This window comes from Ursus arctos, unplaced genomic scaffold (genome assembly GCF_023065955.2).
Source record: "Ursus arctos isolate Adak ecotype North America unplaced genomic scaffold, UrsArc2.0 scaffold_8, whole genome shotgun sequence".
Taxonomy (NCBI): Eukaryota; Metazoa; Chordata; class Mammalia; order Carnivora; family Ursidae; genus Ursus; species Ursus arctos.
The window spans coordinates 62086672-62147619 of record NW_026623100.1 but is presented as its reverse complement, the minus strand read 5'-3'; the positions used below and the strand labels follow the sequence as shown (position 1 = coordinate 62147619).

At 49.2% G+C, this 60948-nt stretch overlaps 1 protein-coding gene across 1 annotated transcript; it reads left to right on the top strand.

Moving 5' to 3' along the window:
* The first annotated feature begins 274 nt into the window (after positions 1-274).
* On the top strand, positions 275-25500 carry LBH (LBH regulator of WNT signaling pathway). The gene is made up of 3 exons (XM_026478290.4): positions 275-528; positions 3193-3295; positions 22908-25500. Exons 1-3 carry the CDS (start codon positions 503-505, stop codon positions 23094-23096), a joined length of 318 nt encoding a protein of 105 aa, XP_026334075.1. The 5' UTR covers positions 275-502; the 3' UTR covers positions 23097-25500.
* The last annotated feature ends 35448 nt before the right edge of the window (positions 25501-60948 follow it).

Genomic DNA, 60948 nt, shown 5'->3' with positions numbered 1-60948 from the left:
AGGAAGCGGCGTTGACATTGAACTGGTGCGTGCGTGTGTGCGCGCGCTCGCGTGTGTCCACGCGCGTGTCTGCGTGTGTGAGTCTTGGGGAGGGAGACCGGTTGGAAACAAACCACGGCCTTCGGGGAGCTGAGCCGAGCGCGCCCCCGAGCCGCCGCCAGCAGGAGTTGCGAGCGCTGAAGCCATTCATGATTTTGGTGACGTTATTCCAGGAGTGGGCGAGAGGGGGGCGGGGACTCCCGCGGCCGAGTCCCGCCCCCGCCCCTATAAATACAGCTTCCCGGGCTCTTTGTGGGGCCGCGAGCTCGGTGGAGAACCGAGAGCTCCGTGCGCTCTGCCGACGCAGCTGGCAGTGGGGCTGTCTCCGGAAGGCGGACCGGCGAACGCCTAGTGCCCGCACTCCGCCGCCTGCCGCGCCTGTCTGCGCCCCTGACATCCTTACTCGGGACGCAGTGACCGTTTTTAAATCACAAGGGCGTGGGTCAGCCTCCCCTAGGACTTCATGTCTGTATATTTCCCCATTCACTGGTGAGTATCCTGCGCCCTCGGCGGGCATCCGTCTCGCGGCCATGGCTGCGGGGCCCGGGCGCCTGCTCCTGCGGGCTCGGGTGCGAGGGCAGCAGGCGGCCCTGACGCCGGCACTCACCCGCCGCCCCAGCCCGTGCAGGAGTCAACGTCAAGGTTGCAAAGGTGGGGGTGGGGGGGGGAAGTGGTGCCGAGAGCGTCCAGACAAAGGGAGTGAACTCGAAGCCCTCACTTAAGTGAAGGCTGGGAGGGTGTGTAAGTGCTGCTGGTGGGGTGGGGGGAGAACCAGGGATCAAGCCTGAATCCCGCTAATAAAACCCCCAATGCGGAGGGCTGCAGGAGGCACGCGCCCGGGCTGGCGCAGGGGGCTCCTGCTCTCCCCCGGTCCCTCCCCTTTTTCTTTTTGTTTGCATGCAAGTCTCGGCGTCGAGGCCGGCGGCAGCGGGGCTGAGCTGGTGCAGCGGCGGCTTTTGCAGACCTTCGAAGGGTGGGGAAAAACGCTCTCCCCACACGGAACCCGATTAAAGCCACAAGCAGCAGCTCCAGCACACGCTGCACCCTCTCGATCTCATTCCTCTCCATTACCCGTAAAACCCGATGCGCCTTTATGGGGCCGGGGAGCCGCCCTCGCCGGCGGGGCTGGAAGAATCCGGGGCCGGGCCGGGGGCGGAGGACGTTCGCACGGACCCGGGATCTGGGCCGGGAGGGATGCACCGCGGGCGTTCGCTGGTTGCGGAGCGAGGCCCCCGGCTGCCGCTTCCTTCCTGCGCCCGGGAAGAGGAGGAGCGGCCGTGGCGGGGGGGTGGGGGGGAACACTGGCGGCGCGGGAGGGCGCCCTCAGGTGCGGGCGCGGCGGGCCGGACCCGCGGGTTCCAGCTCCGCGCCGTCCTGCTCAGCCCAGGAACCGGAAAGTTCATGCTTCTCACATCAACTTTTGGGGCCCGCGCCACAGCCCGGAGCGAGGAGCGAGCGCCCCTACACCAGGCGAAGAGCCTGGCGAGAGCCCCGTGGGCACTCTTCTGGCCCGTTTCTTCGGGGGTCAGCAGCAGCCTTTCCGTGACCCGGGATGAATCTGCCTTTGGAGTCCCCCCTTCCTGACCCTAACCCTTGCCCGGAAGCCCAGCATCTTCTGTCTCTCCTCCCCCACCCTGGCTCTGTTTAGAGAAATGAACTCTCAGAACAAAGTAAAAATTCCCCCACCCGTGAGGCTTGCGTACCCCCTCCTTAGGGGCGTCCCTTCCCTCCCACCTCCCTGGTGTGCCAGCAGCCAGGTGCCATGTGGGTGAGACTTAGAAGGCTACTGGAGGCTCTGTGTGCCTGGCCACTCAAAACTTGCCAAGGTGGGTGTTAGGGCCCGTCAGGGTTATTATCCCCTGAGAAATTAAGGGAAATAAAACAATTGGGAATTATTTTATAGTTGATGAGCACTTTATAGCTTGCAGTGGTTTTTCCACGCCAGAGATGAGCCATTTAGCGTAACTGTGATACATGCATTAGTATCATGGTTAGAAACAGGGCACCTGCGGCTCAGAGAGGTTATATTACTTGTGAGATCACACAGGTTTTGAGTGGCAGAGCTTGGACCGGACCTAATGCTTCTGTTTCCAAATCCAGTGCTGTTTCTACTCTGTGTAGTAATCATGAGATCTACTCTGTGTAGTAATCATGAGATCTACTCTGTGTAGTAATCATGAGATCTACTCTGTGTAGTAATCGTGAGATGAAGAAGAATCTAAGGAAACCTCTGTCTCCTTAGATGCAGTCTGTCTAAAGCCTTGCCCCCCCCCCCTTTGGTAACTGTGTGTAAAGGCATGATGGGGAAAATACTGGGTGTCGTGTAGGGAGTACACCGACTTTGGTATGTACTATTTGGCATTATGCATTCGGGACCCTGTATGTGCCTGTTTTTTGTGTGAGGATAATGGAACATTTGTATCCTGCTTACAGAGTACAAAGCACTTTCACATGTCAGCCATTGGTGGGCCAGCTTGGCCCCTCTGGAAATTTCCTTTGCAATCAGAGTCCGGGCATCCTTAAGGCTTTTAATCCAGGGGATGTTTTTCAAGCTGTGAGCTTGCAGCTGCTGTGGCTGGACTAAAGAAGGGGGTTGGATGGCAGATGTGAAGCTTGCAGAAAGCTGACCCCTTGGGGCTTTAAGTGGGACATTTTGCAAAAAGGAACACCAGAGAGAGAGAAAGAGAGGAATTTGGGAAGGCAGCATTATTGGACTTGGTTTCCCTGAGGTTGACCTGTTATCTTTATGTAATAATAATAATATGCAGTTCCCCTAGAGATGGGTTGAATTGGTTTTAATATAGACAGATGGACTCAGCTACCTACTGATTTGGTTTTTTCTAGTTCTGTCATTTAAAAGAAAATCCAGAGTTGCTCTGTGCCAGTGGGGACTTGCACAGGAGAGGAGAGAAGAGAGGTTTGCCAGAGAAGTTTTCAGGCTGTTTCAGGCTTTGTTGATTGGGGTTGAGAGCCCTGATGCGCCGGGCTTGTAAGGCACTTCCTCAGGGTGTGAGCTTGTTTTTCTGTGAGTTCTGTTTTGAACACCTCTCGTCCTGCCTCCAGACAGTCCCCTGACCTAACAGCAGAAAGCACCAAGGATAGGAATGTGAAAGTGCGTGTGTTTGTTGACTTTTGGTCTGGGTTTCTTGGCAGCCCCGACTATCTGAGATCTGCCGAGATGACTGAAGTAATGATGAACACCCCATCCATGGAGGAGATTGGCCTCAACCCCCGAAAGGATGGCCTTTCCTACCAGGTGAGTCCGTCCTGGGTTCCTTCTGGCTCTTCAGAGACTTTTTGCTGGGGTTGGAGGCAGATGTGGTTCTGCGTCCCAGTGCCACTTGGAACAGCTCTGTGACCTTGGGGAAGTCCCCTCATGCCAGTAAGCCTCAATTTCTTGATCTGTAAAACGGGGCAACAGTAGTCCTTCCCTCAGAGGATTGTGGTAAAGGTTTGACTTGATGAGATGCTGTGTAGAAGGCGTTCACGGTGCCCGGGACATAGTAAAGGGTCAGCAGGCATGAGCCGATGTCATTCATTAGCCATCGTGGCTGCTGTGGACTCTCACATTCGCAGCAGCAAGGGGAGACGTGATTTGTGCAGTCAGTGTAGACCAGCACTTGCCTTCACAGCCATGCCTTGGGCAGTGGAAACATCCCCGTGAAGGGTAGCTTGTGGGGAAAGGGGATCTGGTGCAGGGGCATCTGTGTCAGGTGGATGGTTGACCCACGGAGGCCAACAGAGTTAATGTGCAAAGTGCTTAGAACTGAGGAGACCTTTCCCCAAAGGCAAGCTATCTCAGGGATGTGATTCGTGGCACCTAGATTAGAGATCATCCTGCGTGAAGGATCCAGAATACACGAGGCCCTCAAAAAGTGCCCTGGGTGTGACCTTCAGATTGTTCCCGCAGTGACCTTGCTCAGCGGCTAGGCACTTGCCTGCTGCCCCCAGCTGGCTGCGCGGCATCTCGGGGTCTCTGGGGTCCGGAGCTGTTGTCCTATTTCCAAGGAGAGTTCCGAGGTTATGACATGTGGGAGAGGAAGGAGTCTATTTTTCAGGGAAGACCTTGGAGCTAGGGAAGTTGTGCGCCTGCGGTGCTTGGCCTGGGAGGATGCGTGGGGTGTGATGGGCGCATTGGGCAGATAGAACTGAACGTCTGCTCCGAGCCGTGCACTTTACAGATGTTCCTCATGGACTCTTGACCGTAGCTCTGAGGCGGGAATTCCTGCTCCGTTTAACGGATGAAGAAACAGGCTCAAACTCCAAAGCCTTGATCTTCTGATATGTCATGGGTCTGTCCCTCGAGCTGGTTCTTGCGGAGACTCCAGACTTGCTCGGGCTGGTAGTCGTTCTGTAGAACCATTCAAGGGCATTTATTCTGTAAAGGAAGAAACAAATAGAGAGCTGCGGGCATGTGATGGGGGAGGGGTTGATCAGAGAGCCAAGATGAAAGCTAAGTTCGTGTAAGGTAACTTGGTAGGTGACAGCAGAGTCCCCTCAGACTGGGAGGCTCAAGAAGGTCCCATTGTTGGGCGCCAGGGTCTGGCCAAGCCCCTTTAGCCAGCTGGAAAGAAGTATTCATGTAGCCTGAGGCGGTGAGGGAAGTGAGGGGGAATACCCTTTCCTGGTTGGTTTTCTACCCTCCACCCCCACAGTGGGTCTGAGAGGGACCATCAAAGGCCCCACAGTCTGTGGGAGGGTAGAACTTTCCTGGCCCACCAGCAAGGGTGTTTTTGGATACCAGTTTCCAAGGCACTGAATCAGACCGAATCTCTTTGTGGTTACAGGTGAGATTTTCTCTCAGCTCTGGGTTTAGCGTTCCATCGCAGAACCCTTCCAGACACAGTCATCAGTAGGTCTTGTGTACGCTTTTTATATTCTCCTTTGAACATGTCCCAGGATCGAGGGGGCCACATCCTACAGGGCTGCTGTCTCCACCCTCGGGCCGCCCTGCCGGAACGAGGGCCGGGACAGGTGAAGGGGGCAGATCGGGCTGCAGCGCTGGGGGAGGAAGGCTGAATTGGGCTTGCAGCGGCTGGTGGAAAATCCTATCGCCTCTGGGCTCCCAAGATGTCATGATGCCGCCTGAAGAAAGGGCCCTAACTCTCTCCTAGTGGTTCTGGCCTGACAGCCTGGTTCCCACTGCCCCTCAGGAAATCTGTTCCTGCTGCCTGGGGATGGGGGGGCACTGTCCACTTCCAAAGTATCTTACCTGGAACTTCAAAGCACTCTTGTCATCAGCTTTCAGAAAGGTCCTCTGATTGCCTGAGGAAGAGAAAGGAGAGAGTATCATTTTCCTGGGCACTTGCTGTATGTACTTGCTGTATGCACTGTGCTGTGGTGGGTGCTCTATAGAGGGCCCAGGGCTCCCATGGGAAAGCAACATGGGCATAATGCCTGGAATACAGGCAGTCTGAGGCAGCGACGCAAAGCCATGGTCAGTCCAGGTACAGATGGCCACGAGAAGGATTGGCTGGTCAGACTGGGGCTGGGCGCTGGAAGAATATTAGGACTGAGAGAGCACCTCCATCTCTAATCGTGTTTTCTTGCACGCCCAGATACCCCCCTGGCCTGCCGCCGTTTATGCCAGCTGCAGGGCTCTGCAGCCAGCTGATCTGACAGTTGTCATACGACCAGTATCCTCTGGGCCTATTCAGAGCTAGTGTCATGCAATTAAACACATTCCCACCAGAGCTCTGGGGACTGGCTGGGACTGCACTGGCGAAGCCTGTCCGCCGTGCATGCTCAGTCTGGGCTCTGATCTGGGGCGGGACATCTCAGAACTCTGTTCTTGGCATCCTTCCTGAGGGTAATAATAGTACATGGCTTTTACCAGGCCCTGCTTTTCCAAGGAACTGAAAGTGGGAAGGAGACATCAATCCCGACTTGGCAGATGAAATAGAATCTCAGGCTTGTGATTTGACCTTGAGACAAGGTCGTAAAATAGATAGGCATGCTGGACTTCGTCAATCATTCTCCCACCTTCCAGACCTACCCGAGAATGAAGCTTTCCTAATTTCTCTGCCCCAGATGTGACCTCTTTCTTCTTTCCACACCTGTGGCATTTGTGCCGTGAAACGGTGCTGCCTGGCGCTTTGAGGCTATGGGTCCTGCCCAAGTCTCCGAGGGCAGGGGATGCCTTCTTTCCCTCTTTGTGCCCATCAGCCTCCCCAGCCCAAGCTGCACGCTGGCTCCAGGCCTTTCCATAGCAGGTGCCAAGTGAGTAGTGGTGGTTTCGGTGAGGTTGAGTCTCCTGGTCCGAAAGCTAGCCGTCTTCACTTCTACTTAGGGTTTTTAAAGGGTCTCCTGAGCTCATGCCTACCAAGGCTTTGGATAAATATCTTTATCCCCTGAAAAATTCAGGTAAGCCCTACCTTCCGTGCGTAGGAGTTAGTGTCGTTTTGTGAGCGTCTGTAAAAACCTACAGAGGCAGCGCCTTGTTGCATCTTACCGAGAGTCTGCTCGGTACGGGAACTCCATGTCTGCCTGCCCACTTGGCATGAATTATGGCAGCTTGCTGGGCGGGTGAGTAAATGGTTACTCGAAAGTGTGAGTACATTCTAGGCAGGCTGCAGGGAGCAGCCGGTTCATGGGGACTGAGTGGGAGGGTCCCCATGAGGACATTTAGGTCCCTGATGGCTGCAGCTGCCTGGCCTCACTGCATCCATGGGCCTTGCACAGTGCCCCACCCGTGGCACCGGAATGTCTGCCGCCTACACCTTCTTACTTGCCCCAACCCTAGGGAGCAGGTCATCGGCTGCCTCGAGGGGCCCTCTCTTGGCTGCAGGGGCTGTAAGCGTGTAGCACTTCGGAATGCTGGTCTGACGGGGTCTCCTTTCATGCCACAGCTGACCTGGCCTGGGTCCTGCATGGGGAAGGATCCTGAGCATTTGTCTGTGGACACTGGCATTGCCCCGACGCAAGGGCTCTCGGGATTCTGGCCTTGCTGCCTGACTTGCCCCCGGCATGGCATGCTGAGGCTTTTTCAGTCTTACTGCCCTCACTAAGTTCTAGAGAGAGGTCTGGCTCCTTGGTTTTCATTTAAAATTGCCCCTTCTCTAGCATCTGGACCAAGATCTGATAGCTCTGTCCTTCCCTGGGCTCTTTAATTCCTCTCTGATCAGCTCTCATGTCTCTGACTGGCTCCCTTGTATTCCCGCTGCTGTTCTCGGTCACGTACTCCTAGCACTTGACATCCATCCAGCAGTCCGACAGGCAGCGGGCTCTCCTCAGGGAAGCCGGGGAGGATGCGCTGTAAACCAGAAGGAGCTCGCTCTTCACACACCGCAGTCTTCCGTGTCCTGTGCCTTCCCTTTGATCCGCAGAGCTCAGGACTTCCCTGCATCCTCCCCTTCCCTTCCTAAGACCAGAGGGAGGGAGAGCCTGGCTTTTGCACCACAGGGAGGAGGGAGAGTTGGGGGGGGCTGACCTCTTGCCACAGTTCTGTCGTTTGCTTCTTGCAGCCTGAGAGCCTGAGTTGTAGCTTGGCATTCAGGAGGGGGGCGAGGGGGGGTAAGCCTCAGTCTGGCTGAGAGCTCGCCTCTCCCTGGATGGCATCTCCCAGTCTCCTCTATCTGCAGGACCCAACAGCAGCGGACTCCCCCCACCTCCCTCCCACTGCCTCCCGTTATCAGGAGCAGCAAGTCCTGTCTCAGTGAACAGGTTCGGGTTAACGTCTGAAGTCAGGCAGCGGTTCAGAAGCCTTCTCTGGAGAAGGTGGAGCCTTACTTTAGAAACAGCCCCTGAGCCTGGCTCCCCTGTGTGTTCCCACCTGTGCAAGTGCACGTGTTGAAATAAATACATAATGGGTTGAGCTTCTTCCCCGGGTTCAGCCCTCAGAGAGTTTCAAGCTCCTCATGGTCCCTGCCTCTGTCCCCCACAAGCCCTGCTCAGGAGGCCATTCCAGGTGGAACCCGGCCACTGCCTGTGTCCCTTCCTCCTCGTGGTGACTCCCAGGTGTGGTACCCCACACGTTCTCAAGAGTTGCGGAGGCCCTGCTGCACGGCCTCGCGGAAGTCCCGTGGTCACTAGGAAATGATCTTTCACAACACCGGACTTAAAAAGCCTCAGTTGTCCCTGGGGGAAAATAAAGCTAAAGTTGCAGAGCGTTTGGCAGGACGTGTCCAGCTATGGACACGACATGTTACTGGAATCACAGCAAGTTTTCTTTCTCCTCTCCCCGCCCCCTCCACTCTGCTCCCTCCTTGCTACAACTGTTAATAATGTGAGGCAAAGCAGGCAGTTCGGGGGGCGCCTGGGTGGCTCAGTCGTTAAGCGTTTGCCTCCGGCTCAGGGCGTGATCTCAGAGTCCTGGGATCGAGCCCTACATCGGGCTCCCTGCTCCGCAGGAAGCCTGCTTCTCCCTCTCCCACTCCCCCTGCTTGTGTTCCCTTTCTCGCTGGCTGGCTCTCTCTCTTTCAAATAAATAAATACAATCTTTAAAAAAAAAAACAAAAACAGGCAGTTCGGGCCACCTGGGGCCAAAGCCCAGGGAGCGCCTTGTTTCTGAGCGGGTTTGTGTCTACACACGCTGCCTCTTTTTGAGTCAGTGCCTACGTTGTGCAGATCAACTCTACTTTGTACGGGGGACCCGGCACCTTCCTTCTTAGGCCCAAAGCCTTGACACAAACATCGTGTTCACTGTTTTGGAATGCCCCCGGGGTGAGGGCCTGCAGAAGGCCGGAATTGTCCCGCTGGGGAACACCCCCACCCCCACCCCAGCGCACATGCCGTGGTCACAACAGTGAGTCTGTGGCAGGGCCAGGGAGAGAACAAGCTTTCTTCACTTTCGTGGCCAATGTGTTGCATGCTAGAACGGAGCAGCCCAGCCTTCTCTCAAAGGGCCTGTGTTAGGCCTGACGCCTCCTCAGTGGCGGTGTGTCTCTCTGCCCGGAGCCGGGGCTGTGACTTAGTCTGCTCTCCGTCCCTGCAACGCCAGCCCCGCGTCCTGCCCGGAGCTGCACAGTGAGTGCTGAGTGATCGATGGGACCCTTCCCCTCTCCCTCTCCCTCTCCCGCCCCGAGAACTAGCCCTCTACCGTGGCCAGCCCACAGCATAGATTCTTACAGGATCAGCATCTTCTTGACATCAGCCCAGTCTTCCAAGCTGAACAGAGAGGAGGATTGTACCGTTGGGGAAAGGGATGCGTTTCGGTGGCGAATCTTGTGACCGGAGCCAAGAGCTATTCCTGGGTGTCTAGTGAATGTCCTGAAATGATCTTTCAGGTTCAAGTCCTGAAATAATCCACAGAGACTCTGAAAACAGGCCCTCACTCACATGGGGCTCAGAGTTGTCAGGCGTTCGCTCCTTTCCAGCTCAGAGATGGTGGACCACCTCTGCCACCACTGGCCTCACCACCTGCCCTTCCCTTGTCCCTGAGCCCACCCCAGGAGAATTCTTGATCAGCAGATCAGGTCCTGTCTCTGCTGCTTCATTCCTCAGCTGGGGGAGGCCCCTTATTGCACAGACCTGTCTTGGAAAAAAACCCTAAAATTCCCCAGAAGTTTCTCCAATCTATTGTTCAGGTCGCATTTTGAATTTGGGAGCGCCTTTGGCCGTCTGACGCTGGAATTAGCTGCCTTGCATGTCAGAAGCTCCTTTTTTAGGTAAACTGTAGAGAAGAGGTACCCAGGTATTTAGCCGAAGCAGCATTGACTCCTTGCTTCTCAGCCATAAATTTTATTGGAACCAGTGGGAAGGAGGGTTCTGGATCTCTCACCCAAAGCAGAATTGGCCTGAGCACGAAGGGCATTCACCAGTCTCAATTCAGAGGTGGTTGGCTTCTAGGTCTGACCTTATCCTAACTGGAATCTGAAGGTGGTTCCTACACAGAGTTAATAGTACACCTTGAACTCGCCTCCCGTCTTTACTTTGTAGAATACTCGTCCACCCGGGATTTGAGAAGCATCCTTGACTTTCCCAAATTCCTGAATGTTTTTTCCAGACACTGCCCTGTGTACAAGGTCTAATTTAGTAGGGTCACTCTTAGCCCAAGGTGTGCGGGCAGCGCTGAGCTCAGCCTCTGATCTCTGCAGACAGAGCCCGAGGTGCCTGCTAAGACTCCTATACACACACACACTTGCAGACACTCACGTGAACACCCACACGTGCACGCACGTGCACACATGTACACACACAACACACACTCACTCATGACCAAAGGGCAGCCCGTGGAATGTTCATAGGGGTTGTTGTAGACTGGAGTGTTGAGATGATAGGAAAATTTTCTCTTCCTTTTCCCCCTTTCCAGTAATTGCATATCTTCACTGATAAAGTATATATTTCATTGTTCTCAGGCTTATTTCTCAAAGTTTAAAAGTAACCTCTGCCCATGCTGGAACTGTAATTTTCTTTAACCTTTTTGTTTTTTAAATCACCATAATCTCACCATGCCCAAGTCATGGCGTGCACATTTTAGCATCTTTTCCCTTTTCCGGTGCACTTAATATTTTCACAAAGCCACAATCACAGAGTTCTGTTCTGCTTTTTTTACTTAACGGCGTATAAGTCATCAGCATCGCATCATTTCAACTTCTCTTAAAAATGCTTCAAAGTTAGCATTTTTCATGAGTGTTCAGTAGGAGGTCCTGAAGTTGCCACATGATTCTTCTGACCATTCTCCAGTTGCTGAAAACTGTTTGATCGTGTACATGTTTCCTCTTACACATAATGTGATAATTTATATATAACTTTGTATGTCAGTCTTCGTCCACAGTTGATACAATTTCTTCAGAGTAGAGTCTTAGGACAGAGTATCGAAGCCAAAAGTTGCTAGGTGTGTGAGTGTGTGTGTGTTATAACTGTAAAGGTAATACTTCCTCCTTTCAGAAATTTAGAAAAATTTAAAATACAATAAAACCCACCCATATTTCTATCACTGAAACATTGTGGTATGTTTACTTCTAGTATTTTGTATGCATTTATGTTTACAAAAATAAAATTGGGATAAATATGTGCACTAGTGAATTTTTTTCCCACTGACTATAATTTTGTGACCATGTCCATTTGTCTTTCTTTGTAAAAAGGCATTTCATTTTGTTACATGAATTTGAATATTTAGGTTGTGGCATGTTTTGTTCCTACAAAAGAACACTGCTCTGAGCATCGTTTTACATAAATCTCTGCGCAGACCTGATTTCTTTCCTTGGAATAAATTCTTGGAAGTACAAAGACTAATTCAAAGAGATTCAACATCATTAAGCCTCCTGATTATATATTACCTTAAAGACAGAAAATAAACAGAAGACTTTACCCAGTAGCAGTTCCTGGCATGGAGAGCTCCAGCACATAGAATTTCAGGGGCGTGAAAGCTACAGAGATGAGATCGTGAGAGAGTGCTGTGGCTAGAGTCAGAAAGGTGTTTGGTTTATTTCAGAGCGTTTAGGAGATGTTGTACATGTCTTCCGGTTTGTTAACTGCTTATTTTGAGCAGAGAGGATAACAACTAATGATGTTCAGGCAGCATTTAGCCAGCATTGCAAAATAGCTGGTGATCATGTTTTTGTCCCTTCGTGGGTATAATGACACAGTCTGGATTGCAGGTGCGTATGGGTCAGCGATTGCCCTACTTGTCTCCTTTATTCTGTTAATGACATTGGAGCACCATGCGACCTTGAGGAAGACCAGTGAAGTCACCTCTGCCTGGACACCCATGAAGTTTAGACAGATGCACATGGAGTCCCCTAAGCCATCTTGATCTTCTGGGGTTCCAGGTCTGGCTTGTGCAACAGTCATGGTTTAGAAATATTGCTTCCCTGGAATCCAGGAGGGACTGGGCTCTTTGAAGTAGATCTGAACATAACAGAAGTTTTGGGCCCCTAGAGGTCAGGGGCCTTTTACCCAACAACTGTGCAAGCCCCAGGTTCTTTGTAACAAGTAAACAGCCCAAGCCAATGTTCCAGTAGGGTCCACAGGCTCCCGGCGGTTTACAAAGTCAGTTCAGGTGTTACACACACTTTAGTAATGGTGGTATATTTTTATGGTTACTACCTATGACAAACAATACTAGTTTTCCATCTGTGTAGCGATACAGAGTTTCATTTTTATATGTTTTAAACGAGTCAAGGAAAAAGGTAATTGAGCCGTACTGTGTACGTGGGAATGGAGGAGTCCTTACCGTGGTGTCCAGCTTCCTGAGGCTGGGTCACGATCGTTACCATGAAGCAATTTCTTTTCTTCGACTCTTGTATCCTCTTAGGTGAAAGCATTCGTAAAGATCACCTGGCACTAAATCACGATTTCCGTGTTTCTTTGCTCATTTGCCCCTCACATGAGGCACTTGAAGCCTTAGGATCCTTCCTGGCTGTTGTCCTTGGCAGCCGAATATTAGAGGTTCTCCTGCCAAATTACTTCTTAATAATGCTCCGTGTATATACCGCTTGATGTTTTAACAAAGTGTTAGAACCAGAGGACAGTCGCCCCTGGGGTTCATGGAAACTTCCCAAGGGGTGTGACAGCAGAGAGCATTTTCGGGACACCTCGTTCCCCACCCCCGTCTTGGGCTTCCTTGTTGTTGCTTTTCTAAAATTCGCATTTCCTGAAGCCGGGCTTCACCAGTTTCTTCGCCTACCTTCCTGTCCTACCTTCCTGTCGAGCTTGCCCTCCTCCCCCTTTGTAAGAGAAGGACCTGCTTCTTGCCCTCCTGAGTCTTTTAAGGTGACTTTCCCCAGGGTGTAGAAACCATAGGGGCATCAAAGAAATGGACCATTGGAAATGTTACTGCCTAAGAAGCTCCGTTAATCCCGCCTACCTGTCCCATTAAGACACCAACAAGAAAGATTCCTATGCGTGTAACAATGACTTGGGGTATGTTCATTGATCAGTTACGTAGCTGCCACGAGCCAATCCAGATTTGTTGTTGCTGTTGTCGTTGTTGCTAACAGGCCTTAGGGTCATTTGACATAAAAATAGTAACTGTCCATTTATGTACATAAATACATCTCTTTATTGCAGAGAAGTATGAAAAAAGCTAATGACTAAAAACTTACGTTAAAATTCTATGGAACAGTAGGGTGGAGATACAGTTTCAAGCAGAGAAAAGAATACAATTTTAGAGCTTGTTTATGAGTTTTTAATTTTTTTATTAAAGATTTTATTTATTTGAGAGATAGAGAGAGAACGAGTGTGGGGCGGGGCAGAGGGAGAAGCAGACTCCCCAAGGAGCAGGGAACCTGATGTGGGACTTGATCCCAGGGCCCTGGGATCAGGACCTGGCCCGAAGGCAGACGCTTAACTGAGTCAGCCACCCAGGCGCTCTGTTTAGGGGTTTTTTAATGGGGGATGGTTGATATACCAAGTTGCTTTGGTATTTATAAGGCATTGCATAAAAGAATGGTATAAAAGTTTTATTTTAAAATGTTAATGTTTGTAATATACCAGAAGTTTTAGATATCAGTTTAAAAACATGTGGAAGGACACGGAGTTTTCCAAATTCTTTTAGAGAGTGGACAAACAGGTGCACTCCCACTGGCCCTAGAGGATCTCAGATATGGGAATGCGCGTGACAGCAGTGTGGCATCGGGCCACTTAGGTGTTCTTTACATGTAACCTCTCAGCACATGGGATTACGGGCTGCGAATCTGGATAACTGGTTTCTCATCTTGGCTTTTCTCCTACCTCTGTCACCTCAGGAAACTCACATCACGTCTTTTGGCCTCAATTTCCGCATCTATAGGGGAGAGAGCGGATTCTATCATTTTTGTTAGAATGTTGTATAATGAGGCGAAATCCTCCATCCTGATCCTAGACCCACTCACTGGAGTTTAAAAAATCTGCTCTTTTCTTCATGTCAGCCTTCTAGCTGTTCGAAAGCAATTTTATGTTCCCCTCAAATCTTTTCCAATTTTAAAACATACCTTCCTTCAACCTTGACTTAATGTAGTCATCCTATGGCGGGTGTTTTTTTCTCTAGGCCAGCTGTTCTCAAGTGTTTTGATCTCAGCCCCTTTCACATTCTTAAAAATAATTTAGGACTCCCCCCCCCCCAATATTTGTTTATTTTGTTATGTCCTTTGATATCAAAATGGAGTGTTTAAAATTTTCATGTTTTAATTCCTTTAAAATAACAGTAAAACCATTACACGTTAATATAAATAACAGTTTTTAATAAAGATAAATACGTTTACAAAACCAAACCCAAACCAAAGTTTAGTGAGAAGAAAGGCATTGTTTCACATTTTTTTTTTTGCAAATCTGTTTAATATCTGGCTTAATAGAAAATGGCTGGACTCTCGTATCTGCTTCGGCATTCAGTTTGTTGCCATACGTGTGGGTTGAAGTAAGTGAAGACAACCTGGCCGATGCAAGACCTGTGAGAAAAGTTAAGAAAAGGAAGAAATCTCTTCCTAGCCGTATCCAGTTCTTTTTCTTTGCTATTTCGCCAACACTCAACAAGTGGTCGTTTCTTAAATGTCGGCAGCAGTGTGGCATCAGAAACCTTATCAACGAGGTTTCTGTGCTCTTCCATCCAAATCCAGCAGTCTGTCTGGCACTTCCAATGTCTCTTTCCCACGTTGGTTTGTAATGTGGTGCGTTGACCATTTGGAACATACGCATGCACTGAGTAAGACAGATCAAATACGGACAATCGCATCATAAAACGTCAGAAAGTCACATGTATTCATGTCTTTACCAGTCTCATCAGAAGGCCTTCAAGCGTTAGGGAGCAGACCAGTTAACGGTGGCTGATACGATCTATGCTAGAAAGTTTGATTTTTATCATTGGGAACAAATACTGTTAGTCATTTTCCACGAAGTGACGTGCTTGTTTTGTTCACTTTTGAGGACGTGTCCCCCGAACACCCAAGTCAAAACAACCGTGGTTTGTTGGGTAGTCACGTTTTCAAGTAAAAACAGTGCTCCCCGGGAAAAGTGGCTAGTTCAGCTGGTAACTCCGTCACACGAGTGCTTTTCTCGAGATGACCGTTGCACCGTGAGATGCAGCAGAGTGCTGTCTGCTGGCTTTCCACTTTATCACGTACGGTACTAAAACAACATGTACTTAAGAGTCAATATTGAATAAAAACTCATTTTGACTGCTTTATCAAGGATATTAGGTCTTTTTTTTTTTTTTTATTGTGAGTGTGAGGTGGTAAAGAATGTAATGACCACAAGTACAGTTTGCTGCTGCTGCATTCATTCATTCTTGCCAAGGTGCCAGCAGTGTCACCCCCCAGTGTTGCGATGCCATCGTGTGAGTGTCAACACAGGGAGAGAGGCAAATAACATATTCGTATTATTAAGGAAGTATTTTAACTCTGTGGACACTTCTTGCATGAAAGGACCTTGGGATCTGAGCTTGGAGAACGTTACTGTAGACCAAACAAAGAATATGTCTGATCAGAGAACAGCAGGGCCATCGCCTCCCTGCTAGTGTAGACAGCTTCTAGGAATACAGCCCTATTCGTTTTAGTGTCGGAGCATCAAAACTGCAGTTCTGACCAACTAAAATCTCCAGGCCTCTTTTATAGCACTTACGATCAAGCAAGGCTTCCTATTTGGGAGGGGAAAAAATGTTTTTGACTTAAAGAAAAATGGGTCTATTAGCTGATGACTCCACTTTGGGACAAGGTGAGTTAGAGATGACGGATGTCATCCAAGTGGAGATGTGATTCACGGAAGGTGGGAAGGGGAAGAGCAGCTGTAGATTGGGGAATCCTCTGCCTGTGATGGACAGGTGAAGCCAGGAAGCTGAATCTGAAGAAGAGCCCAGGATGTTGCCTCGTTGAGGGAGGGCACGGGGAGATGAAGGTAATCGGGTGGGATGAGCCAGGGCAGGGGCATAAGAATCAGGAGAGACTGTGAAGCCTGACGCAGGCTGGGCGGCCTGGTGGTGTGCTGCAGAGGCGGTGGTGAGTGAAAGCTGAGCAAAGGCCAAGGGGCAGGGCTGTAAAGGAGTCCTCAGAGACTTGAAAGAGTGTTTCCATGCAGGGATGTGTTTGGAAGCCACGTGGTAGGGGTCAGGAAGGGGACTCCAGACAAGGTTGGGAAGGCTGTGGGTCTAGGCCAAACATTTGAGATTTTTGTCTCCAAAAACAAAAGATGAGAGAATGGTTGGAAATGGCAGCTGTGCCATTCTGCGCTTTCTGAGAGAGAGGAGGTATGGCTGTGGGACATTTGGCTAGAACCAGTGGAGGAGGATGACAACCCCAGAGGCCCCAAGGTGACTGGGAAACATGTCTTCTTTCTAAAGGACAATGGTAATATAGTCAATAGGATGTGGGTATTTGAAATCATCTATCCCAGGTAACTGCACTCTTTCTCTCACTGTCCGGGAGAGCTTTGAGAAATGTTCTTTAACCTTCCAAAAGCCCCATCAGCTCACTGGGCCCAGAGTTATCAGTAGCAATTAGTGCTAATTAATTGGAATTCGGAACTCTTGACCTGCAGGACGGGTGTGTGTTTGAGAGATGTTTATGAAGGATGGTGTTTATCTAGAGGATATCCTTTTCTTTTAAGTTTCAGGGCTGGAGGCTTAAGCATCTTTAATCCAAAGGAAGGAGATCCAACAGTTGTTACAAAGCCTTAAATCTCTCCTCAAGTCTCCTCTAGGATTAGAGACACCAGAGAGGGGTAGGAGAGGGTGGGGTGAATATTCCAGAGCCCCAGGCCGGGGGGATTTAAGCAGAGTGAGAGCGCCCAGGATGGAGAATGAGGTGACTGGCATCAGACTGGAGATGAGACTGCTTCCTCCCTGAACCCCGTTAGGAGCTACTCTGCCATTTGCTCTAATTCTTTCTGTTCTTACTAACCACATTTCACTTTGAAAAGTCAGGAAAATGCAAATAGCAATGATGACGACGATGATGATGAAATAGCAGGAGGCACGTATTTTGAAGAACATACATACTCCCTGCCTTCACACACTGTTCGGGGACAAAAGCAGGGTGGCTTTGGCTTTGGCTTAGCTGCTGCTCATTCGTTCAGCCCTTGGCAGAGCAGGATGCTGGTAGAGATCTGCCCATTGTTAGAAACCAGCCCCTCCTAGGAAGGAATAAACACACAAGGCCAATCCATTGTTGCTCTGCAGGAAAAATAAGAAACCCAGACTTTGGGAAGCTGAGGGGCAGGAGGGGTCTGAAGGCCCGGGCAGCAGGCCCCTGCAGTGGGCTGGGGGGCGGGGGTGTGGAGGTGCGTAATGGGCAGATCGCTAGCTGCAGGGGCTTCCACTGAAGACCAGCATCTGGACAAGACAGTGGCTTTTGTTCCACCTGGTCTAACCTGTGCCCTGGAAAAACAGAAATACCGGCAGAGAAGTGATGAAGTCAAACCCATTTCTCCAAAGAACCTGGTGGAGAATTGTTGAGTGCAAGCCCAGGAGTGCTGCTCACTTGCTCCTGGCCCAAGCCATTGGGACTGTTGACTTTTTAGTCCCTCACTCTAAACGCTCCTTGGGGACCCCAGTTTTACCTAATAAGAACCATCGTTAGGAATTTAAAGTGTAAAGAGCATGTTCACACATACCTGTGTTTGATTCTCTCCAAAGCCCTATAAGATGGGAATTAACATTAATCCCAGTCTGTAGATGAAGACAGGAGGGAAATGGGCCACCACGGCTTTGAGCCCCTTGGGTACTGCACTGGTGCTCGACACGCAGCAGCATGTAATCCTTCCAACAACCCTATAAAGTAGAAATCCGTTCCTCGTTTCACTCAGGACGCAATGGAAGCTCGGTGAAGTTAAAATGACTTGAGCAAGGTCACAGAGATAATAAGACACGGGGGCAAAGTAAAAGCCCAATCTTTCAGACTCCTGGTCTACCACCAGTGGGCGTGGCGAGTTTCCATTGCAGGTTTGAGACTGATTATTTCCCCTCTGGAACCAGACGGGAGAAGCTCAGGGCTTGGTTTTGTGTGCAGGGGCAGATCCCCTCTCAGTGCCTTGGGGACTGCCTGGTTATTCACCTCAGGCCCTCTGCCCTACCTCCCCTCTCCACCCCACCGCAGCACACCTCATCCTTCTGTTAGAGCCCGGCAAAGAGGAGCGAGAGGCCCACGCTCCGGAGGTCTCAGCTTGCAGAGCTGGTAATCAGCCCTTTGTGTGTCCAGTTCGCCCCCTTTCATCTCCTGCTCCCGCCGGTGTCCACTTTCCCTATTAGCGTCTCTCAGCTCTTTGCTGAGCCCTCCGCCCTCTTTGTGGCCAGCTCGAGTTGTTTGTCAGGAATGAGGGCTGAGGGATGCGTGCACTCAGGGCAGGGCTGCTCCAACCAGAATTGCTCACATTTTCCATCCCAGGTGCCAGACATCTCTCTTCTCTCCCCACCGCAGGGGCAGCGAGGTTTAGGTCACCTGGCTTAGAGGTAGACAGTTGATAGCTAGGCCCCCAAATTTCAGGCCTTTGGAGATCTGATATTACCTTTCAGTGCCCCCTCCATGGGTGAAATGGGAGCTGACTGACCAGCAACTCTTACACTTAAGCAAAAAGGCTTCTGACTAATTCCTCGTCCCCCAACCCCAGACATCTCTGCTGTGAGGCTGCCCGTGTTGGCCCATCAGCCAAACCTCCTGACCATTTTCCTGGACAACCCTGTTCTCACGGTCGTCATATTTAACTCATTGTGTTTGCGCTGTCCAATGCAGCGGCCCCTAGCCACACGCTACTATTTACATTTAAATTTATATTATATTTACATATATCAGATAAATGTGCATTAATAAAAGTTAGAGAAAATTTAGCCTCATTTCAAGTGCTCAATAGCCATATGTGGCCACTGGCTATTGCTTGTGCAGCTAGAGAACATTTCCACTATCACAGAAAGTTCTAAAGGACAGCCGTAATCCACAGAGCCAGAAATGCCAGTGTATTGGCATCCACAGTTCATCTCACAGACCATTCCTTCCTCATCGAAGGTCCTAAAGCTCCCTTGACCTTTCAAGTGAACCCATGTGAGTTCCCAAAATGTCAGGGCCTGTTGGGATTAGAGGCCACCTGGCAAAGGATGCCGCTGCAGAAGTGTCCTCTGTAAGAGTCACGAGCGCCATGTTTGCATGCCTGCCGTTCCTACACCGTGGGACATGCGGGACCCAGCCGGGGCGGGGCGTGTGATCTTCAAGACTTCACTCCATTTGCAAAGGAAGGAAACTGGGTGTCTATGAGTTTCATCCGAGCCATCAGCCCTGGCAGCCAAGTGTGACAGCTGGATAGCTGGATGTGGAGCCCGGTGTTGGCAGAAGGAGGGCAGGGCAGGGCTGAGAGAGTCACAGCTGGGGATGGATGCTTCTAGATCTGCCCTGCCCTCTGGGGGGGTTAGGGTCGGAAATGCTTCTCAGAGCCTCTTATCTTCCTTTCTGGACCTCTTGGAGAGGAGTCTTTGCTGTAGAGGGATTTTTTTTTCCCCCTTCCCCAGTCCAGAATGCAGGGGCACACTGGAGTAAGAGGTTTAACCAGAAGCAGTTTCTCTTTGGAGCAGGGGCAGTTCTTGATTCCCTGCCAGGTCCTGCAGGCAAACAGCATGGCAGGCTGGCCTGCCGCCCCAGCCCTACCTGTCATGTGCTTGGCAAGTCCTACTTGAGTCCTTTTTTCCACTGCCTTCCCTACCCCGTCACACTGCAGTTGCAACCTCTCATTTTTCTGCTGTCTAGATGATTAAAAGGCATGACTTAGTGGAAAAATCTCAACCTCCATAGGGTCAGCCTTTTAAGCAGCTGTTGGAGATAAGATTGTGCTGGCAGAAGACTCAGCGACACTTTGCAAGGCTCACTGTCTGCATGTGAGGAAATGAGCGGCTGATCGGCTTGGCGTGCGCGTTGTCTGTCTTTGGAGAGAGCTACAATTTTCAGAGGCATAAATTGGCATTATTTGATAAAAAAATAAAATCTTTGATGGAAAGGTGGGATTATTATAGTGATTTTTTTTAAGTGCAGTGAGCAGGCTTTGTAAAGGAAAAAAATTTTTTTAATGGCACCTGCTTTGAGCAATGCAGGGAGCAAAGTGCTCTGGCAACTGAGCAGTATCAGAAGTTCAATGCTCAGACTTCCCCAAGGACTTAAAGACTTAATTGTGCAACTCCTGGTATGAAAGGCCTTGTTTGGAGTTATTTTAATTACCATGTGAGTATTGCCTCTTGCTTGGAGGTTGAATACATACTGTCCTCCTGTTGAAACAGCTCCAAAGAGGACATTTCCGTTTTAATTCAGCATATGTCCTCAAAGCATTTTATCATCTCTGTGTTTGCCAAGAACTTGTACCCATCTAGTGAGACACGAAAGTCGCTTTGCTTTTTGAAAGGAGAAACTGAGTCACAGGCAGTTGAGAGGACTTGATCGGGGTTACAGAAGTGACATCAAGGACACAGCATCTGGGGTCTGTGGCTCTACAGAATGTTATCAGATGAACACCTCATTTGAAGTCCTACAGGTCTGAGTTCAGGTCCCCATTCAGCCACTTCCTAGCTGTGTGGCCTTGAGTAAGTCACTTGCTTTCTCTGTGCTTCAGTTTCCCCTTCTATACTTAATAGGATTGTTGTGAAGATTGAGATTCTGCCCAGCCAATGCTCTTCCTTGGCTCCGGTGATCATAGTTGGAATCCAGTTGCTGGGATGTCACGGGTGGGTCAGAGGGTAGAGGCAGGGCCCAGGTCTGCGCTGAGCCAGGTGTCCATCTCCTTTTGATATTTCATAGCTCTGTCTCGGTCCTGAAGATTTAGAACAACTGTCTAGACAGGGAAGCTCATCTTCTAGACCGAGATGCCCAGAGTTCATCCTGGCACCTACGCTGGACAGGCAGCTGAAGCCCACAGTCTTGTCCACCCTCCCTGGTCAGTTTTCAGTCTGTAAAATGGCCATCCATTCACTTTTCAAAAGGCACAGGCCCTGAAAACAGCAGGTCCAGGTTTGAATCCTGGCTCTTACAGGTGTCGGTCAGAGCCCAGGATCTCACTGCTCCTCGGGCATGGTCAGGCCTAAATGAGGTGATGGCTGAAAGAGCTTTGCAAACTGTAGTGTGCTTTCCACTTGCTGGGTTTCCCCTTGCTCACTCCCAAAGCCCGTGCGTGGAAGGCACCTGGGTTTCACCCCCATAGAGGGGCTCCAGCGCCACTGAGGAGCAGTGAGGAGGGGCCCAAGTAGATGACTTGCCCCTCTCCCTGCTCAGCACATCAGACAGCACAGTCCCAGGGCGGAACTGCGGGGTCGGCTGCATCAGGACGAGAAAGCCTGGAGTGGGGGTCGCTCTCCCCATGCCTCCGTTAGCCCCAACTAGTCTAGCCCCTCCTCTGGCTTGTTTTCCTCCTGGCTGCCATTACCATACTTTTTATGAGCCTGTTAAGTCTTTAATGATGCCTGGTTGTGCAGCTGGCTTAAGGCTTAATCCCCAGCAATAGGGCTTTATTGGATAAATGGTTAATAATCACTTGTCTGCAGGGATTGGGGAGGTTTTGTTGAGGCCCATGGTTCCCGAAAGCCCCACGTAGCCTGGGACGTGGCCTGGGACGTGGTCTGTGACTGAGCCAGCACTGCTCGGGGCTGGGGTGCAGTGAGATTGGGCACCACAGGAGCTGGGAAGGCCTGAGTCTGTAGGAGAGCATTTCTCCCCCCTCCTGAGAATATAGGACACTCGCCTGCTGCTATGCGCCTATCTTGACCTGTGCCTGTCTCAGGCAGTGCCCAGCCTCTCTGCAAATGTGCGTCTCCACCGACTCCCGATTTTGCTTTCCTTTCTCTTGCCATTAAGCTGTGTGACCTTGAGCCAGTTTCTTGCCCCTCCGGCCCTTGGTTTGCTCATCTACCAAATGGAGATTGGAAGAGGTGGCCATGAAGGCCCCACGTGGCTCTCAGTGTCTGTGTTCTGTGAGCCTCGGTGTCCCAGACAGAGGCTCCTCTCTCCGGCTCTCGGGTGTGTCACCGAGGGCTGTGGATGGCTAGGGACCAGCAGCCCGTCGTCGGATTAAGTACTTAAGCTGCTGGGCCAAGAATTGGGTCAGCTGTAGTCACAGGGCAGTGTGTGCACAGGGAGTCCGCAGAGCCCTTCACGGTCCTTGATTTTATGGCCCAGTGTGGGGTTTCTCCCAGCTCTGGGCAGGACACACAGTAGGCCTTAAAAAAAGAAGCCTCATTGACAGGACTCTGAAAAGACTTCTGGGGTAGAACTGTCAAGGAGCCAAGAGCCCTGACAGGTGAAAAAGGAGCCTAGAATTCTGTTCGTGGCTTGCCTGTGACGGGGGCCATGCCAGCAAATGTCCCTGATCAACCCTGATGTGGCCTTGACTTTATAGTGGCAGTGAGATCAAGACCCATCTGTGGGAAGGGCGGGGTGTTATTGGGGCATGGGCCCGGGGCTCAAACGGACCTGGGTTTGAATCTCATTCCTCCACCACTCATTTGCAGGCTGTATGGTTTGGGCCACCTCCTTCTTCAGACCTGAGAGTCTTTAAGGTAGTATTAGCAACACCTGTTTTTCGGCATGAGCCTGTTGGTTCAAAACGATGTGTGTGGAGCACCTGGGAGCGGGCGCCTACTGGGCGCGGATCGTTACCCTGGGAAGCAGTCAGTGCTAAGGTGCCCATGGCCTGCTTTGGGCTGCAAGGGTAACGTGCTGGCTGTGGGCAGGTGTGGCTTCCTGTGGATCACATGATTTTAAGTTCTTTTAGCTGCAAATGAAAGACAAAAGGTGCGAACAGAGCAACGACACAAATTTAGAGGCACGGCCCTGAAAACTTGCAGCTTCAGGATTAAGGTCCCCTGAGGGACAGTTTCCTGGGTGGCCCCAGAATGTGTTCCCTGGCTCCCGCCTTAGGGCTCCCTCCCGGAGTCCCGAGAGCCCGGCCCGGGTGCTGGCCCTCAGTGGGGCTCAGTTCTCCACGCACAGGTGCAAGGAACTTGGTTTCTCTTTCCCTGTACTGCAGGTGACCGGGGACTCTCTCTGCTTTTCTTTCAGATCTTCCCCGACCCGTCGGACTTCGACCGTTGCTGCAAGCTCAAGGACCGCCTGCCCTCCATCGTGGTGGAGCCCACAGAGGGCGAGGTGGAGAGCGGGGAGCTCCGGTGGCCCCCCGAGGAGTTCTTGGTCCAGGAGGATGAGCAGGACAACTGTGAAGAGACAGAGAAAGACAACAAGGAGCAATAGAGTCCCTGTCGACTCCCTCGGGGGCCACAGCAGACGGCATCTGTCCCTGAACTGTGTTCTTTCCCATTGTGATGGAAGAAGGGAGTGAGCCACCATAGTTCGGAACATGTCAAATGATGGCTTCCGTTTTGCACCTGCAAATCACCGAGTTGGTTTTCTTTTCTTTTCTTTTTTCTTTTTTTGAAATGTGCTGGGCAGTGGAGCCCTCTGCGACAATTTGCAAGGCCTTCTGAGAAAGGAAGCTGCTTAGAGCAGGGGTGGGGGGTGCGGGGAAGTGGTGTGTCTTCGAGATCGGTATCTGAACCCGTGCAGGCCAGAGGCAGCGGTGGGATTCCAGTGGGCTGGGGGGGTGGGGGGACGGGGGATGTGCATCGCGAGCAAGGAACATTCAGGGTAAGAGAACAAACAGGAGATAGGAGACGGAAGAGAAAACACACGTTTGAAAGGAAGCATCGAGCAGAGGAGTGCAGCCAGGAAGTTGCCCGCCAGCGGCTGCTGGGGCGTCAGAAAACGACGCGTTCATCTCTCTCTCTAGTCCTGCCCACCACTGGCCTTTGCTTTTACTTCAGCTGTGTTGGTCTGTTCATGGGAGGCTGGGAAAGAAGAGCAGTAGAAACTGGCCGCCTGCAAAGCCGGCTGGAGGCAAGCGTGGGAAAGAAGGACTCCCTGCACCGCCTCCACCCTGCTTCTCCTCTACCCTCTGCTCCAGCTGTGGCTGGTTCACAGACCCGCCAGTAATCTGGAGGTTTTCTTAAGAGGCAGCACTCTTGAGCTTCTCTCTCCTGATTATCCTTTTGCCCTCCCCCAGCCCTTTGGGAGTAGCGGGAGCACTTCCCACCCTCGTGGGAGGACTGAGGTGGATGCTCAGACACGAAGATCCCTCCCCCCTGCTCCCCCAGGCTTGCTGTGTTCTGAGCAGAGGCATGGAGCTCTGGCTCTACCAGGCTGGCCCTCCTTCTCCTTAGCATCCCCTCTGCAGCCCTGGGGCAGAGCAGTCGGGCAGAGGTGGTCCCCAGCCTGACCAGCGTTGGTACCCACTTCAGTGTGGGCTCCTGGCCCATTTTTCTGGTGGGAGTTGAGTGGAGAGAAGAGGAGACTCTTCTGTTTCTTGTTGGGGAGGTGAGCTTTAATGGAGGTCCCAGATCTGGGAACTATCAGACGGGGGTAACAGGGCTCTCATGCAACACCCTGGGGACCAAGTTTGAAACTGAAGGTGTCATGAGATCCCCGGGCTTCTCCTTGTGTTCTGGACACAGGTGGGTGGATGGCATGGTGAGGGAGCACCGAGCATTGGTCCTCATCCCTCCCTTCCTCCCACCTGTCCCCTGCAAGGGCGCAGTTGGACGAGAAAGCTAGCCTTGGACTTAGAGCTTCTTACAGTGAAGAACCATCTGGAGCAGCAGGTTGCGGGACACACTCTTCAGACCTTCTCTAGCTCACAGTACGAGTGTGTGGCCAACAGGTGAGCTCACAATCCTCCCGGAGGCTGCTCTGGGCCAGCAGAGGTACCCTGGCAGCTCTCCAGTGGGTCTGGGTTGACCCCAGTTTGGGACTTGTGTATAGAGCTGTATTTAATACCTCAAGGTTAGTGTGGTTCTGGGGAGCTGGGACAGGAGGATGAGGGTGTGCAGTTGACATCTCAGCAGGACTTGGCCCGGGGAAGCTGACGCTCACCCCTCCTCCCCCGCTCCCTCCTCCCGTGTTGTCTGCTTGTGTTACACATATTGATGGCAATAACTTCTTCCAGCTCCTTGGGAATGGGTGAGGCCTGCAGCCTGCATAGCCAGGGCGTCAGTCTTGTGCTCCCGTGGGTTCTGTGGGCTGCAGAGAATCCTCCCTCCTTCCTCATTCCCGCGCAGCAGCATTTCTCATCCCGCACCTGCCTCCCTTTGTGGATGGGGTCTTGCCTTTTAAAATCCTGTGTTTGTGTCCCTCTCATCTGTCCTGGTCTTGCCGTGTGATGGGAATGTGCTTGTAAACTGCATAACAAATCTACTTTGTGTATATGTGTGTTTATGGGGGTGACTTATTATTTTGCTGGTCGCTAGACACCTTTGTATGACCATTTGGAGTCTGGGCAGGCCGGGGGCTGACAACTCGGGTCAGGACCTGCAGCAGTGATCCTGTTGGAGGGACCCAGCCACTCTTGGACAAGTGGCTGAGCTCCTGTCTGGCCTCCTATTTTTTTTTTTTTTTAAGTAACTTGTGTGTATTTCTAACTGATCGTATTAAAAAACAAAAACCCCAACCCTAGTATTTCAGTAAAAATGCCTGTTGTAAGATGAACCTCCTGTAACTTCTATCTGTTCTTTTTTGAGGCTCAGGGAGAAACTAGCATTTTTTTTTTTCCAAACTACTTTTTGTCACTGTGACAGTTGTAAATAAAGTTTGAAAATGCTTTCCACTCTGGTCTGGTTTCCTTCTTCCTTCCCCCTCCACTGGAACTGGTGGAGCACAGCACCGAGATGCAACTTGCATGGGAGGCTGAGTCAGGAAGAGTTGCAAGTGAGGTTCCATATGTATCTTGCATGTTGGCCTTTCCAGGGTGAGCCCATCTGTGGTTTTTTGTCACCCGGCTGCAGGAAAGCAACCTTCCCTTCTGTGTCAGTGGCTTTCAACCCTGGACGCACATCAGACTTACCAGAAAAGCTTTTTAAAAAGTACACTACCTGGATTCTACCCCCCAGAGACTTGGATTTCAATGGGCTAGGATGAGGGCCAACCACTACTTTTTTTTTTTTTTTTTAGAATCATGGGGTGCTTTCAACACAGCCACAGTTTTAAGCCACCTTCCTAAGGGAAGCGAAACACCCAAGATACCTTATAAGGTCATTCACAAAGACTGGAGGTGAGTAGATGGGCATGTATACGGCCAGAAAGAGCTCCGGTAGTCACTTGAGTGCCTATGATTTATCAGGCATGGTTAAGAGATTGGGATAAACACCATAGCACTGGTCCCAGCCCTCACTGCACTGCTTTAGTGTGACATTAAATGACAAGTATGGTGAGTGCAACACAGGAAAAACAGGATGCCCTGAGAGTATCTGTTGGTAGGGCCAAGATAGACATCCAGAGAAGGGAGTGAGGTGCACAGAGAGAGTGCTTCGAGCAGAGAGAAGGCTGGGAATAAGCTTAACTAGTGGGGGCAGGGAAGTAGTGCCAGGAGGGCTGCTAATGCCTGGGTGAAGAGTTTGGATTTTGTTCTATGTGCAGGGCATAGAACGGTATCATTTACATTTTCATGAAATCTGACTCTGTGGAGATAGTATTGGAAGGGACAAGACGGAAGGCCCAGAGATCAAGGAGGCCTCATGGAAGTGGGAGCGAGAGAGAGAGAGACGGTGGTGCTTTGCCAAAGGGTTTTCTGACATTTTCCAACCTAAGGCTGGATATATTTGCCTTCCATCAGCCCACATCTGGGTTCATAACTGTGGCGAGTATAGGTAATCAAGTGATCTGTGCTGAGGATGTCTCCCAGTATTGAATATGAGTCCATTTTAACATTAGCCTAAATAAAACCATTAGATTCGTGGATCTGCTGCCCTGAGAATAACTTGCAGCCCTTGATCATCCTCATCTTGGATTGTTCCTCTATTTCCTTCCAACAGCCCGTGTATGGCTTTTATTAGAACACAGCTTTCTTAGAGATAGCCCCTCATAAAATGGTCTTTATTCACAGATAACATCATCTAAAAATCCTATTAAAAAACAAAAAACAAAAACCCACCAGAACGGACATGTGAGTTCAGCATGGTTGCAGGATCTAAGATCAATATACAAAACTCAACTATATTTCTATATACTAGTAATGGACAATTAGATTTTGAAATTTAAATACCACTTATATGAGCATAAAGAAATAAAAAGTGTAGGGATAAATCTGACAAAAGATGTGCAAAACCTGTTCAATGAAGACTACAAAACACTGTTGAGAAAAATTAAATCAGACCTACATAAACAGAGGTATACCATGTTCATGGATCTGAAGATTTGATGTCATTAAGACGGTAGTTTTCTCTAAACTGATCTATAAATTCAACAGTCAAAACCCAAGCTTTTTTTTTTTTGCAGAAATTGACAACCTGATTGTGAAATTCATATGGAAATACAAAAGATCTAGAATAGCCAAAAAGCCTCAAAAAAGAACAAAGAGGATCCAAATCGCAACTTCAAACCTTACTACAAAGTTACAGTAATCAAAACAGTTTGGTATCAGCATCAAGCTCGACAAATAGTACATGGAACATACTAGAGAGTCCAGAAATAGACACAAATATAGTCCATTGAATTTTGACAAAAGTGCCAAAGCTACTTGGTGGAGAAAGGAGTCTTTTCTACATGTGGTGCTAAAACAGTTGTGTATCCATATGCAAATGTCCCTAGGGGATAGAAACAAAGTCTTCACTTCTGTTTCCCATTGTCTCCATGTGAATTTCTAAATAGAATACTTACTCATTTAGAGAAAAAATTTTTTCCTATGGCCAATTGCTTCAATACTGTCTCCACTTTATCCCAGTTCACCACCTCTCTCTGTAAAGGAACAGAAACTTCACTGTGTTATTCAGGCTGACTTGCATTCAAGGCCCACTCAGCCCCTCCATATATAATTTGGGCCAATTTCTTAATGTCCATCATTCACAGCGTTCTTTTCCTACTACCTCTTGTACAGGGATATGAAGATTTAGTAATCAGTAGGTGCTCCATAAGTCAAGATTTTTTTCTCTCTTCCCCTTGAAGATTGGGCAGTTCAGAAACGAGCCCCTGCCTTCTGTCTCTGCTCTTTGCTCAGGGTCATTTGTATACACAGTCAAGGGAAACCTCAAGGTGAAGATACCTGCAAATGCAACTCCCTTAGTCTGCCCCTTTTGTTCAACACCACAAGGTGGGAAAAGCAGAGGAAAGAAGAGAATGTTAATGTCTTCTTTCCACCAAAGTATCGGAAAGGGAGGAGGGAGACACTTCCCACCAAGGTGGGCCTGATGCCTGGCTCTTTTTTAAAGAGGTGGTCCTTGGTCAGAGACCTGTTTGAAGTGGTGGTTGAGTTTTGTGTATACGGGGGAGAGATTCCAGGTGGGGGTGACAGTAAGTTCCAAGGCCCTGTGGTAGAAATTGACATGAGGGATGTCTGTGAAGCTAGCATGGCTGGAGTAGAGGGAAAGAGAAGTAGCTGAGGTCAGATACCACAGAGCAGAATTTAGAATCACTATTGCCCATTGTGAGAAGCCCACTGGGGAAGAAAGCAGACTTGTCGGACATCCTAGCCCCTGGAAATCCACTGGTCAGCCCATCCAAAATTGTCTGATCAGCAGCAAATTACAGTCATTATTAATTGACCTGAGGCACTCTCACATCCTGTAGGGGCTTGTGGATCATCACGTGAGGATTAAACTAAGTAGAATTCTATTTGTACATCTGTCCTTCAGTTATTAAAGTGTGGTTATGGCTTAAGAGAATGGGCTTGGAGACTAGACCCCTGAATCTGTAGCTCAGCTCTGCTTCTGATGGGCTGTGTGACCTTGGGCAATTTGCTTTTCCTCTCTGGGCCTCACTTTCCTCCTCTATGAAATGGATTCCTACTTCATAGAGCTGTGGTGAGGTTTAAACACATCTTTATAAGTAACATGCTTAGAACTGTACCAGGTACATAGGAAGTGCTCAAAACATTAACTATTGTGGTAGGCAGAATAAAGATGTCCCCGTCCTCATCTCAGGAACCTGCGAATATGCTGTGTTCCGTGGTAAAAGTGGCAATTAAGATTGCAGGTGGAATTAAGGCTGCTAATTAGCTGACGGGCTTGGGAGACCCTGGATTACCCAGGTGAGCCCAATCTAATCACAAGCGTCCTTACCACGAAACGGGGAAGGAAACAGCGCCAGCGTCAGAGAGAAGTTCGGAGGTGAAATGCTGCTGGCTTTGAGGATGGAAGAAGGTCTACTAACCGAGAAATGCAGGTGCCCCTAGAAAATGGGAAAGACCAGAAAAAGGTTCTCCCTGAAGCTTCCAGAAGGCACACAGCCCTGCCAACACCTTGATTTTAGCCCAGGGACGCCCGGTCTGGACTTCTGACTTCTCACGCGGTAAGACAGTAAGTTTGTGTTAAGTCATAGAATGTGTGGGGATTTGTGAGTACCACCATGGGACACAAAGAGAGCCATGATTATTATAAATATGGTGAGGATGCTGATGCCGACTCCTGCGTGGCCTCAGAGGGCAGGCTGGCAATGAACGCGAGAAGGTTCCAGCCAGGCTACGGCCGCTGTCTGGCCCTGGAGCCCATACAGTCCTAGGCTCACAATCTACTCTGGGGGTCACCAGGTGGAGGAATCCATCAGATGGGGGAGGGGCAGGCACCACTGCGCTGGACTGGATACGTCTGAAGCTGTAAAGCCCTTATTCTAGAATTTTGAAAATTAGTGATTAATGTAGGTATGTTTGTCAGGAGAGTCTATGAGTCAGAATATTTATCAAAACACTCCCTTCTCTCTTCTGCCTGCATAGAAGGTCCTGCTTTGGGGCGCCTGGGTGGCACAGCGGTTAAGCGTCTGCCTTCGGCTCAGGGCGTGATCCCAGCGTTATGGGATCGAGCCCCACATCGGGCTCCTCCGCTATGAGCCTGCTTCTTCCTCTCCCACTCCCCCTGCTTGTGTTCCCTCTCTCGCTGGCTGTCTCTATCTCTGTCGAATAAATAAATAAAATCTTTAAAAAAAAAAAAAAAAAAAAGAAGGTCCTGCTTTGAAATGCAATCCATTTGCAATACTCCCTTTGCTATTTCCAATTAGAAAAACACGAATTCCTTCCTGTCTGGCCCTGGCTACCATTTTACACCGCTCGACCCTGGGCTACAGGATGCCTTCCTTTCTTCTAATTCTCAACAGTTCAGCAAAGTGTGGGTTTTTATAGAGAGGTTTTTTTTTTTTTTTTTGTACAAACTCTATTTAGCAGCCATGGAAATTACACATGACAGTGGAGTTTGGGACCTCTTTTCAAATCCCATCACAGAGGCAAATAATTATTTGCATTTTTGTTTCCTTCCAATCATTGTCCCTTTTACCAAAATGTCCTCAGTGAATATAACTTTTCACATGAAGTGGGCATTTTTAATGTTATTTACAGATGAGGAAGCTGAGGTCAGAAGACTTCGAGATATATCAACTATGGAACCAGAAAGAGCAGGGTGGAAGCCACGGCGGGCTGCTAAGTGTGCTAAGAGCTGGCTTTCCAAAGGGAGGGGAAAGCTCTGATTTGCAGCATTTGCCATCTGCCATGCTGTAAATGTCCCTCCGTGGCTGATTCACGGGCAAGCTACTCAGGCTCGGGGAGTCTCAGCTTCCTTTTCTGCAAAAGGAACAGAACTCCAAAGCAGGGCAGTGCCTAGTTCAGAGGACCTCTAGAAACAGCAGTGCCCTTCATTCAGAAAAGAGAACCAGCTTGAAAGAGGTATCTGGTATAGTATTTTTCAAACTGAATCACGAATCCTTATTGGGTTGTGAAATCGATTTATTTGTGGGTTGCAAGCAGAATCTTCAAACAGGAAACACTAGCATATAACAGGGAAAAAAAAAAAAAGAAAAACCAGAGTGCAACAGACGTGGGATGACCGGTCCTCCCTGAAACCTGTCATTCCTACGGAGGTATGGGTGTGGGTCCCGGGTTATTAAATGAAGATCTTTTCCTTGCTGTCAGTCACAGTCTAAACAGTTGGAGAGCCACTGACTTGGCGAAGCTGGCTTGCTAGAAAGCAGTGCTTTCATCTCCTAGAGCCTTGGGGTGTGAGAGAGGCACCTAGAAGAATTAGCTGTACCCCCTTTCTCTGCACAGGCAAAGGGGCTGGGGCACCCTCGTGGGGGCGGGGGGAAGGGGACGAGCCAGGGAAGGCCACAGGCCCCTGGCCGCCTCCAAGGCCAGGGGCAGGCTCCAGGAGGCCTGCGGGTGGCCTGCCTGCGAGCAGGGGCGGAGGGGGGGAACCTCGCGAGAGGGAGGAAGCTGAACAGGAAACCGTCCCTGCGAGCTCACGGCTGCTGGAACCCACCGCAGCAGCTACGCAAGACCAACAATAGCACCATTAGATAAAAATAACCCGAGGGGTCTGCAGCCCTGCCGTGCAGGGCAGGGGCATGCTGTCTAGAGGGTGCAAATGTCACCGGGCTACGGCTGGGGTCATGCTGCTTGGCGCCGTGCTAGGCCTTGATTTCCTGATTGCTAATTAGAAGGCAGTTTTCCAGCTGAAGGTCACTTGGGCTGGTGCCAGAGCCATGGGGCTCCTTGCCCCCAGGGTCTCTGGTCCCCTGCATTCGTGCACAGGGTGATATTAAACAAGCAAACAACTCACTCCTGCTAAGACCTGGAGATCTGAGTGGACCACCTGTCCCAGGTGGAGCCTCGCGTTCAAAGAGGAGGGCTTCCCCGAAGCTGGTCTCCCACAGGGCTGTTCACGGAAGCCTGAGGGACGAGGCCTGCTCCCCCTGTGGCCCAAAGGCCTCTCTCCAGGCTGCAGAGACCGGCTCCCCGGCCGCCCTCAGAGCCCGCACTCTGCCAGCCGGCTGTCTTCCCACACACGGGAATGGAGGGAGGAGGCCAGGGTCACGCCAAATGTTATTTTTACTACCACAAAGCCTATTGAGAACCGGCCGCCAGCTCGGAGATACAGAGACGAGGCTCCCCTGTTTGCTTCTGGCCTCACGGTTTGCAGGCTAATAATCCGGTTTGAACCTGCTTCTCAACCTCCCCTGCCCACGCCACGGCCCTCAAGGGCTAACAACACTCCCAGGGCCCCGCACTCTACAGTTTACACCTGACCTTCCTTCTCTTACACGGTGCTTTTTCACCTGAAGTACATGGGTAGAATTCAGGGGTACAGGTGACCTTGGATGGGACAGAAATTACCCCTATATTTTCCTTATCGACTAACTGAAACTTGTCATTCCCTGCTCATAGGAATGGGGGCAGCCCAGCACAGCAGGCTCGGTGGCACCTGCGACAGTCCCCCGCAGAAATCCCAGGCGGTCCCACGTCCACAGTGCGGTTGCCGCAGGTATCACAAATGGCCCTGCAGCGTCCTGACTCCTCAGCACCCCACCTGCTGCTGAATTTCGGTAGGTAAAGCATTCGTGAAGGAGGATGGGAATGACTTGATCGCAAATGCATGAACAAAACTCTTTTGCTGGCGGTCTCTCCGCATACTAGATGCTCTTTATGGCCGTCCACATCTGATTTTGTGCACGGAAAGCATTCCTCTGGGCCGAGCTTTAACACTTCAAGCTGTCAGAGGACTCTGTGGCACGAAATGGTCAAGAACCCCCCAAGGCACTGGTGCAGGGGCGCGAGCAGAGCTAGAACAGTGTGCAAAGGCGAGGAAGCCTCACCCATACCCCCCAGGGGCTCAGAGCCCGGAAAATACCAATAAGCAAATCAACAATTGCAGACTAACCTGATGGGCGCTGCGAAGGTGGAGACTGGACAGAGGCGGTTGGAGAAATGGGGGGGCCTCGAAGGAGGTCGCCGCTACCTCCTCTCAGACTCGCGGGGGATTCACAGCCACCTCTGGCAGAAAAGGAGAGAGCCCATCTACCTAACCCCTCCTGGGCTCCTCCTCAGTGCTTCGGGGGGCTCTGGGTGAGGGTGGTTTCTCCCTGGGCCTGCTCCACACACACACCCCCCCAGCCCAGCGCCAGGCCTTGGGAGCAGGGTTCTGAGCTGTCCCCACTGCCTTGGCCCGAGACGTTTCCCAGAATACAGAACTTTCGGTGCCCCAAACCAGGAGTCCTGGGCAAACCGGTCACCCTAGTTGGAAGTCAAACCCCACCCTTTTCTCCTAGGACAAATTCAACTGCCTGGAATTTGGGTCAACTTCTTCCCATAAGCACCTTCTCCGTTTGTCCACCTCGCTCCATGTCTGTCTATCTGGGTCTTTGGCTCTCCTTCTCTCCCCCTCTACCCAATTTCTGCTTTAGCTCCCAAGCTAGCTGATGTCCCCAGCTCCTGATGGTCAAGTGATTTAAACTTTTCATTCCCCTGGGGCCTGCTGTGAGCACTACTGGCTCTTTGTTTTTAATTGGGGTATAATTTACATAAAGCGCTCAATTCCCAGGTGAACAGCTCGGTGAAGTGTACACCCATCAAACCACGACCCGGGTCTAGATCTCGAGTGCTATCACACCCCAGAAGGCTTCTGAGTTCCCTTCACTGTCCCTTATTCCAAAGGGTACCCGCTATTCTGACCCCTGCCACCTTCATGTCAAGGGAATCATGCACTCCGTACCCTTTCGGGGCACAGCTGCCCTATTGAAGCGGCTCTTGGGGCCCGTGCTGGGGGAGGCCCCGCCCCCTCCAGCAGGACCTGAAGCAGGGCGGGCGCTGTACAGAGCGTGGAGGGGAAACACCAGGCCTTACGACTTGAGGGAATAAGTAGCCTTGTTTTCCAGTAAGGACACCAGGAATCTGGGAAGGATGGTTCACTTAGTCCTTCATTTGACCAGCAGGGTTTGGGTCCAGGAACACAGCCTGTGGAGGGGAGGCAGAATTGGGGTAAAAATCCAGAATCCCAGGGCTGCTTCCTTCCTGTAAGCCCCATGGCCGCCTTTGGGGTAGAAAAGCCTGGACTGGCTCCCGCTGGCTAGGCGGTTTTTCCCTGGGAAAGGCTGTGTGCATCCTGTTTCTTCTGTTTCTCCCCCTGCCCACACACCCATCCCACCTGAACGCCCCAGTCCTCCCTGCACGTTACAATCACCAGGGGAGCTTTAAAAAAAAAAAAAAAAACACACACAAAAAACCCTCTCGATGCTCAGGCCTCACCCCAGACCAATGAACTCAGTGTCGCTGGGAATGACACCCAGGTGCCAGTATTTTTAGAAATTCCTCAGGTGATTCTAATATGAGAATCAAGTTTGTAAGGAAGAAGCTCTTAGACTTTACAGCGCATATGAATTTTCTGGGGCTCTTGTGAAAATGCAGATTCTAATTCAGGAGGTCTGGGGGGGGCGGAGAGTCTGCATTTCTAACAAGCTGCTGAGTGAGGCCAAGGCTACCAGTCCAGGAAAATGGGCTTACGTAGCAAAGATACAGAGAGCCATTCTGCATCCCAGTTCTTCGTCATATAAATCTATTTTACAGTGATCCTTTTTTCAGTTTGTCTTTCAAATAGCAGGCTCACCCCCCACCACCCGCCAAGTAACTGTGTTTACCCACCTTTACCAGGAAGGGGTGCAATGATTTCTCATGTGTCAAACCTCGTCCTCAACTACTTTGGGGATAAAGAGGTGAAAATAGAAAAACATTGAGTAGAGACAGAGCAGAGGTAGTATCCAGTTGGGGCTTCGGAAGCAGATGGGAAGAAAATGAGAGGGGTACAATAGTCAACAAGGAAACGGACGAGAATTTGTCATAAACAATTAGCCACAAATTCCCATGGATTGAGAAGGCCACCGAACTCCCCCCTCTCCCAGATGGAGATACACACCTAGACACAACGAATTAACATCTGAGACAAAAAGGAATTCCTAAAAGCAGCCAGAAAGAAAAAGACGATTAACTTCAGGGGATTGAATATTAAAGTCACTCCTGAACTCCCTCCCTGCACCCAAAACAACACCAACTCTGAGGAGTGCTAGCCCCCATTTTTATGAGAAAGTAGCTCTGAGTCCCATAGTATTAGTGACCATTTTAATTCCAAGGCACCGAGGCTCTTTGGGATAAAGCATCTATCCCTTTCTCCCTACTTCCTTTTAAAATTGTGACTACTAAGCTTTTGGGTCTGAATAAAATTGACCTTGGGGGGTGCAAACCTCACCCAGTCTCTAGTTCAAACCGAACTAGGAAAAAGGTCCATTTAAAAAATATCACCTCCTATCTGTTGTTTATATCCGAGTCCTCGGTTTCTTTGCCCTGCCCAGTAGGACCTTCCCCAGAACTTCCTTCCCAAACACCCCTTCCCTCTCTCACCCCTGTTACTACCACACCCTAGCCTGGCCCCGCCACCACACTTCTGGAGTACGGTGGGGCTTCTCACTGAAAGTGAGACGTGCAGCCTGGCTAGAATGTCTTTAAGCAGCCCACAAAACAAGCACCCAGTCCTGCCCTGTTTCTCCGTCCTTTACCCAATACCACTAGCTAGGTTTAGGTTCTGGGGTCCTGGGCAGGGGGCTGCCACCAAAGAGAGTCTCCCCACAGAGGTGAGGGCTATGCCGTAGTGTGGTGCCAGTCTAAGGCTCTGTTCTCCTGTCCCTCGCCTGGAGGAAGGCGGATTTTACAGCAGACAGCAATGATACCCAGCAGGACCCCCAGCTCCACTTGTCCATTGTCCTTCCCTGGCAGGTGTGTTAGTTAGTAGTTATGTCTCTACGGTTGGTGAGGGGGCAACCATGAGCCGTGACCTGTAAAATCCGTGGAAAGCTCTACCCCATCGCCACGGCGGGGTGTACAGGGCCATTGTGGGCCAGCACGGCCAGCTCTCCGGTGGGAGGCAGCCTTGTGTGTGGTGAAGACTGGATTTCAGAATTACACCAGGTTCATTACCCTTATCCTCCCACCACTCCCTAGCTGACCATGTGGCTGAATTCTCTGAGCTTCGGTTTCCTCCTCGGTGAACTGGAGGGAGACCATAACTAACTGGAGTAATTGCTGTAAAGATGGGGTACGTGTCGCCGCTGGGATTGAGTCTGCATTCTGCTCAACAGTTCTTACTCTTGTGAGGACTACATGGAATGATACATGTGGGAGGAAGGGCCCAGTGAGCTCAGCTCCTGGACCCTAGACGGTGCTCACCAAACATTGCGTGTCTTACCCGTTCATGATGACCACCTCTCTGATACACGAAGAGCTGTTTCTCTGCTCTTCCTTCGTGCCAGGTAACGGAGGAGTGGAGGGTGGGTCAGGCGGTGGTCGGGCCTGAGCTCGTAAGCTTTCCACCCATCCGTGGGACCACCCTTCCCGGACAACTTCCAGTGACCGTTTGCAGGCTGCACGTTTGCTGTGATTCCTGGGACTGAGAAACCTCTGCCCTTGGCCTTGGGGTGGTTATCTTAGGTGTTGGGGTGGGAGGGAGAGAAACGTTAGCATCTGGAGTTGTCCCCGATGGCCCTAGCTCACAAGCTGCCACGGATAATCACCATTTATCAACTCATTGGAAAAAATGACTACAATTACATTTCACACATCAACAAAAAGGAAAAATAAAAGCCCCATTGGAATGTCTGAGTCACTCTTCAGAGCCTGTAAATGCCCCATGCGTTATGACCCTTCTCCTTACTGCCTCCCGTGTGGGGAAGCACAGGGCCTTGGCCAGCTGGCATTTGCCTGATGCTGGCCAGCCTGGCCCAAAGTCCCTGCAGATCGCCTAGGACTCTGGAGCTTAAAATAGACGGGAATAGACAGTAGGGATTGTGGGGGTCATTCTTTTACGGGCTCAGTGCTCTGGGCTCACTAGTGACTTGGGCACGTCATTGACACACACAGAAGCTGGGAGGAAGGAGGAGAGATCACTCATGCTCAGATGGAAAGCTTGCTTGTTTAAAAACCAATTGGTTCACTTAAGAAGGTAGGAGGATTGAGCAGCGACCCTTCCTGAAGCCTCGTGTCTCTCCTGCCAGATGTGTGCAGCCCAAAACACAATTTGAAGCCATCTGTACACTTGCTGGAAACTGGGCGTAGGTTAAATTCACAGGAACAGTGGTTTTAAAAGCATTTTTGGGGGGGTCATGCACTCCTTTGAGAATCTGATGGGACTTATAAACTTTCCCCGCAAATACCAGCCTATTGCTTGCCAATTCCAGGGAATTCACAGACTCCCCTAAGAGGCAGGGTGTCCCCGAAACCAAAATTGCACAGGATAGACTTTTTTGGTGTGTTTTTTTGTTTGTTTGTTTGTTTGAAGATTTTATTTATCTGACAGGGAGAGAGAGAGAACACAAGCAGGGGGAACAGTAGAGGGAGAAGGAGAGGGAGAAGCAGGCTCCCCACTGAGCAGGGAGCCCGACGCGAGACTTGATCCCAGGACCCAGGGATCATGACCGGAGCCAAAGGCAGCCGCTCAGCCATCTGAGCCATGCAGGTGCCCTGGATGGACTTGTTATCCGAGGAACCGTGTGGGGAATTTGGGAAGTGCCCTTCTGTCCTTGGACTCCCTCATTCCACCTCACCCCCTTGTGTGTGTTTTGGAAGATTCATCCTGGCAAATAGGGTTTGCTCATGGAAGGAGAAGTAGCTTCCATGCTGAGGCCCACGGGCCCCCCTCCAAGGCCACAATGGCCCCAGAGCTCTCCTTTCAGTTCAGACACCAAGACCTTCTTTCCAAACCAGGAGACAGGATCGGGCCAAGCTCAGCACAAAGTACCCACTGTCTGGGCCTGGTGGGTAACCTGACCTCTCACGGGTCATTCCTCCTGCCACCGACACCAAGACTGTCGTAGATCTCTCAGTCAAGCCCATGTCCCTGGTCCCCCAAAGGAAATGCTATTGGAAGGCAGGGAATGGCAGGGATTCAGGGTGAAAGTGCACACTCTGCGATACCCAAGGCTTCTAGAATCTTGGCTACTGTCCATGCATTCTTTGACTTGGGCATTAAATCTGTGGCTACAGTGGGTGGTGAGCAACAGGTCTGGGCTGGAGAAGGCAGTGTTTACAAAGCAGCTTTATACCCGCCTGTCTGTCTGTGAACTTCGGGGCGCTCCTCTACCCCAGCACTACAGTAATTACCAATAATAATAGAACGATGTCTTACTTTTGTATGACGTTTTACCCTGTGTAACGCGCTTATATAGATATTCTTTTAGTGTGGTAAAATAGACATAAAATGTGCCATCCTAGCCATTTTTAAGTGTCTCAGTCAGTGGCACTAAGTGCATTCACAGTGTGGGGCAATCCTCACTACTATCCATTTCCAGGACTTTGTCATCATCCCAAACAGAAACTCTGAACCACTTTTGGTCTCTACACGTTTGCCTATTTTAGGTACTTCATATAAGTGGAATCCTACAGTACTTGTCCCTTTGCGTCTGGTTTATTTCACTTAGCCTGACGTTTTCAGGTTCATCCTTATAGCCTGTGTCAGCATTTCCCTCCATTTTCTGGCTGAATAATATTCCGTGGTGCTTGTGTGTCCCATTCTGTGTCTCCGTCTGTCAGCGGACATTTACATTGTTTCCCCAGTGATGCCGTGAGCATGGGTGAATGAGTATCTGTTTGAGTCGCTGCTTTTAGTCCTTGTGGGTATTACCGAGGAGTGGAATTGCTGGGTCACGTGGTGATTTTATTAGAGTCTCCTATTTCTATTGCAATAAACAACTCTTACTTGATTATAACTGTTTGAGACAGGAGGGTACTGAAGCTCGGAGAAGGGAAGGAAATAGAATCACTCAAAACAGGTTTTAACTTCGGGATTGTAAATACTCCTGTGTCCGGTGCTGGGACTAGGGGGAGGCAAATGAGGCATCTAAGATTCAGAATTGAGGGGGACTTGGTGTCAGGCGTGCACGACCCCTTGCCATGGACAGCTTTGCCACTAAGCACAGTGCCTAGGGCCCAGGCCAGTTTTAGGGGTCATTAAAGTGTTTTATTTTAAAATCAGAAGAGGGTGCTTGGGTGGCTCAGTCCATTAAGCCTCTGCCTTTGGCTCAGGTCATGATCCCAGGGTCCTGGGATCGAGTCCCTCATCAGGCTCCCTAGTCTGCTTTTCATTCTGTCCCTCCTCCCAATTGTTCTCCCAATCTCTCTTTCTCTCAAATAAATAAAAATCTTTAAAATCAGAAGAAAAATGTGAATATAATCCAGCTTGGATTATATTAGTCTTTTTGTTAACACAGTTTGAAAATATGATTTTTAATATATATTTTTAAAGAAGGAAGGGGTCCATAAGGGCAAAAGTGCCTAGGGCCCTGAAAGTCATCATGGTTCCTGTCCTGAGAGCTAGTATCCTATTAAGAGCACAAGATTTAAGGAGGCTCTCATCTTTAGGATCCTGCAAAGACCAACCCTGTACTGTCACTAACCCCCAGCGTGTGTGCCTCCTTAAATTTTGTGCCCTAAGCACCTGGTGTGCCTCACCAGAAAACTTGCCCCGCCTGGGTCTTGACCAAGCTGGATGGTTCCTCTTGGCCCTCTGGGCAGCAACATCTCTAGCCAAGGGCTCCTCACTTGGTAGCACACTTTGTGTTACTTAGGGCAGGAACGAGGCCGAGGGAAGCCAGGCTTAGTCATCTAAAGCCTAGGAGTCTGCCCATGGGGCATCACTAGAGGGACCATGGTGAACCCCACACCATGGCAGCCTTCACCAACATTTACAAGCCTTACTCCATTTCATAGAGGTTGTCACATCTGTAGTTATTTTACCTAGAAGTCTCTATTTGTGTTCATTCCCAAACCATTAGCTCATTCTGCCAACCCATAAGCACGACAGAAGGAAAGATCTCCTTTGAAAAGGTCTACCTCGGACTTCGTACTCTTGTTTTTTCATCCGTTCAAGGGAGCCCAGTCACCCACACTTCACAAGACCATTGTTTCACATTCACTTTTATGGGCAGAGGGCATTTGGGAAGACAAAATAGATTTCCTGATTAACGAGTACATCCGGCAAATCTTCATTGAGCACCCACTCTATGCTTCAGCCCTGGGGACAGGAAAGTGAACAAGACGGTAAAATCTCCCTGCCTCTGTGGAGCTTACATTGCAGGAGGAGGAGAGAGACAACAAAAAATAAATGATAAACCTATAGTGGACCTGATGGTGGTGTATGATGGAGGGAAATGAAGCTGGGAGTAAGGAATGTGGGAAGGGTCTGGGAGCGCTGTTGTAGATCAGGTGGTTAGGAGAGGTCTCATGGGCAAGTTCCATGCTAGCAAAGACCCTGACAGCATGAGGGACCAAGCCATATGGATATCTGGGAGGTGTGTTCCAGGGAGCGGAAACTGCAAGTGCAAAGGCCCTGGGGCTGGGGCATGTCTGGCAGAGGGCCGTCACCGTCGTGGCCCCAGGGGTTGTTTCTTTGGTAGAGCATCAAACTAGAGTCCCTGCTGAAGACCCCAGCGCTCAGGTCCTAGCTCATAGGGACCCACTTTTCTAAGAGTCACTGGGCCGGCTGTATCGGATCCTGTGTTCCAGGATCTGGTCTGTTCTCAGGTGGAGCTGTGCCACGGCCTCAAGAGCCATGGGGTAGGTCCATTCGTACCTTCCTCCCTCAGCACCACACGCATGCACAGAAGCAGAGAAAACAGTTGGTGACAAGATGATGATGCAGGTGCACAGGTAGGAAGAAAGAGGAAGGCCCAGAGACGGGTCCACATAGGCAGAGGGAGAGACCAGAGAGAAAGACACAAAGATAGAATGTGGGAAGCTGGAGACTGGGCGAGAGGGGGAGAGACCGCCTTTAGGAGTCCTAACAGCTATGGGTTCCTGATTCCCATATTTCTGGGAGAGACCGCTCGGGTTCCACCGTTGGAATTCACCCGTATCTCTGTCATTACTCCCACCCCTTCCTCTGTTTCTCCTAAGTGAGCTCCAGAGCCCAAGAATCCTCTGGGATTCTTCGTGCTGCTCTGTTGCCCCGCCTTTGGCCATCTGCATCCCTGGAGGAATGGCACCTTCTGGACGGGCCCCCTGATGACTTGGGCAAAGAGCTCTGGGCCTGGACTCGGCAGCTGGGGTTCACCCTCCAGCTTGGCTGCATACTAGCCACATGACCTTGAACAGATCATCCAAAGGCCCTAAGGCTCTCTCTCTCCACCACTCCTGTGGAGACTATCCACCCTGTCCTGACTGCCTCTCCGCACTATTGTGAAAGTTCAGTGGAACCCACGGGGAAGGGTCCCGTGGGCTGTCAGAGGCCACGCTGTCAGAGGCCATGTGGTTAGGACCCTGCCGCAGGAGGTAGGGCCCCTGGAGCTGCCAGCCACACCGCTTAGCCGGCTTTCCTGGCCTGGTGCCATCACTCAGCTCGGTGGCTGAGCCCCCACCTCGGTCCGCCCAGCCTGGGTTCCACCCAGCAGCACTCCTTCCTGTTTCCTCCTTCTCTTACCCTGTACGTTTTCCTATTGACTTGGTGACTCTGAATCAGCCCACCCTCCACTGGCTTCTCAAAAATCTGCATTTTTCCTAAAGCTCCGTTGCGCTATGAAAGTCCCCACCTTCCCTGAACGATGGTGGCTCGTTCACAGCCCCACCTACCCTCTTGGAGGCTCCCCCAACCCTGTGCCTGTTCCTGTCACCAAGATGAAAACAGCTACCACCTCATGCTGGGAAGATTCCACACTGTCCTTCCTCCCAACATTTAAAGAACCCCCTGACCCCTCATCAGGGGTGACCCCTTGGACCACAACAAGTTGGGCTGCCTGAGATCCATGTAATATTGCTCAGCTGTCCTTGGAATCCATTTTCTCCTCCCTATAACCACTCTCAGCCTCCAGTTTAAGTCCCCATCCTCTCAGGAGATGATTGCCACCAGCTCCTGGCTCTTCTTGAACCTCTTCCATCATCCCCATGTCTTCAGAGAAAGCCTTCGAGAACCTGATCTAACCCTCTTCTGCCTCAGAATTGCCAATGACTCCCAATAGCCTGTGGGATGAAACTCTAATCTCTTAGTCTGGCACGCATGGCCCTACACAACTTGACCAAATCCCTTCCTCAGCCTCATCTCCTATGCAGCATGCTCTGTGCAATGTGGCAGGCAGCTTCTGAGATGGCCCCAGTCATCTCCTGGCTCGTGTGTAATCCCCTCCTCTTGAGAGTTGCCAGCTGGGGTGATTTGCTTCTACCTTAAGAGTAAGGCAGAAACAATGGGATATCAGTTCTGAGATTAAGTCACAAGAGAAGATGGCTTCTAGCCTACACACCCTCCCTCACTCTCACTCGCCCTGAGGGAGGCCAGCTGCCATGTTGTGACCTGCTCTCCAGAGAAGCCCACAAGGTAAAGAACTGAAGGAGGCTGCAGGCCAAGTGCCAGAGAGAAGCTGAGGCCCTCAGCCCAGCCTGTGGGAAACCGGCATCCAACCAACAGCTTCACAAGTGAGCCTGAAAGCTCTCTTTCCCTAGTGCAGCCTTCAGAGGAGACCCCAGCCCCACGCTGCGCTCTGACTGCCGCCGTGTGAGAGGCTTTGAAGTAGAGTCACCCAGTTAAGCTGCATTCAAATTCCTAACCCAAAACTGAGGTAATAAAAGTTGATTGTTTTAACAAGTTTTGAAACAACTTGTTAAACAGTAATAAATGATTAATATAATACAGTCTCACTAAGTCTCAGAAAACCACTCTAGAACTTAATACTACTATAAATTCTTGACCAGCATTTTCCACAGATCCGTCCTGCAGCCCCACATTCTACTGTTTCTCTGGCCACCACAACCTTCATATCTCCACAATAAATACTGCTGGTCCTCCTAACTCTCTTCTGACGCCTAGACCTCTTAGCACCCACTCTTGAAGCGTCCTTCCCAATACGCACACCCCTTGCTCCCAGTAGACGGCCTCATGGAGACTATAAAAGCTATCAGATGGGATGTCTCTTCCCTTTCCACCCTAAAGGGACAAAGCTATTCACTTCAGCGCCCAACGATTCATTCCTCAATCTTCTTACAACAGAGGGTGACTCTTCATCACTGATCCCAATCCTCTTCCGGGGCTCTGGGTCCCATCCCACCCTTCTACATTTGCAATGATCCCATCTTTCCCCCATATCTGCAACCCCTCCCTCACCTTCCCAATAACATGTCAGGTCACTCAGTTCTCTCCCATTTTAGCAAACATTTCCTTCATCCCACAGCCCCCTCCTGTGACCACCACCCTCTTCCTCTTCCTTCTACACCAAATTCTTGTGGTGTCCTCTACATGTCCTTCCTTCCCATTCTGTCCAGTCTGGCTTTTACCCTAATTACTCCACCAAAACATGTCTCTCCAAAGTCATCCATGACCTAGAGGTTGCCAAGTCCAATCAACATTTTTCAGACCTAATCGTTTTTGACCCTCAGGAACATTGAAATGTTGACTTCTCTGGACTTCAAGACTCTCTCTGGACTTCAAGACTCTCTCCAGCCTCTTATTTATAGATTCTGTTGCCAGTCCTCAACCTCTGTCTGAGGAGTCCCTCAGCCTTAGTCCCAAGTCCTCCACTCTCCTCCCACCCCACCTACTTTCCTTTTGCTCAGCAATCCTAGCCGCATCTCAAATACCACCTCTACGTCCATGACACTCAAATGTGCGCCCCGCCCAGACTTCTCTGAGCTCCAGGTCTGTGTAGCCAATTGTCTGCCATCCACTCAGATGGATGTACCTCTTACATTCCACACATCCAAACTTGAATTCATGTCCTGACCCCACAATTGGAACTTCCCCAGTGTTTTAGTTCTTAATGAATTGCTCAAACCCAGACTCTGGGACTCTGGTAGGTAGTACTTCTTGGTTACTATTCTCTATTCTGCCTCCTAAAAGTACCCATTGTTTGCCTTCCATCACCATTCGGCCAAGCCACCATCTTCTGTCACCTGCAGTGGAGTGATACCTTCCTTCTCCTCCTCCTCTTCTTCAAAGAGATATCCTCATACTCCAGGCTTCTCACCCCTAGATATGTCTGCAGTACTTTAAAAATTCACTCATGCCAAAACCTCATCCCAGACCAATTAAAAAAAACAACCCTGGTAGTGGTTTTTATACCATCCTTATTAAAAATTTCCCAGTTAACTGCAGCCTACAGCTATGATCGAGACTTACTGGTTTAACTGGTCTTCCCACATCTATTACTCCACCACCGCATTTTCCAAGGGGGTGGTCAGAGGCAGACAAATCTCATTATGTCACCCCCCTCCCCTTGCTCTTAGGATAAAGGACAAAGCCTTCTGGTCCTGTGTCATCTCACTCTGCCTGCATCCCATAAGTCAGGCTACTCTATTGTCCAGTCTTCCGTTTGGCACTACTTTCAGATATTCTAGAACCTATGTTTTTTCTACTCCAGAACTGTCATTCATGCTGTTCCCTTTTCCTGGAATGTGTTGCCTGACTAATCAGCTCAACTTGTCTTCTGCAGGGAAGCCTTTCCTGATTCCCAGACCAAGTGGGCCCCTCTCACCCCATTCATGCTCCCATTGCTCCTCTTCCCCTTCACAGACTTGGCACAATTGTATACTTACTTGTGTGAATTTTGTTTGTTTAATTTCTGTTTTTTCACTAGAAAGAGAGAAGGATCATTTCTGCCTAGTTATTTTCTGCCCTCCTGACACTGAACCCAATTACCTGGAACCCAGTAAGTTTTAGGTAAAAATTCACAGAATGATAATAAATACATGTTTCTTCATATCCCCATAGTTTAGTACAGTTTTCTGACTCCCTGGGATGCACCAGTCCTGTCCACAGCCTCCTCACTTTTCCTGCTGGCGGATTCCTACTTTTCCTTCCCGACCGGGTTTAAAAAATCCTTCTTGACGATGCCTTCCTGGTTCCCTAAGGCAGAGTTAGTTTCTCCTTCTCTGTAAGCTAATAGCCTTTTCTTTCCCTCTGTCATAATTCCGTTCACTTGCTTGTGGACCTTCTTTCTTCCTGCTGCCGCTGGACTTCACCATCATGTCCCTCGTTCTCATGCTAATAACTCATTTGCTGAATGAACGAACAAATAAGCGAATGAGATCACATCACTTAATTGTAACTCTAAAGTGAGGAACATACGTATGAATTGCCAGCCACCATATGTGCTAAATTCTTGGGTCACATGTCAAGTTCTTATGCTGCATCCTTCTGGTGGAGCTTTCTGGATGTTCCTCTTGTGCCTCCCCAGCCGGGTCCAGAGTAGTTCTTTGATGCAGGCTACTGGGTGAGTTCCTATAATGGCGAGGGCCATGGGGGATGGGTAGGGGAGATACAGTCCCAGCTCTGGAACCTCTCCCCATTACTGGTGAGCTGTTTTTCTGGGGTGAGGGCTGACTCTGTTTTTCGGTGCCACGTGGAACCACTGAATTGCTCAAAGCCAACAGGCCTCAGTTCCAGACCAAGAGTGATAAGGCGAGACCATGACCAGGATGGAGTGAGGAGAGGGTCTGCATTAGGATGAAGGAATGAGGAAGAGATGCTTCCTGGCCAGGCTCTCACCACCCTCAAATGGGAGTTCCTGGTATGTTCCAGCAGCTGCTCCCTCCTTCCCAAGGCGCTCAGCCTAGGAAAGAGCCTCTGCACCTGCAGAGCTGCCCCAGCACATCCATGAGTCCCAGCCCCAGGCAGCTGGTAGGAGGCCTGCTTTGTTGGTTCATGTCTGCCGACCAAGTGGAGAGAAGCAGAAGCAGGGCTGGGCAGGGCCAGGGGAAGTCATCTGGGGAAATGCAACTGAGAGACCCCTCCCAGCACAGCCCCACCCTGCCTGCCCTCAGGCCCACTCTCTCTTCTCTGGCCCAGCTCCGCTGGCTGCCCCAGTGACCTATGTGATGTGGGGGAACGGCCTTTGGGAAAGGCCCACCTGCCATGTGTTAGGAACACTGCCAACGGGGTGGGCAAGAAACACCTTTTTCGGGTCAGAGAGATGGAGCAGGGCTGATATTATGGGCGATGATAGTAGTAATAGTAGCTAATGTTTACCGAGCGTTTCCCAAGTACCAGGCCAAGCAAGCACTGGACACAAATTGTTATGGTTGTTGCACTGAAGCACCTACTTCTCTTCAAATGTTCTCCGAGCACCCTCTGCATGTGGTGGATACAGGACTCACATGCCCATGAGATTCCCTTCTAAACCGCCTTGACCCTCTCAGCCTCGCCGTTTCTGGGGCCCTTGGTTACTGCTTGTGTTCCAGCTGCTTCTGTGCAACCAACTCAGCGTCGGCTCCAGCCAACTTCCAGGGGACCCCATCTTGCCAGCCCCTCACCTCATCCCCACACGTGCATCCCCTCATCCCACCTCCGGGCTTCCATGTTGCCTCTGAGGTATGAGATGCCGCTAATGGGCCTTGTACACACAACCCCAAAGCATGAGTTTGGGCAGATCTTTGGCCCATGGAGACAGTGCACACATTCTTCCCCCTTCCTTCCCCCTGGTTGGGCCGTCCTGAGATTCAGAGCTCCACACAGCTTCTTGGAAGATGGCCCCATGATACCAAACAATTGGTTTATTTCGTATAAGTGAGAGCCAGCTCAGCAGCACACGGCATGTTGGCTCCCCTGGCTTCCTGCCTCGCCCCCTTTTCATTTGCTCTTGTTTCCCAAGAACTGCACACCCTAATAAAGCAGTAATGTATCTGATTGTGCCTCAAGCTCTGCTTTCTGGGGTCCCCAGGCTAAGGCAAGCTAGTGGGGAAACAGACACGAATGCACATCCTTTATGCTAACGATTGTGGAGAATTCCAGGCTGGAAGATGTGGATTTTGTTCTGTGATAAGAGGGAGCTGTGATTTGCAGGAAGATAACTCTTGCAGCCGGGTGGAGGGGGAAGTTGAAAAAAGGCAGGCTCAGACATAGTCTGGGTGGTGGCTGAGGCACAGGTCTGGGAGGTGCTGGGCTGAACTCGGGCAACTTTGGTGTGCTTACTTGTCTGGTGGCCTGTGGGTGACCACTCTTTTTTTGGAAGAGACAGTGGGCAAGGGAAAGGGATGGGGCCCTGCTGTGGAGCCTCACTTACCCTTTGAGAGAGTGTCTCGGATCCTCTTGAGACCCCTTATCAGTCATCTGCATGGAGATTTCCATGCTTTGTCCAGTGCAGGGCATTATAGACAGCTGTCTCTGATTTGTGACCCTGAAACCCAATTCTGGGAAAACATTGCCTAAAATGGCTAAACACTTCAGAAGTGCTGCTCTGAGACCTGAGCTCTTTGCTCCCAGGACAGAACAGTCGTGGCCCTTTGTTCCTCCCCAAAGGAAGACTTTCCCATGGGACCAACTCTTAGTCTGAGCCTAGTAGAGCTTCCTTGGTTCAACCCTGTACCATTGACCTTGACCTCATCCCTTAGGTACTTAGCGGTCCTGCTTCCCCATCTGTCTGACTCTACTCAAGTGCTCATCAGCAAGCACCAGGGATGCTCCCCGCACAATCGTAGTGGTTTCTACTAACACAGAAGTAATCACCAGCAGCCATGGCAGGAAGCTCCAGGGAGTGGATTTTGACTTTGCATGTATAGCCAAATTGTGTTGGAGGAAGGGCTAACTCAGTTTGAGTGCAGAATTGCATTCCACTGGGGCTGAGCTAACACCAGGACCTGAGGATGCCCCATCACTCCCAACTTGCTAGCATCCTTCACCCAACAGTATTTAAAAAGTTGGATAAATAAAAAATAATACTAACACCCTTGTCACTTAAGTGGGCCTTACCCTGTACTCAGCTCCCCCATCTGCCCCTGGCTTAGAAGCCATGATGACCGGGCATCTTTTCCAGTCCCTCCACCCACAGCTCTTCCTGTGGGCCCTTTTCAAGCAGCCAGTCCTGCCTGGACACAAAGACAAAACCAGTCTCTCACCCAGATGCCTTCTCTCCTCTACTTTCCCCATCGTCTGTGCACGGTGACCACTGGGGGTCACAGTGACCACTGGGGACTACTGATGCCCACTTGCTAGCAGTTCATGGAAGAGGAAATTCAGCTTCCCCAGCAAGGGAAGTTGTGGGAGGAACCCTGCTGATGTCTTTCTCTGTTCATCCCCTTCCCAACCCTCAGGCTTCTTGTCCCATGGTAAGAGGAGAGGCTTTCTGATTAATGTGACCATGACATGTCTTTTTCCATCCTTTTTCTTTTAACCTATGTGTGTCTTCGTATTTCAGTCTGGTTTCTGATAGACAAAATGTGATTAGAACTTACCTTTTTAAAAATCTAGTCTGATAATTTCTGCCTTTTAAATGGAACTGTATGTATAATTTACATTTAATGTCATTATTGCTATGATTTGTTTTAAATTTATTTTTAAATTTTTTTAAATTTGCCATTATTTGCCATTTGTCCCATCTGTTTTTTTTCCTTATCTTCTCTGCTTTCATTTTTAGATTAGATTATTTTTTATAATTCTATTTTATTTCTCATTTTGGCTTATTACTGATACCTTTTTGATTTGGTTTGGTTTTGACAGTTTCCTTAGGGCTTATAATATATATATATATATATATATATATATATATATATATATATATATATACACACACACACACACACACACACACATATTGAATGTATCACAGTTTACCTTCAGGTAATATACCAATTCACATGTAAGAACTTTACAGTATATTTCCCTTTTCATCCCTCTCCCCAAATTTTTGTGTTACTCTTGTCAAATATTACACTTATACATATAATATAACCCCATAATACATTGTTATTATTTTTATTTTAAACAATCAAGTATCTTTTAAAGATATCTTAAATACCTTAAAGTCAAAGTCTTAAATATCTTAAATTCAAAATTTTTTTTAAAAAATATTTACCCACATTATTTACCACTTACTATCTCTTCATTCCCTTGTGTGGAATCAGATTTCTATTTGATTTCATTTTCCTTCTGCACAAAGGTCCACCTTCAACTTTCTTGTAGGACTGGTGATCAGTTCTATCAGCTGTTGGAGGTCTGAAACAAATCTTTATTTCCCTTCGGTTTAACAAGATATTTTTGCTAAGTATAGCACTCTAGGTTCATAGTGCTTTCAGTTCTTAAAAGAAGTTGCTCAGCTGTCCTCTGGCCGGCATCGCCTCCAACAATGGGTCTGCTGTTGTTCTTCTCTTCGTTCCTCGGGGCTGTTCTCCGGCCGCTTTCAAGATTTTTCTCTTTATCACTTCTTAAGGAATTTGACTCTATGTATTCGTGTCATTTTCTTCATGTTTCTTGTGCTTGGGGTCCACTGAGCTTCTTGGTTCTTTTTATCAAAATAGGGAAAATTTTCAGCTCGTTCTTTTCTTTACCTCTCTACTCTCCTTTTGGGGCTGCAGTTATTGCTCGGTTATGTGCTTGAAGTTGTCCTGCAGCTCATTGTTCTACGTGCTCTGTTGTTACCCTTCAGTCAATGTCCAATCTATGGTTCGTCCCAGCCAGTATGTTTTCCATCTTAGACATTTCGTTTTCTTATCCCTAGAAATTTGATTTCGGTCTTTTAAAAAATACGTATCTTTCGTGTTTTTCCTAACACGCTCATGCTCTCTGCTGGCTTCTTGAACATGTGGAGTATGTTTACAATCGCTTCTTAGAAAGTGTCCTTGTCTATTATTTCTGTCATCGGCGTCATTTCTGTATCTGTTTCTATCAATTGGGTTTTTTTCCCATTGTGGATTTTATTTCCTTGGTTCTTTGATGCCTGATAATTTTTAATTGAATGACAGATAATGTAAATTTTACGTTTTTGAATGCTGTTTTTTTTTTTTTAATGTTTCTATTTATGTGACAGAGAGCGAGACAGCGAGAGAGGGAACGCAAGCAGGGGCAGTGGGAGAGGGAGAAGCAGGCTTCCTGCTGAGCAGGGAGCCCAACACGGGGTTCGATCCCAGGACCCTGGGATCATGACCTGAGCCAAAGGCAGACGCTTAATGACTGAGCCATCCAGGCGCCCCTGTTTTTTTTTTTTTTTTTTTAATTTAAATATTTTTGAGCTTTATTCTGAGACTCAGTTAAGTTACCTGGAAGCAATTTGATCTTTTGAGACTTGCTTTCAAGCTTCTTAGATGGGACCCAAATACCCTTTAGTTAAAAACCCAATTTTCCCGTTACTGGGGCAGGCAGTGATCTGTAAGCAAAAGAGGGTCATGATAGGATTTGCAATTAAGGAGACCACTGTGGCGGAATGAAGAAGATAGAAGGGAAAGGACGAGACGGCAGAGGGACCCAACGCAGCGCCTCCTGCTTATCTGGACAAGGGAATGGAGAACACTGTTGTTCAGGCAGCAACCAATGCAGGGGTTGGAAATAGGGCTGGAGTCAGTGCTGCTTCATGTGGGCTCAGTAAGAGGAAGAAGGGTAAGTCTGAAATGATCCAAGGTTTCTCATTCGGGCTTCTGGTAGATTCAGAGGAAATGAGATCCATGTGAAGCCATTAGTGGGGTTTCCAGAGGCCAAGAATTTCCAATCACTCCTTGTTGAATTTCTCTGTCACAAGCAGATAGCCAATTCCAAGAAGGAGGCAGAGTTAGGACCCGAACAACCTAGCACCCGCTCTGGGTATCTGCTGGGCCTTTTCCTCTGGTGGCTCAAAGGAACATCAGTACCCAAATCAAGAGCCTAAGTTCCCACGACTTCTCCAGCTATAACCTCACAGACTCTCTCCTGCTTAAAGAAGAGATTTCTCTGTAGGTGTACTATGTGGTGTCCAGGCGGCCTTGGCAAATTAGGGGCTTTGATAGCACTGCATTTTATAATGTGATATTCAAATTACATTAATATCTCTGGTGCCTCAATTATATTAGCCTAGGATTAAGTCTGCCTCTCTAATGAAAAAATGTTAATGAATTTCATTCATAAAATGTTGAAATGGCCTCCCCAGTTCTCACTGAACTATTTAGAGAAATTTCCTCAAGGCCCACAGAATCTATGTTTAGTCCCAATCTGTGATCCATCCTCGATGCCTATTTTCAGGAAATGTTCCTCCATAAGCTACGTACCACATGTATAATTTCCCCCTTTCTTCGATGCAGCAACATGTTTTCTGGCAAGACATCTGAGAACATTAAGCAAGTGTACTGTTGGAACCATGACTTTGGGGATTAAAATGTATTTCGTCTACACCAGGGTAAAGGAAGAGTTAAGGCTAAAAAAAAAAAAGTTAAGAAGTGAGACCCATTCACTTCCTCTCTCTCCTTCCTCCCTGGCTGCAAGTTTGACCAAGAGTAAATGAAGTGTCTCTAATTAGCTTGTCCGAGTAACAAAGTACCTCCCACCCCGCTAGGGGCCCCGAAAAGCCATGAACTTGGGCTGCCTGCAAAGGCTCTTGTTTCCCCCAGGATAATCATTGTTTGGGGCCCAAACCTGACAGCTGAAGAAAACGGACATTATAAACATCAGTATCACAGTTCATACACTTTGCAAATTGTTGGGGCATTCTCTCATTTCCTCCATCTCCTGTGTTCACACATATGTGCACACCCAAATAAGCCAGCTAAATGTATTGGCAAAGTCACATTCAGGGTTTGTTGTAGTTCTTAATGAAAGCCATTAAAAACAAACAAACAAACAAACAAACAAAAAACGCCAGAATGTTAACTGAAGCCATTAAAAAAGCAAAAACACGAACTGAAGGTAAACAGAAATCACCCTCAAAACTATATATCCCTTCTATCGTAAAGTGAAAAAAAGAAGCTGAAATGAAGGGTTAAATTATTTGCATAGCTAATGTCATACAAATTATCTGAAAAGAGGCAGGCCCTAACTCTGCCTTCCACAGCTAGGAAAATGCTAACTCTGGTGTCTGTCTCCTGGCACCAAACAGGCGCTCTTAAATGATCCCAAATACCGGAGCATGCCCAGGCTGTGTTTGTAAAGCACTGAAGTCGAAATTTCCAACATAACAAACCCCCAAAACATTTGGTTTCCAGCAATGCCTGGATACGTTCAAGCCTGATTCTGTTCAAGTCCAGGGTAAAAGAATAGAAGACTCTAGAAGGAGGAATACATGGAGGAGGTGAGGGGGTTATTGGTGAGGATAGCAGAGTCCTGAAGTGAAACCAAATTCAAATAATAGGCTAAAAACAGAAACAGTCCCCTAAAATTTAGGAGGAGACAGTGTGTTATTAAAAGATAATTTTCACAAAAAGGTAAAATCACGACTCGCAGACTTTCTTCATGACACGTTCAAAGGAAAAGTCAGAAACACCACAAATGTATGTTGAGTAAATAATGTTGAGACTAAATTGGAGATAAAACTGGGTTGAGGAAGACAATTAAATCTCTATCCGGCCAGAATTTGCATATCTATCAGTTATAATTTGCATATCTATCAGTTATGATTTCCATATCTCTCAGTTATAATGTACGGGGCATTGCAGAACAGCTCAAAGACAGTAGAACTGCAGAATCTGATAACCAGGAAGGGTGTGTTCTAGACACGCATAGTTTTCCACTGAAACAAAAAATAGTTTCTACAATATTCATAAAAGTTTGCTAAGGGGAAGTTGGGTTCTTGGGGGGGAACACCCCTTCCCAGAGAGGACGATGTCACAGGGTGGTTAAACCCATACAGAGGCAGGGCGGGGTGTTGGTAGGGACTTGGACAGCTAGGGTTGAGTCAGAAAACAATAGACACAGACTAGTAATTTTATTACTTATTACATTTGGTCACTTCACACACACACACACACACACACACACACACACTAGCACTAGTGTGGAATCAGATATGAAGGCTGGGAGAGACTTTTTTTTTTTTTTTTGAAGATTTTATTTATTTATTTGACAGAGAGAGAGGGAACACAAGTAGGGGGAGCAGGAGAGGAGGAAGCAGGCTCCCAGCAGGGAGCCCGATGCGGGGCTCGATCCCGGAACGCCAGGACCATGCCGTGAGCCAAAGGCAGACGCTTAACGACAGCGCCACCCAGGCGCCCCTGGGCCAGGCCTTCTTGATCTTGGTGTGTAGGCTCTATGTTTCACAGATGAGAAGCCTGAGACCCAAAGCTGGGATTTCATTGAGGTCACTCAGCTTCTCAGTGACCATGAGCTTGGTTCTTAAAGTTTGTGAGCCTAGTGGTCCTAACTAGGTGGCTGTGGAAGATCCAAGACCTGCCCCTCCCCCCCACCAGGCGGGCAGAGTTCATCCGTATAATCAAAGTGTGTTTTTCTGGGGATGAGTTTAGAATGTTCATCCCTGGCTTTCCGTCGTACCCAACAGCACACCACATACACGTCTGAACCTAGCTGTAATAAACATCAGTGAGATGTGGCTACCTTCACCAAACTTTCAAAAGGCTTTTTACTTTGGAGGAAACATTTTAATAGCCCACATCTCTTAAATTAAAAAAAAAAAAAGCTAAGAAATTTGAACAATGCGTTCCTTTTCCCTGTAATAAGTGGAAACATTCCAAATCACTCCGTTGTTCCTTCTAAAGTTAACTGTTTCAGAATCCGAGAGTCTCAAGGCTGACAGAAGTCTTCAGCTGTGGGAGTGTGAAGAGCCCAAAATGGTTTAACTCCTTGGTTTCTGGTGTGCTTTCTCTCTGCTCGCCCCCCTCCCCCAGCCCTGGAGGCATCTCTGGTAGGAGGGAAGAGAGGGGGAGGGATGTGAGAAGAAAGGTCCCCTTTCCTTTAGCATACTCGCAAGGCACTTCAACAGGATCAAATGGACAGCAGACTGAAGGCTGTTGCTTAGGATTCCAGCTGTCCCCAGTCCCCTCTGCCTCCCCACTTTTTGTTCCCTTCCTGAATCCAGGGCCTGTGATGGAGACCCTGCTGTGGAAACTAAGTCAGTGAGTAGAAGAAATTGACAAGGAGCAAAATGAGAATGAATTGAGGCACTGTGGTCCAGAAGAAAGACTTGGAGTAAATCGAATGTACCTGTTCTGCATCTCAGATCATCCCCAAATGAGTGTGAGGTGATTCCTCGAGCTTCGCATTTAAGATAAGGGTTAATCTACACACCACACAGAGTTCCCCCAGAAAGAAGCAAGTCAGGGCCCAGGAAATGGGGAACCAGCAGAGGGGAGTGGGCCTTCCTGCGGCAAGCATGGTAGGGCAGCTGCTAAAGATGTCCTGAGTGCTCTTCACAGTGTCCCCCACTTTAGGGCCACTGGCAGCTTTCAGAGTAAACTTTGCATTAGAAGGTGCACCTTGGGTCCCCTCCGAACCTCTGGCTTGGGTGCTCTGGGGCTGCTGTCACCAACATGGAGACAAGAAAAAAGAGGGTATTGAGAGGCGGTTTGGACATGGTGAATCGGGGTAGTATGGGAGACTCCCAGGTAGATATGTCTCCTAAAGCAGCAGACAGAAGAGTCTGGAATTCAGGGGAGAAATCAGGCTGCCAGTTTGAATTGGGAGTCATCCATTTATAAACCCATTGAGTGTCAGGCACAGGTCAGAGTTGCCAGCAAATGAGTGGTTGGGCTGACCCTAGACCCTACCTCCGCTGATGTTCGTGAGCATTTAATGCAGGGCAACTGACTGCAGTTAGGACTGCAGGATAGAGACCTCCCTGCCCACCGCAGAAGGGCTCGCCGCTGTTGATGCTTACTTCTTGTGGAACGCTGTGTTCAGTGCGGTGAGTGGGATGCTCTGATTCACCCTGTGATGGGCTGCAGCGTGTGCCGATGCTGTAGTCCAGTAGTTGGATTTTCTGTCCATATTAGGCTGGGAGGAGGGGTGTCCTCCCAGGATGTGTAAACCATCAGTGGGTGATCCGTTTGCACCTGTCACCTCGTTCACTGATGACTTCAATCAGTTACAGCAGCCAAGAGAAAAGGGGGAATGTGTGGGTAAGACATTGAGTCACCCTGTGTTCTCTGCGCTCTGAAGACACACAATGCCCACTCCAGGCATCCTGAGTCATTCCACACCAGGTCCCCAGACAAACATCCTCCTGAAGCCTCCTGTTCCCTCTTCCTTTCTCCTGCACTCAGCCCCACCCACTCCCAGCTAATTACGTGGGCACTCAGCCTCAAGGCTCCTACCAGCCACTGTCCAGGGCTCGGAGTTTAAAGAAACGGTGCCCGGCTCCAGGAAGCAGTGAGACCTAGTTCGTTACGAGCCCTAACTATGAGCCTGAAAACCTGGGTTCGGATCCTCGCTCAGGTTGTGCTTAGTTACGTGGTGTCCCTCATCTTTCTGATCATGTGTTTCCCCATCTGTGAAATGAAAATGTTGGAATTGATGCACTTAACTTCTAAAGATCTTTTGAAACTAAATAAGAGGATATATTTTAAAAGAGTCCAGTATGTACTGAGAGCTGACATTTTTGAGTGTTTACATTTTGTCTTCTAAACACTTTACTTATTTACTAACTCATGAATCTTTATAGCACCCTACAGCAATCCTAAGGTACGATTCTCCTTATTTTATAGGTGAAGAGCTGAGATACAGTTAACTGTTCAAAGTCCACAGCTAGAAAGTGGTGAAACCAGAATTAAACACGAGCTCAGTGTTTATGTCAACGATTCTCAAAGTATGATCTCCAGGCCAACCGCCCCAGCAACATCTGGGAACTTGTTAGACATGCAAATTCTCAGAACCCACCCCAGAGCTACAGACTCAGAAATTCCAGGGGCGGGAAGCAGCAAACTGGTTTGACAAGCCCCCGACCAAGTGATTCTCTGATGCTCAGTCAAGTTTGAGAATCACTAGTCTACACTATGTATTCTTCCAAGGCACAGGCTGTGGAATCCCAAAGAGGAGTTAGAAGCCTGGTCCAGTCGTTTCCTAGTCGTAGGACTCAGGCAAGTTACTTAATCTCCCCTGGGCTCATAGGCGAGAAGTACCTGCTTTATAAGATTGTTGAGGACTCGAAGAATGGCATGTGAACTGTGACTAGAGCGTCACCTGGCTCAACTTACTGTTTCTTCCCCACCCACTGCTCTTGCTCGTTCACCTGCTCTCTCTTGCTCTTACGTTACTCCCCCCCCAACCTACCCCTACCCATATCTGGGTTGATTTTAATCACGAGAGAAAAGGGGGAATTCACAGCAGAAGTGGTGTGAACCAGAGAAGGTGGGCCATACCAAGGGGGGGGGTGTCTCTTTTCTCTGTTGGAAAAGTTGGGCCATATGCTGCCCCTCTAGTGGGCGGCCTGGGCCATCTGAGTCCCAGATACATGGAAATGCTGCTTTTGCCAGGCTTCCTGCTGCCTGGTGCAGTCTCCCAGGGCCCCGGGGTTGCCCTCACAAAGACCATAGCACATGCCGCAGGAGAGGTGACTTTTCCCCAGGGAAAACAGAATTGAGATGGAAGTTCACAGGATCACAGGCAAGGCCTTCTTCAGAATTGTCTACTGGAATGAGGGCTCCCTGAGGTCAAGACTTTGCCTTGTGCCTGTACCTAGAAACAGTGCCCAAAGCAATGGCCCATAAATATTTCTTAAAGAATCTAGTCCTTCTTCGAAAGTGCTCATGGATCCACTACTGGGTTGTTAAGAGACTCAGATGAATTAATGATACAGAAGTGCCTTGTCACTTTTGCTTTCTGTATTTTTAAATTACATACAGTAGAAGCCTCTTTGTATCTTTAATTTACATACAGTTGCCTGAGTTTTAACACATGCACATTCTTGTAACCATTACCACTGACGAGATAAAGAACAATTCCAACACTATAAAGAATTCCCTCCTGCTACCCCTTTGTACTCAGGCCCTTCCTCCACCCCAAGCCCCTGGCAACCTCTAATCTATTCTCTGTCCCTGTAGTTTTGCCTTTTCCGGAATGTCATATAATGGAATTATACAGTATATAATGAAGTGGATGCCACCCCCAAGTATGCCTCTTTGGCATGAGAATCGTTTTGAGCTGATTATTTTAAGAAACAGCAGACACAGAAGAAGTTCTAAAAACAGAGTAGAAGTTACCCTTTTGCAAGGGATATTTACATTCAAAAAGGAAGTCTTCATTTGCGAAGATGTCTCCTTCTTTGTACCAGGAAGAGAAGGGAGACTCTAAATCTCCAGAAACAATTATCAGGGGAGAAGGCACAGACTTAAATCTGCCTAACAAACCTTACCCTGTTTACCATGCTTTTCCTGGTAATTTCCCATAGCCAGCCTCCCCCCATGCCCCAAACTTCTTTCTTTTGTCTTTAGCTGAAGATGGTATTTAAGGTGGTGGCTTGGACCACTTCAGAGAGTTACTCAGTTTTTCTGGGGACCTCCTATATATATATGGTATACATTAATAAACTTCTGTTCATTTTTTTCTTGTTAATCTGTCTTTTATTACGGAGGGTCTTGGCCAAGAACTCAGAAGGGTGGAGGGAAAATTATTTTTCCTCCCCTGCAGCAGGTAACCTTTGAGACTGGCTTCATTCTACCTAGCATCATGCATGTGAGATTCAGCCAAGCTGTATGCACTGATGTTTGTTGCTCTTTATTACCCAGTAGTATCTTATCCCATTGCATGGAGGTACCACAGACTGTTTATCCATTCACCCAATGAGGGACATTTGAGTTGTTTCTAGATTTTGGCGACTGTAAATAATGTTGTCATATACACTCAGGTACAGTTTTTTTGTACGAACGTAGGTTTTCATTTCTCTAGTATAAATACCTAGAAGTTGGATTACCAGGTCATATGGTAAATATATGTTTGGCTTCAGAAGAAATAGCCAAATCGTTTTCCAGAATGGTTGTGCCATTTTGCATTCCCATTGGCAACGTATAATAAGAGTTCCAGTTGTTTCATTTGCTATGGTCAATTTTAGTCATTCTCATAGGTATGTGATGGTATCTCACTCTGGTTTTAATTTGCATTTCCTTAACGACTAACGAGGCTGCACATCTTTTCATGTATTTATTTGTCACCTGTCTGTCTTATTGGTGAGGCACGCTTTCAAATCTTTGCCCACCTGCTCAAAAAATTTGGTTGTGTCTTCCTGAAGTTCAAGAGGTTTTTTGTATATTCTGGATATAAGTCTGCTGTCTGATCTGTGATTTATAAATATTTTCTCCCAATCTGTCGGGTTTTTACTCATTCTCTTCAAAGTGTCTCTCACAAGAGTAAATGTGTTTAATGTTGGTCAAATCTAATGCTTTTTTTCCTCTATAGATCATACATTTGTTATTGTATCTAAGAACTCTCTGCCTAATTCACAAAGAATTTCTATGTTTTCTTCTAAGAATTTTATAGTTGTACATTTTTCATTTAGATCTATGACCTATTTTTTGTTCATCTTTGTACGAGGTATGAGGTATAGGTGGGGGTTTATTGTTTTTGTGGGGGTTGTCTACTTGTTCTAGGACCATTTGTTGAAAGCACTCTCTCTCTCCATTGAATTGCCTTTCCATCTTTTTCAGAAATCAAGTGCCCATATTTGTGTGGGTTTATTTCTGGGTTCGTCCTCTCACCAAAACCACACTGTCTTGATTACTGTCGTTCTATAGTTTGTCTTAATGCCAGGTAGTGTGTCTCTAACTTTGTTCTTCTTTTTCCAAGATTGTTTTGACTTACCTTCCTGTATAAATTTGAGAGTCCACTTGTCCATACCTCCAAAGACTCCTGCCGTTAATACCTGGGAAGGTATTAAATCCATAGATCAATTTGTAGAGAATTGACATACTAACTATGGTGAGTATGTCATTGACATGCTCCAGTGGAGAGACTGGAGGGTGCGAAGGCCCTCCTGGCTCTGATAGCCCAAGTCTGCCAAGTTGGGTGATCTTGGGAAAGTCACTGCCCCTGTCTGGCCCTAAATTTCCTCGGCCATAAAATGGAGAGTTTGAGTTAGATAAACCGAAGGTCCCCTTTTCAGCTCAGACATTCTGTGATTCCCAGTGTAACCTTGAACTGACCTGCCAGGAGCATAAACAATGTGTTATTGGGTCTCCCCTCAGGGCCTGTCTGATGAGATGATCCAATGGCCACTGTACCCGAAAGGCCAGCTCTGAAGCACGGAGTTTAATGTGGGAAAACTGCTGATCCAAGAGCCTAGAACTGAGTACCTTTCTCATTCCCGGAATACCACAGGCCAGGTAAGAAGTCCCCCAATAACAGCCTGAGACCCTGGCCTGTCTGGGACAGAGCAGCAGACGGGGGCCTCTGTTACCCTTAGTCCAGGGAAGTAGCATGAAGAGTAGACCTTTCCAGGAATGCACAAGAGAAGAGGTTCCCACCCCCATCATACCCGCTTCTCACGTCCAGGCGATAGGGAGAAAAGCCAGGTGACCCAGCAGCACTATTTATAGTGTTCAAACATTGGAGGCAACCCAATTGCCCAGCCATCAGGGAATGCTTAAACAAAGTATGGGACGTCAGGACCCTGGAATCCGGTGTAGCCCTTAACAATGACAAGTATGTGGATTACGCATTGAAGTGTGCAATAGATAAAATAACGTCAAATAAAAAATGTTGGGAATCACATAGCACTTGCATACCATTACAGTAATGCTAACATGTTTAGAAATTACATTGACAGGATTTGGAAAGAAATTACTGGTAATGCAAACAGTCCGTGATTGATAATATGAGTATAATTGAGCAGCTGTTCAGCTGAGGCACTGTGGTAAGCGCTCTGGGAGATTCAGAGAGGCTTGCGGCCTGAGGCTTGCCCCCGGGAGGACCTCACAGCACAGCTGGGAATCCATCACCAAACACAGGACTGGGAGTGAATTCTGACTGGAGGCTGCTTCCACAGTGATTCCACCTCAGGAGTCCAGGTCGGAGCATCAAGAGTCTGGTATGAGAGGGCTTTTACAAAACAGCTCTCCCAGGCACCCCATGGACACTGGAGGCACATGGTAAAACAGAGCCGTGGGTTAGCTGGAACCCCACTGAGCTCAGGCCCCAGTCCAGCCCAGGGCCATGTGATAGGCTGAACCCCCTTCAGGTGTGCCTTCTGAAATTCCCCCAGACTCCTGCTGGGGGCTCTTTGACTTCCGGAGCTCCTTGCCCACCTTCTTCGGAAGCTGGGGTAGAAGGAGTGGAGACTCTCACCCCTCTGGTGGGTCAGCTGCCCTGAGAGCCCCTGCAAACCGGGGGCTCCGTCTTCAGAGAGCTGCCTCAGGCAAGGCCGGTGGGGCTCGGGGCCCTGGATTCGGACTCAGGTGCCACTTGACTACTAAGGGTTCCAGGCAAGAGACTTAATGCCCCTGGCCCTCCACAAGGAGGGATGGCAGAGTGCACTGCTACGTTCACTGACATAAAAGCTTGGGTTATGTCTGGTGACTGACGAGGGACAGAAACTCAGGGAGCCTCAGTGACAAACCCCGGGCCACAGCAGTGGGCACGTCTAAGGGCGCACAGTGGACGGTAGCTAAGCGGTTTGTCGAGAGCCCCGTGTTCACCATCAGGGCAGCCCCAGCCCCAGCTTGGCCTTGGAACCAAGGAAAGGAGTGCCTTTGAACCCTGGAGCAGTGACCAATGCTGGGGCCTGAGGATATCCTGTTTAACTCAGGCCAGCACCTTTTGATTCTTGTGGGCACGGGGGGCTCTCTGGGTGAGAAGCCAAGGAGCCAGGCTTTCTGTGTCATAATTGCATCACCCCTTGTTGATAGTTAATTAGTTAATTACTGCGGAGAGGCAGAAGCAGAGCCGAAATGCCAACTCTAGGTCGGAAACCACACTTAAACCATGAGTAACTCTTATTAACTCTTGATACCAGGCGACTCTGCTGGGAACAGCGCGGGAGGGAGCTGGCCTTCCTGGAGGCCTCTGGTTCAGGGCAACTGAGCACTGGCCGGTTTCTAGGGTAAGGAGGCAGGAGACTAGGCCTGAGTGCCCCCCGCCCCAGAGTCAGTCCCCACCCCACACTTAGCTGGGAACTGGGGGTGGGTGGTACCTAATTAGGTTAGGTGCTTTTAGACACCTGTCCTTCCCCAGCCTGAGCTGGAGGAAGAAGCTGCTTGGTTCCCTCTTCTCTCCAGGAGGAAGAGCTGCTCTGTTCCCCTCTCCTGGCACTGGGGTGCTTCCTCACTGACCCTTTAGAGGCAAGCTATTTCAACCTCAAACTTCTTTGGGTGACCACAGAAATCTGTGAGACTAAGAACTCAATCATTTCTTTTGGTATTTAAGAAATAGTTACCTTAGGGACACCTGGGTAGTTCAGTTGGTTAAGCATCCAACTCTTGGTTTCGGCTCAGCTCATGATCTCAGGGTTATGATTCCAGGGTCCTGAGATCGAGCCCTGTGTTGGGCTCTGTGCTCAGCAGGGAGTCTGCTTGAGATTCTCTCCCTCTGCCCCTCCTGTCACATGTGCTCTCTCTCTCAAATACATAAATAAGTCTTTTTTTTCCTGTCAGTCACATTTCTTTTTTTTTTTAATGTTTTTTTATTATATTATGTTAGTCACCATACAGTACATCCCTGGTTTCTGATGCAAAGTTCGA

Coding starts and splice junctions, on each gene's coding strand:
- LBH (XM_026478290.4), top strand. CDS start 503: ATGTCTGTATATTTCCCCATTCACTG. Junction 529..3,192: donor GTATATTTCCCCATTCACTG/GTGAGTATCCTG, acceptor GTTTCTTGGCAG/CCCCGACTATCTGAGATCTG. Junction 3,296..22,907: donor AGGATGGCCTTTCCTACCAG/GTGAGTCCGTCC, acceptor CTTTTCTTTCAG/ATCTTCCCCGACCCGTCGGA.